This window comes from Dermacentor andersoni, chromosome 4, assembly GCF_023375885.2.
Source record: "Dermacentor andersoni chromosome 4, qqDerAnde1_hic_scaffold, whole genome shotgun sequence".
NCBI lineage: Eukaryota > Metazoa > Arthropoda > Arachnida > Ixodida > Ixodidae > Dermacentor > Dermacentor andersoni.
In genome coordinates this window covers 159,457,353-159,529,441 of record NC_092817.1, presented here as the reverse complement: position 1 = coordinate 159,529,441, position 72,089 = coordinate 159,457,353, and the positions used below count along the sequence as shown (strand labels likewise).

The window sequence follows — 72,089 nt, the reverse complement described above, 5'->3', positions numbered from 1 at the left end:
GTGGCTATCAGTGGCGCCTCTATAGGCGGTGCACGCGGCCTATAAGTGTAGCCTGTTTTGTGGGCACAAGTTCGCCCAATAAAAGTTAGTTTTCTCGTTCACAGTATTGCTACTGTGTTCTTCTACGTCACCACCACGTGACAATATATCCGATAAATAATTTAATAATAGCATTATTATACCGAGCGATTTCGGTTTCTGGGCTCCGGGGGATGCTATGACGTCACAGAGGAGGAAACGCAACATGACTTGGTCACGTGGGCCACAAAAAATAGTGACGTAAAACTATGCTGCGTCGTCTGCTCGCGCATACGCGTGCTCTGCCAGCAGATGTCAACAACTGGCGATTCGAAGCGCATGTCGCGATTATTACAATTATTGCGAAGAGCGACAGCAACGGTAAGAAAATATTGCGGCTTGTGAGAGTCGGTGATTCATTCCGAAGCGCCGTACGCTTTAGCTTTGAAGTGAACCGGAAAAGGCCTAGCGACGATATCGGCGGCGCCGAACGATCAGAGGCGGTGAAGCTGCCCTCGGTGCCAGAGTGACCACTCCTTGGTCGCTGATTGACCGCTTCGCCGTACGGCTGCCGCACAAATGGGTCCCGGGCCCATCCTCTCTACGGCAAGGAAATCTCGCCGTTCGCGAGCAAAACCGCCGTCGCACGGGGGCCCGCGAACGGCAAACGGCGTGCGGCGAGTTTCCGTGCCGGTAACGTGGACAGGCCCTCACATTGAGAAAGGACAAGCGAAAGAGAGACCGGTCCGAGCTGCCGAACTATGCGACTATGCGAAGAGAGATGCGGACAACACGAACGCCGCATATCCTGGACCCTTTCGGAGTCGGCCGGCTCAAACGTAGGCCCGTCCGCTCGGCAACTCGCCGCACGCAGTTTGCCGTTCGCGGGCCGCCGTGCGGCGTTCGTGTTGTCCACTTCTCTCCTCATGTGTCCGTGCCTGCACGCCTTACTCTTTCTTTGCATTAAGAAAGGATTTCTATGTGCCTGTAGCTCGGTCATAGTGCAGGCTATGCTCGGTCGCTCGGCTCAGCATGCTCCGTAATCGGCATTTCATCGCTACTCATTATACGTCACGTTTTTGTGCTAGTGTGCTATGACGTCGATATTTTCGTTCCTCCTCTGTGACGTAGTAACTGCCACGCTAGCGATGGGTCTCGACTACGAGAAGGAGTTTTTAATGACTTTTTGGAGCTGAATTAAAATTATTTTAAGATGTTTGCAGCGTCCAATACTTCGTTCTGGGTGTCCTTGCATACGGAAGCAGCCTACAACATGCTTTTTATAGCCTCAAAATTTGGTGTCCCAACCCCTTTAATGCGCATTAGATCTTTGTGACGCTTTCCTTTATACCGGTATTGCTGTGTGAGGCGGTTGACCTTCCGCGATAGATTTGCAAGGTGCATATCTATGTGAGTTGTATATATAGTGTCATTGCATTGGATAGTTTCTCTGGCCTCCGGCCGTTCCCCCGCTATCATAGCGCTGCATTGTTCAAAGTCCGCAAGTGAGTCCCCGGTGGCCATTCGAAATTTTTTCCAGTAAAGAAACACCGTTTCTCTCCTCTTTCTGATCTTTTTGCAATTGAGCGTGATAATTATTGGTAAATAGTCGCTTCCCCATGTCGTCGAGTCTACGTCCCATTGCATTATGAGCCCTGGAGTGGCTAGTGTCAGATCGGACGTTGTGTCCTGTTGCGCGTGTAGACCTATGCGGGTTGGTGTTTCTGGTGTGTTGCATATGTCCAGAGTTGACATTTCTATTGCATCGTGCAGGATGCGTCCTCTCGGGTCAGCTTTGGGTCAGCCTCGGGTCAGCCTCATGTTTGATGCTTGGCGTTAAAGTCTCTCCCCACTAGAATGGGAAGGCTTCCGGCTTGTGCCTGCACCTTACCGAGAGTCATTCCGGTGCACTTGCCCGTTAGAGGTCTGTATTACGTGGAGACTGCAACCATCGGCCGCTGGCCGCGCGGACATAGCTTTACTGCCGCAATTTCTCTGAAATCATTACACAAATCTGGTATTTGCAGTTCGGTTGCGGTGAAATCATGTCTAACTAAAAGAGTAGCTTGGCCTTGCGCTTGTTGGTTTCTTTTACCCGGCCTGGTGTAGTATCGTAGCCTACTGAAAAGTTCCGTAACCTTGAATAGTGCACGTTCTCCTTGACTCCTGTAGAAGCACGACATGGGGTTTGAATTTTTTAATTTGCTGTCTTAGTGTGGATCCATTCTGCGTAAAGCTTCGACAGTTCCATTGGATGCGTATGGGCTGTGCCGTCATCTTTCATCTGCTGGCTTACGCTTTTTAGCAAGCTTGTGTATAACTATCATTCAACGTGTGGTAAAACACTGAGCAACGACACTGTGCACGAGTACTTTCTGTGAGCGTGGTGTGCTTTTTCACGGCTCCAGTTGAGGTTTTTTTCTGGCTACGAGGACATTTTCGACGGCGACCCGTTGACCTAAGCCTAACCACGTCTGGGCCTAGCCAACGCCACCTGTGCGGCCTCGGCGAGGCCGGCCAGGTAAGCACGACATCATGTCACCACCACAGCAACATTCGCAATCGAGTGGACCCAGCGCGAGAGCTCTATGCTCACCTCAGCTTAGAGACGCCGAAAAGATGAACTATAGCCCTTCCAGAGTGCAGACAACGCGACGAGCGAAGCGCGCAGAGCCCAAGCAACCTTGGCCAACTGCCGCTGCTTGGCCGATCGTCGGGAAATGATCGTCAAACGACTATATTGGCCAGCGAAGGTTGGCGAGAGGTCGGTATGACAACGGCCGCCGCCTTTACCGGCGGGCAGTCGGCAGAGGGCGTCTTGCCAACCGCTCTGTCAGACTGACTCCCGACCCGCCAGTTGGTCGCCGGCTCGGTACGATGGCAACGCGTCGGACCAACGCCCGAGGCCGATGAGTAGCATAATTTAATTTTTATATCAATTCCTGTGTGTCAGTCTATACTTATAAAATTCTCACTAGGGAAATTTGTTATAGGTGAAGGTAATACATTGTTATGCTTACAGAATTTATACTTTTCGTGACTATTACATATATACACAGCTGCATTATAGCGCAATGCGTTCAGAAACAGCGATATATGTGTGTGGGACTGTTTTCTGAAGCAATATAAAACTCGTCGTACGCGTAAATATGTGAATTAACCTGCCATGCTTCTTTAAGGGAAATTCTCGGGATGCTTGCAAGGATTAATTCTGTAAACATGCGGAATTTCACGTGGGCTGTGGTATATATTATGAATTTTCGCTAATTCTTTTTTACCGTAATTTAAACACTAAACTTCTAGAAATATTTCGGGTTTAACAAAGCAAACGTCACTAAATTAAACTTGTACCTACCGCCCTAAACATGGCCTCCGAGATGCCATCATAGAGCGCCGACGAATCTCTGGGGCGGAGCGCTGAAGCGGTTAGTGCGACCAGACATCGCATCGCTCTGTTAGCGCTGCCCTCGGCGCGCTGCCACGTTCGCTGCACTGCTAGTTTTCCTCCTACTCCCTCCCACAAGCGTCTCCTCTCCAGAAACGTCACCCCCCTCTTCCACCCGGACTCTCCGCCTCCGCGCCAAGAGCTGCACCACAGAGGCGCCTTCCCCACCCACTGCATTCAGCCACCACTAAAAAGAGACGCGTTTTACGATGCTTGGCATCTTTCTTTGCCTCCCTCAAGCTCCTTTATGCATCAACTAATAGCGCTTTCACTCGTGTGAACGACAAGTGCACCAGAACATACGTATGCTCAGCCTGAAGTTAACTTATGCGAATTATTACAGACTGTGGAGCTAGAAGTCCTTGAATTCCGCTCAGCAGGCAGTACCGAGCGGTGATGCTTTCATTCCCAAACAGAAAAACTAATGCAGGCCTTGCTCCACAGTGAATTTTTTATATTTCATTTATCACGGCAAGTCTATTCGTATCCTCCTCTTTTGGATATTTGACGTAAGGAAAGTGTCAGAAAACTAGTTAAACATCTATTTACTACAGCTGGCGCAGATATATTGTTTACTCAAAATGAATTGGTCAGATATGAATTCGCAATTTAAAATTTCGGAAGAACATGCGCGACGAGGTGATAACACTGAACGCACGCTGAGCATTTGCCAAAAGGCGAACGCGAATTGTATTGAACCAAGAATAGAACTACGGTTAGGAAAATGCATATTATGTGGAAACCGCTGGAAACAAAAAAACAGTGGCGCAAGAAAAAAAGAGGACTAGAAACAGAATGAGCCCTGTGTCCTCGTCTTTCACGCCATGATGTTTCCCATGAGCCAAATAGCCCAAGCAAACGTTATGCGACATACTAAGAATTAACTTCCCCTAATAAAAGTGCTGATGTCTTCATTTTGCAGGAGGTGACTGGGGAGCGCCAGGGGTTTTCTGTTCCTGCTTTGCTACGGGACTGTGAAACGTAAATGCATCAATAGTATAACTTCGGTGTTGCACCTACAGCAACACAATCTCGAAATCTTGTCAGCCAATCTTTTCTTCCTTTTAGTAGAAATGATTTGGCTGCTACGACGGCGCAATTCATCTGCTACGGCACCGAGTCCCACTACCCATTCTCTAAATTTTTGTTTCTTCTTTCAAGAAATGGTTTGCCAAAGGCTCGAGGATCCCTTTTTACGAGTGCGTCCCAGCAAGACTTTCTCTGTTGCACGCTTCTGCAGCTCGCCCAGGTTTTCTCGCATAGTGAAGGAAAAGCGTAGACAACACCAATACGCTACGCGAACGGGCGGCAGCCAGCGGCGAGTATAATCTTTCGACTGTTTCCGGCCGCCGTCGCACGACGGCGCCACCGTACGTGAAAGTTGCGAATTTTCAAATAGCAATGCAAGGTTTTCCCTCATGGTGCGGGCTGCCGATTTGACACTCGGCACGCCGCTTTCCGGTTTTCCAGTTGGGCTGGCAAGCGCTCTGTTAGGCACTCATACATAACAGACAACTGTATCCTCGCAGTAAGCGCGTTTCTCTTCGGTGCAACAAAAAATACGTTCCTTCATAAAAAATCTAACACGTATGATTTCGGCTCATATGTATATCTACAGCACACCGACCTCTTAATGGAATAGTGCTTTATGTTCAGATTCATGATTTATCATTCGCTATGTGCCACTGGCTGCGCGCAATTCAGTCTAATCCTTCAGACTAAGCATGTGCCATCTTCTTCGGGTGATTCGTGACGGACGGCGCGGCGCTGCTCGAGACTGTGAAGTCTCCTTTCTTTTCGAACTCGCGCTGCTGCTTGCGGACGGAATGCTTTTCTCCGGAGCCTGAGGGGACGAAACTTGTTCTGGCCTTTTTTTTCTTTCTTTTTCAGCTTCTTCTTGGATCACTGGTAAAGAAAGTTGTGAGTTCGGCGGCAAGCGAACCGCCTGGTTTCCGCGACCCCGAATGTAAAGACGAACACAGCCCCCTCACTCCCCCCACCAACACGTCGCGCGAGAGCAGGCGGGGACCATTCATGCCGTGCAGGCGGCGATCATGTTACAGCGGGGCTGGGGAGAGGAGCGGGCTTCCTGCCGCCGAAACGCGCCGGCGCGCGTATACTACTCCTTGCCCCGCAAAACACACAGTGGAAAGTGCGTGATATATCCTAAGAATTTGAAAAGGCGCTAGCGCAAGAAGACACGGATGGAGACGAGAGGACAAGGATGGGTGCTGAACTTCCAAAAACATTTATTGTGAATGAATCACGAATATATACATGCTGTCCGAGCCCGGTGTAATCATCTGCGCATTCGTAAATATGCCAACTATTTGTCTGACAGCGTGATGAATGCCATGTTGACACATCCCCATGCTTACACAGCTTTTTTTTCCTCTCCTCCATCGATGATGGAAATAAAGTTCAAGTTCACTTCTAGAAATCGGTTCAGATTCTGCGATTTCCCGTATAACACGAGTTTTACTCTTCTTAATAACGAAAGTGTTTACAAGGTCGGGCGAACAGTCCCTGCAAGTCAGACAATGACTTGCCAGAAAACCTTCGAAATCTTTTCCTTCACGCGGATTTTTTTACATTGTTTGCGTGCTTCCTTAACCTATCATTAACACATCTCCCAGTATGGCCAATGTACACTATTCCGCACCTTAAAAGAATTTCATAGACTACCCCTTATGCGTATTCAATAAAAGGCGGCCTGTGCTTTATGCCGCAGTCACGTTACTGGCTTGCTTCCGGGTCGGTCATTCTACAAAGCTTTTACAGCTTATGGGGAGCAGCGAACACTCGTAACGCTGAGCCACCTTTTCCAAATTGTGGGATAGTGTGTGAACGTAAGGTATCACAGCTACATTCTGCCTACGCTGTGCGCGGGTTTCGCACGTTTGTGGCTTTGTGCGCATATTTCTCAGAAGGTTCCCTGCAGTATTCTTAGCAAAAAAAAAAAGCCCTCCACCATTGCACCCTGTGAAAGTGGATGTACAACGAAACGATTGCCGACGTTAGACGACGTTACTCAGAAACCAACGACCACTAACACCACAAGCGACGTACGTAACGCGGGCACGCATGTATACGGAAGTGCAGCATACATGGCCCCCGCCAAGCGCAAGAGCCTTATGGAACTAAATGAATCTTTGAGGGTAAATTGTCAGAAAATGCGTAAAATACAACTTAAGCACAAGCTTCAGACATGATAACTTCGGATTGCAAATCGAGTATGCGGGAAAACATAATTCTGTTACGCGGAAACTGAAAGACAAAGCCCTTTTCTAGCTGCCATTTGAGGTCTGTCTGAGTGGCCACGGCCGGTAGGTGGCGCTACCTCAGATTAGTACCACAGAGAAAGGCGGAAAAAAAAAGCGAGCTCGCCATGCAATAGGCTGCATAAACATGCAGGGCGCCAGAAGAAAGGAAAAGCGCTTTTAAATTGAGGAGCAGTTAAATAGAGAACAAATCGGGGTGTATGCGGTTATAAAAAACGCACCTTAGAGACTTAAAAGATGCGCCAGTCATTGAGAATTATGTTTGGGAAGGTTGCAACAGAACTAAATCGAAAGGAAAGGGAGGGGGGCCGGAATGTTCAAATGGGAAAAAGCATATTCAAAGTGTCAAGGGAATCTTTGGTTTTCAGGCACAATGAGTGGAAATAAAACTTGGCTGGGCTTAACGTATTTATGAACGAGAAAACATTGCAGAGAGAAGAACCAAGGCTTAGCGGAATGCCTAAGTGCTGATATTAGGCGTTTTCGGAAATAATGCCGAAATTACCCTGTTAGGTGACATGAATGCCCACATACAGGATCTAGACGTTTATACCGACAACAACAGGAAGTTATTGCTGGACCTTTGTGAGCAACGTAACCTCGTTATCGTAATTACGGGCCGTCAATCTGATGGTCAGATCAGATGGGAAGTTGGAAATAGGCAATCGACTATTGGTTACTGTCTGATGACGGAAGATATTTATGATAAGTTCAGATCAGTTGAGATAAGTTGAGCCATTGGCGAGTAAGACTGTAGTAACACAAGGACTGGCCATAAACGCACCATTTTGAAAATGGGATATGTAGTTGTGAAGGAGAGCACGGAGCGAAGAATGGCCAGTCCAAATTTGAACGCTTAACAAATAACAAATATAGCCGCGGGAGTCGAGAAAGAACACGGCAAATGGCCAAGAAAAAGTGGGAATACAATGAGCTTCTAAATGTAATGACGAGATAAATTAGGAAGGAGAAGCAACACGTTTGTTGGAAAACAAAAAGGGAGTCAAAAAAGCTGGTGGAACAGCGTGATACCCGAAGCGATCGATGAACGACAGAAAGCATTACGAGAACATAAGCAGGCATAGAAAGTGCAGTTGCCACAGGTTGAAGTAGACAGAAAATTAGAAGTATACCGGAAGAAAAAAAAATCTATTGTTATAATACTGGTTCAAGCAAAGTTCAAAGGTGAAAGTGAACGTTGGTTGTCGGAAATACGTGAGAAAAAGAAGGCCGCGCCTAGAATATTTTGAAAACACACAAACTTATTAAGCAGAAAGTCTGGAACACAACAGCATGTGCTAGACTAAGATAAAAAAAAATGGAAGGGGATGCGACATTAAATTACATCCGAAAAATAACGACCGAATCATTCCAAGGCAATGATGAAGTAGTTTTAAAGAAGAAGAGCGTTAACGAGAACCAGAGAAAATTCTAAAGCGCACAGCCATAGGGTTAGGCGAGGTTCCCGTTAGGCTGATTAGCGAACTAGGATCAAAAAGTAAGGAAGCTCTGTGGGAAGCAGTAGAAAAAGGCTTACAAGATAGGCGAATACCAGACAGCCGGAGACAAAGTAGAATGAATTTAATGTATAAAGATAACGGAGAAAAGAATTGAATTCACCCATATAGACCGTTGACCATTATATCGGCAATATACATGTTAGCAATACAGGTAATTAAATTACAAGTGCAAACATGGGCAGAGAATGGTATGGGAGAACTTCAGAACGGGTTCAGAATAGGCGTCTGGATGATAACTTATTTGTTCTTATTCAGTGTATTGAAATATCCAAAGAGAGGAGACTGTTTTATGTGGCTTTTTTAGATATTACCGGAGCGTATGACAACGTAGACCACAAAATTTTGTGGGATATTCTGGAAGGCATAGGCAACGACTTTATATAGCTTTTGACAGAGACCTACCTAGAAAATACAGTTTGCGTTGAATGGGGAGGGATGAGGAGCGAGAAGCAAGTTGATATCAACTAGGGACTGCTGTTTGTGATGTACATGGTAAGCATGAAAAGGGCGCTAGAGGGAAGCAATTTTGGGCTTTATCTCTCATACAAACAGGCGGTTAAAATAGTAGAGCAGTAGCTTCCAGGTTCGTTTTATGCGGACGACATTGTGTTGCTAGCTAACAAGCGGAGTGTTATGCAACGCCTGGAGAATATATCTGCACATGAAGGTGAGAATTTAACATTTGAAATTTAGTGTTAGGAAATCAGCTTTTATGGTAAACAGTACTCAATGAAAACAGTGAACAGACAGTATCAATACAGGGCCAGGAAATACCTCGAGTAAAAGAACACAAATACCTCAGCATACACTAAAAAAAAAAAAAAAAAAAATCCACGCTCAATCTCACGCTAAACTGTGAGTTTTAGCGTGACGCGCATGTAAGTGAGGCGCGGATGACGTTTCAGGCACCCGTGACCGAAAATAAGCGTGACATTCCTTTGTGTAAGCATGAGGACAAGACTGCCTGCCATGGTTCTGTCTTGTGCGAGCGTGAGCGAGCCGCGTACGCGTGAGAAACGCAAATTACACGCTTAACATCCCGCAGAGCGCTCGCGTGGGAACTTTCCATCACCCATATAAAAAATCCGAATAGCGGATCCGTTTTATATCACGGGATCTGCGCGGAGCGTGGGCGAGGGAAAACAACGCTGTGTGTCTTCTCACTACCCTGCGGTGAATGCGAAACTTTTCTTGGGGGGGGGGGGGGGGGGGGGGGGGCTGAAGGAGACCGTGGTGTTTTGAAGACTGCACCCGGCCATTTTTCGTGTGGATTTTCCGGCGGACTGCCACGAGCGACGTTCGTTCATTGCAGCGCAGAGCTTCCGGTCTAATTGTCAGAGTTGGTGTGTATCGCCATAGTATCGCCACGCTCACTTCTACAGACCTTCATGGCGTACAACGCCGGTGGTGTCTGCAGACATTGTGCACTGTGCCGAGTTTACGAGAGTTTACGAGAGAGAATCCACCGCGGTCTGACGGCTCCAGCGCGATATGGATAATGGATATATGTAGCGGTCCCTCACCTGCTATTCATGGACGATTTAAATATACAGGTAAGAACAATACTCATGGTTCGCTTTTGTTAAATAGCGGCTGACTGCCAATTGGTCATGATTTCCGGTATGTGCTTGTATGATGTGTGGTGTAAAATTTGCCGTAATGGTGAATTTATTGAAAAGCGAACAGTAGCGTTGATCGAAATAGATATCAGTCATCATCGTGCTTGTTTAACAAGTTTTAACACCGGGCTGTTGGATTTTTCTGAATTGTTCAGCTAATTGCGCTGAAGTACCAAATTCACACCATTTCTATTGTTTTTAATTTATCTTCGCCAACTCACCGTTCTCTCTGTGCCCGCTGCCATTTCGCCTCGGGCAAGGGTGGCGAGCTTGGAGTTGTCACTGCATTTTGCACTGTGCTTCTTCTCATGGTTTAGAACTCTGTTAGTGACGCATCGATGTGGTGTGCCGTGTATGCCGTGTAGTTGCCGCGTATGCCGCTCATAGTATACTGCGGCCTATAATGTGAAAATTCATAATGTTGTGAGCTATTTGTCGACTGACAGTAACCTGCATCTCCGAAGCGCTGCATGCGAGGTTGCAACCACACGCGCTACTTAATTTGTAACCTCAATTGCACTCTGCATTAGGATATCTATCTTGTGTAGCTCTGCATATTTTACATTTTTAGCTTTAAAAAGAGGAAGTGTGACTGTGTTCGATGAACACGAATGTACTCTGCCCGTTGCAGCTCTTGACTTCCAGCTGCAAACATGTCTATGTCCACAGTGAAAGTTCACGTGTGATAAGTTCACGTAGAATGCCATTCTTGTCAGAATTTCCATCTCCATTGGGTTTAGAATTAAGCGTAACTGCGTTTTTATAGCTCATTTTTGCTTCTATAATGAAAGCTTCTATCAAAAGCGTTGCCACTTGTGTTCGAACTTTTAAACTTTATTTTTATCAAGAGTATAATGGAATAATATCAGTTACAGCTATGTGACTCACCTAATTGCGTTTTGCACATCGTTATTTTGTTTTTCAGGTCCCATTTGAAAGCAAATAAATGTTTGGAAGTAGGATTGATAAAAATGAACAAAATTGAAAATGTTCCTTCTGATCTTATCAAAAATACTGAAATTTTCTGAGCCTTCATTCGTCGCTTCAGAAGCAGGCTTGCAATGCATGCTCTCATTAATGCGGTGATTTGACCATTTTTCCCATATCCCCAAATTCTAAAAACTTCCGGACCGCAACATTTTAAGAGCAGTCAGTAGGAGAAATCTCAGAAGTGCAATCAATGTTAAAGCAGTGAGAAAGCAAGATGTACTAGTTTAAACACATTTAGCCTAAAGGAAACATATTTTCATCTCTAAAGTATTATACTTTGCGTATAAAGAATTTTTTTTTTCAGATAGCGCTAAGCGACCTTATAAGGTCATGCAGTGTCTGGGGGGAAACAAGGCTCCTCATATGCGGCCGTCAGCAGGAAAACGCTGAGATGAGCGATGACACATCCCTAGAAAAGGCACTAGTGATGTGCATATGCCTTAATGGTATGCAATATGTAACATATCCGGCGGCATATGGCCAATTTTAGTGCAACCAACTTAAAGCCAAGAACAAGCAAAGAAATATCATGGGTGCAAACTACATTAAAGGATTTGTTTACTGCGTTGCGCATTTAAACCAAACTCGTATAAAGACTTACGCTTTCTCAGTGATCTGAAAACGCTTTAAGTTTTGCTTTTAAGCATCAACGTTTCATTGTATCATATTTTCTGGGAATGAATATTATGAATAAAGGATTTACCCCAGGATGAAATATGTCTCATACTTTTTTCGCTGCCTAGAATGTTCGTCCTTCTTATAGAAAGAGGCCAGTGAAAAAAATATTATCAGGTATCAAGAAGGCGCCGTGACCCTGCTTCAAGCCCACCAAATATGAACTAGTGTTTGAAACTTGTGAACGTGTCGGTGTACGTATACAATTACAAGAAATAAAGACCTGTATCAGAATCTTTTGCCTGGCATTTATGTGGCATGAAAAGTACAAAAAAGCGTTCGCTTTCGTGTGGTACTTCTATGCCGGCCACCACACAAGCATGATGCATGATGCGCATGCATCATGCATCATGCTTGTGCGCATGCGCACTTCGTGTAAGATATATATATATATATATATATATATATATATATATTATATATATATATATATATATATATATATATATCGTTTTTTTTTGTGTGAGACCGAAAGTCCCCTCTCATGTTATATTAGTGGTCGCATCATTTTGCGCATATACGCTAAGCGTTTAATTGGTTTTTTAGTGACGTGCCACAAGGGACCATGCACACTGTCCGACAGCCGCTGAGCCAATTCGTATATTTAGGAAGCTGTGTTGATGCAGCTTAGTCTTGCAGAGGCCGCCAAATTTAATGTCTTGTCATCGGTCACAAGAAAAGCTAGCATAATAAAGTAACGGGGCACGAGAGGTCTTCACGAGTGGTTCAGGCAGCAATTGAACAACACTTTGAAATTGAACCTTCAGGCCATGCGTTCACACGCGCCAGTGCGTTCCGACAGGCTGCGCAGTCCTTTGAAGAAGTGAGAGGCAGCAATTTTTTGTTGTTGTTGCTTTTGCGTAACAAATGTTGAAGGACGAATATATATAATGACGGAATATATACCAGCTATACAAAAGCGATGACGGCGGTTCATCACACGGGGAAAAACAGCAACCATCACATACAGACGTCAGTGACAGTTCATCTGGCAGTTAGATCACCTTCCGGCTAAAGGATGGTTCTGTGTTTTGTTCTGGACTGATAGAACTCTAGTAATTAGAGTGAATAATGAAATCAGAATCAATTTTATTTTCGCCATATATGCGGGTGCGCATGCAACGACCACTATTATGAGAGCAAGAGTACGTGGAGACCAGTGTGCAAGTCGCAAGAAGAAGACATATCGCGTAAGTATTACATTTGCTTTACCAAAAAGCACAAGATTTCAATACTTCAAAAACGGATATGTTTGCAACACTATTGTGTCGTTCATTATTGCTTTCTTCTTTTGTAGGTAAACTATCGAGAAAATAACTATTTAACGGGGAACAAAATTTAATTAAGTGGATATTGCATTAGACAGTTCTCGTAATAGTCATCTGAACTGCAGAAAGAGTCAAGCAAAATTGTTCGCGAACGGCGCGTTAATTGTAAACGGCCCTGTCGCAGCACAGAAAAAATCGTCAAACGAACTAAGCGCAGGCGACTCGTGGACTGTACAGTTCTAGGAAACATTTCAGTTGAATGTTTTCACTGGGGAGGGTGAAAGAAGCGATTATACGAAGGCGAATTGTGAAGAGATGTCAAAATCTGCAATTTTTCTAGCTATTGTCGATTCGTCTAAGAATAATTAAGGCTGCATGCCAATCAATGTAAATCATAAAATAGAGCATTTCTGCTGTCGACGTGGATTTGATTGGGAAGAACTAGAGTTAGATCAAATTCTTCCAATTTTCGCTCAATTAACTAATGACGTTCAACAATCAAGCAGTTAAGAATTAATAAATTCATGGTATATCATGAGTGTTTTTTCAAGCGCCGTCTCCTGTGAAGCATATCTACCATTTTCGTGCAAAGCTCTCTGGAAAGCGTATTGACTGTGTATGCATGCATGCACCTATCGAACTTCGTGCACATATAGACGTGATGCTTTGACGATAAATACTTATTAAAATTCAAATTATTTATTTCTGCCTTGTAAAGGTGCAGACAGCAGAGGCGCAGAAAAAGCTGTCAGATACAGATTGACAAAGCCGCAGCCCCCTTTCGCTTGGCAGAGCCTTTACAGCGACACTTTTAAAACAAAGACAATTGCACCCGGTAATAACAGGTATACAATACTGAGCAAGTACAAAAGGAAACCAATCAAGATTATACGATATTTGTACAATACTCCCAAACAAGAACACAGAACCTACATGCTAACGTACATAGCACCCAAAGTACTGTTCGACACGTTGAAGAGGTCAAAATTATTGCTCACATAAGGTATATACATATTCGTATAGCGCTACCAATCCCTGCAAAATATAGAACGCAGATTTTCATTACACACACGCACGCACGCACGTGCACAGCACACACACCAAAAGGAAACGGCAACGCGCTCACAGGAAGCGCCTGAAAAACGAAAAAAAAAGGAAAAGTGTGGGGAACCGAGGTCGTCTTGGGCTGTCGCCTCTCCCTCTCCCAGAAGGAATGAAGAGGTTCTTGGAAAGCAGGGACGGGCGATTCTCTCTGTCAGCATCAGCTCCCACCAGCGAGGACGGGGCGAGAAAGCGAAACGGGACTTTCCTTGCTGTCTATTTTTTCTTCGTCAGGCCAACGCCGCTTGCTTGCAGGGGCGCAGGCGAGTTCCCGCCAAATGGCGCGGGTGCGTGAGTTGCCGCCAAATGCTAGCTCTGGATGCCAGCTCGTTCCGCGTCTCATGGTAGACTAGTTGGTGCATTTCTGTTATCATGGACTGCGCATATAAACGCAAGCTACACAAAAGTGACATGGACAAGAACAGCGCAAGCCCTTTACATGCAGTGGAGCCGCCGTATCTCGCCGTTCAAGATATGCGTACTCGTAAGTGGCATTTTAATTTCACGTTGTGTAATGCATGACTGTCTTTTTCAAGTGAACAAAGGTCGCTTTGTATTGTGTAAATGGTTTTGCAACGTATGATAAACTCCTTGTCTTTCGGGCTTATTTTTTCTGACAGGAAGAAAAAAAAAAAGAGGCTTTACATGAGAACGAATCAAGCGTTCGAGAGTTGGGACAGGGAAATGTGAGACGTACTTTCATGTATATATTTCTAATATTATTTTTTCGTCTTGTATTCTCGTTAATTTTTCTCTAGGAAACACTGGAACGACACTGCTTAAATTGAAGCACAGTGTGCGAATGACCTGCTACGCTCGGAACTGTTATCACCATTCGGGAAGAAATTGGGTAAGACGCTTGTCTGGTTATTATTGCGGAAAAGTCATAATTAATTAGAAGTTGCTTTCGTTCCTTCCCACAGATGAAAAAACATAACTGTAAATACCTGTATGATATACGTCTGGTGCATTGCAGGTAAGAATGGATTGTGTGTGGCGCGCTTCACCGCTTGTGGACTAGAGTAGATCTAGGAACATCAGACAAGAAGACACGTATGTGAAACCCTGCGGATAGCCCATATGTAAGTTCTTCCTCAATTTTTCTTTTGTTGCATTTTCGTAGTTTACGTGTAATACTTTGTCACCGCGGTCTCGACGTTATGTATACCTATACATTTGTCTCGTGGCAGTCTGCGTGCTATTTTGTTTGTGCAACTATGTGTTGTATTCATTTATCGCGCTGCCTGGATGTTTTTTTTTTTTTCACTGATATTCCGACCAAAGTCGGTAAACCTATCCTTCCTGTCCTCATGTTTCCTTGGGCGGCTCTAAAGCGTATCTTAGAGGAATATTTAGCTTCAGATTCCCGCATGGAACAGATGGTGAATGACATGCTGTGTTTTCTTTTTAGAGAAACTATGTATTCATGTTTAATATTTGGTTGATTTTCATTTTGTCATTCATACAATACCGCAGCCATATGCCATTCTGTCATAGAACGTTGTTTCTAGATATATTTGTTTTATGTGGTTAAAACATTTAAAACGAGAGCGTTTCCTATCCTGGCCATTATTTTTTACAGACCACGATAACCACGTATTTGGATGTCTGGTTTAACTCTACGTGCGCTGGTTCGTGCAGGTGAACTTTTTTTCCAGATACGGAGGAACGGACACCGGTCGTGCCGTGAGCACTATTCTGCAGGGCATACTTACAAATGAAGCTGCACTGCAGTTCAGCTGGAAAGGGTCGCAGGGGAGGAAGCACGCCTTCGTGAAGCTCATGGCCATCACGAATATAAGTAAGAAATATGGCATAACAATCAGCTTTCTAGTGCACGTTGCGAACATCGGTACCAACTGCATGCTTAGTTTTTTTTTCTTCATTCAAACAAGCTGCTGCTTATTGCATCTTGCTGCGTCCAGTATTAGCATTTTCTTTAATAAAATAATGCCGTAATAAGTGAGTTCTACTTGCGGCGTCCATATTTTGCCACTGCTTTTGAGGAGTTTGTTTTGCTTCACCATATAATATATGCTGTATATGCTGTTTCTGCTTTAACCCATGTATGCTAACTGTTTTCTGCAAAACATAGACCTATCATCGTTGCCATCATGTCAGCAAGTATATGTATCATGCCATAAGCTTCCCCTCTTGCCTCTCCAGACATTTACCTATTCACCTCCTTGTGCCGCTTGGCGCGCTCCGGGCTCCGGCGCGTTCTTTGTCTCAGCGTTTCAACTCGGCTGTTTCATACAGTGCTCACGGGAAGCAACAAGACCTATCGTGGTGTAAATAGCCGCGCTACCTATAGACACAGTAGCCACTGTGTATGCGTGTTTTGCTATGGTTCCGTGTCCAGTTCCCCCTATTGCTAACGACATATAAATTACCAACTATCCGGTACTTACACGATTTGTGTCGTCCAGCCACTCTTCCTGACAGCTTCGATACTAATTTGCACGTCCCTAATATTGCTTTGTTGTCGTTTCTTTAATGTTTCGTGAATATCTGACTTATGATCTTTTTTATTGTTTCACTTCTTCAAATGGAATGCGACTCACCAACTTAACTATAAAGCGGGGGCAGCTTTCTTATATGTGCCGCTTTCTTGCAGCATCTGTGAGGAGCACGTTCCCTGACGCTTCACTAGCATCAGTGGCTGGAGTCGCAAAACGCTGGTTGGTTGGAGCAGCTGACAGGGATGGAGGCCGGAATGAAAGAAGGCGCCGTGACCCTGCTTCAAGCCCACCAAATATGAACTAGTGTTTGAAACTTGTGAACGTGTCGGTGTACATATACAATTACAAGAAATAAAGACCTGTATCAGAATCTTTTGCCTGGCATTTATGTGGCATGAAAAGTACAAAAAAGCGTTCGCTTTCGTGTGGTACTTCTATGCCGGCCACCACACAAGCATGATGCATGATGCGCATGCTGTTGTAAATGCATGATGCAAAAGCTACGATTATTCGGGGCGTCAAAAGCAACGTCGGCTTTCAGCACCGGGCCGGTGCAATGCCGACCATTATTGTCGTCAGGGCCATGGCTGGCCCGCCTGTGGCATGCGCTCGGCTGCGTTGGCCAAATGGAATGGCCCTACGGCTGGCCGACTGACTTACGTACCTAAAGCCTTGGTAGGCCCTCGTATGGGACGCCGTCGGCCAAGTCGGCCACAGTGGTCGGGCCTACATCGATTGCCGACAATCGGCCGACGTTAGGCCAATGTCAATCCCCAAAGCTGGGCCGCCCTCGGTTGCCGAGGTCGGGCCAACCGTTTTGCAGTCGGCCGGAGACGTCGGGCCGACTTTTTGCCACGGTCTTTTTGTTGCTTGGGAGAGCGTCGAAACGCCGAGTGAACGCCGAGCTGCAGTCGAAGATGCCGTGGCGCGTCCCTCGATCGAAGAGGCCAGAAGGAGGAAGTCGCAAGTGAACGACAAAAAAAAAAAGACAAAAATAAACAATTAATTCCAATTAAGGGTGAGCAAGAACAGTGAGAACAAATGTCAACACATATAATAACATCAAATTGCAAACGGTTAAGTAAACAAAACGAAAAAAATCCCCATTTACGAAGCATGCGCCGCTGATGTGATGCAAGGAACCAACTGCAAGGAACTGGCGCGACATGTAAAGTAGATATCGCGCATGGTCAAGGAGAACACCCAAATATGTTTCGAGAATAGATAAAATTGTGGAAGCACGTTTGACTGCGTGATAATCCCGAGCAAGTAATCAAGCATACAGTCAAAGCAAATTATAAATGGAATAATGAAGAACCTTTAGAAAACAGTGGAAACAAATTATAGTACATGAGAAATTATAGAAAAAAAAAAGACAATTACAAGGCCGCTGAGCGTGCGTCCCCGATGTGATATGCAATTGGCGAAATGGAATTATCTTAATTTGCTCATTTTCAAGTGGTCTAGCTTTTCTTTCTTTGTTCCTTTCATTATTGAGATACTTCGTGAAAAACCGGAGTCGCAGAAGATGTTGTGATCCCATTATATAGCGCCAACGCGCCGCGGTGCATGCAGGCCAAGATGCAGGCAGCCAAGCAGACGACAGCGAAGAGCGTAGCAATAGGTGTGCTCGCAGCGCTCTCTGCGCTTTCATTCAAAAAGCTTCCCGCCCGCTCAATACGGCGCGGCGCGCGGACGATGCACTAGCCAATATAAGCCAATATTCTAAGGACATTGTTTGGCGGTTGTTCAAAAACGTGGTTAACCTACCTGAACTACCAGCGCCTCATTGACGTATGAAGTGTAGGCATTGCAACGAGACTTCATCAAATGTAAGTTTACTAAACGCTTGTACGCATCGTCGTGCCAGTGGTTCGCGTTCTTTGTCAATACGTAGTCGTTTGAATGTGACCGGCGCTTGTTGGAAGCGACGGCGGCACACAGGCCCGGTCTAGCGGCCGCTGACAACTTGAACCGTTCGCTCTGCATTTCTTCGCTAGAACGTCTTCGCAGTCACCTGGCCACAGAGGCTATCAGTGCCGTGCGCACTTTCATAATACGAATCCGCATAGCAGCGGATGCAGCTATCGCGACATGAGAATTTGATACTGCCAGGATCACTCCGCATGACCAACACAACAGAGGCCGTATGATTGTTATTTTCTCGTAACGGCAAAGTATTTATTGGTAGCACGTGCAGTCGTCATTGTAGTGTGCTGGTTTTGTCCTGGCGGCTATCATTGTATCCGAGGCCTATGTGACAGCCGCACGCCGACGAGCATTAGCAGAGTGAACATGAGTTTTCTGTGGTCGTCATGGTGTTACCACGTGTTGCTGTATCCCTAATATTGTTCAACATTCGAGATTATTTAAGGTATGCTCAGATATTTCCTGTAACGCGGTTGCAATGTTCTCAGCTACGTGTTACTTGGTCGCAATTGCGTGCACCATATCATGCCGAAAAAGTTGCACGCCTTATCTTCCAATGCAGCAACATCAAGCCGGTTTTTTCGGCACACGTGGTCGTTCTGTCATTCGATAAGCGGGGTGATCGGTGCCTGATTGTTCTGTTATAATAGTGGGATATTCTAATCGCCGGATATATTTATTTTTGCAGTGTACTAAAGTTGTTTGAAAAGCTGTACTTCATGGCACAAATGTTGAGCAAGAATGTGACAAATTACTACGAGCATATATCAACACTGCACGTGTGTTGGAGCAGCCTGTTTTTGAAAGCTACGGGCAGAGTTAAAGATACTGGGATGAATTTATTCTGTTCAGCTTCACATGACCAGTGACATTCTCTGCAGCCATATGGAGTCCCCTGTTTTCGTTGTGCGCCCAGTGATTAAGGCAGCTGTCATGAAACCAGAGTTTTGTTGGTTCGCAGATATAGTATCACATTGTACTGATGGTGAAGAATCGGACAGTAACAAAAATTGCAAGTCACAAGAACAACTCTTTGTTGGGTGAACTCATAACCAGCAAGTTATACTCGAAGCACAATGTCAGCGGTGAGCACATTCAGCGATCATTGAAATCTGATCCACTGGTCAAGCGTGTCTGGTATTTATGCACTACTTGTCATAGATGCCAGTGTAATCGGTGGTGCTTGCATGCTTTCTAGAATGTACAACACTATTCACATCACACATAAAATCTGATTACACAAGGTTCGTGGACAACATGGACAGCAGATAGAATCTGCGACAACACTTGAGAAAGTTCCGATACATGAAAGGCACGTCCTGTGCCGAGTAATATCTTTTAACTTTTGACCCACTATGGTTTCTTAGTGGCTAAGCGCTGCGCTACCAAGCTAGTGGGATCAAATCTAAAATAACTGTGTACTGTGCACTGGATGCATGTTAAAGAACCCCAGGGGGTGAACATTAATGCAAAGTCCCCCACTACTATGTGACGCATAATCAGATTATGGTTTTCTCATATAAAGCCCCGTAATTAAGACTTTTTTAAACATTTTACATTTGTTACCTGGTGAAATGTGGCCAACTGAAAAAAGGTAAACAAGTGTGCGTACCAATGCCATTTTCTTTAATAATGTTGTACCAATGCTGTAAACGGAACGTGAAAGAAAAAACATGCACTGAATAAAGGAAACTCGCAAAACAAGTAAGAATTAAAGTTCTCACAGTTCATTAGCGCATACAGAATGACTTAAGATGTACGAAATGGACAATTTTAGGTCGTGCACAGCGCCAATGTGATACACCAAAACATCAAAGTATCTTGTGTGGACCAAAATATTGTAAAAGTTTTTCACCAAGTCTTCGTCAGACAATGGCGTAGCCAGAAATTTCGTTCGGGGGGGGGGGGGGGGGGGGGGGGGCTCACTTTGCAGCTCGGCCTCCTCCTTATAGAAATTGTCGAGGGATCAAATACATTAAACATGAATAATAATTGCGTCGTCATTGCCGAAGATGCTGCAAACGAATTCTTGAACGCTACGCACTGTCAAGACAAGTGCAATATGTACTTTTTCATAAAAGAATGTACTCGTATGTCTCAAAAATTGTGCCCAAAATAACTGATATCAATACTTCTATGTTTTCTGTATATTTAACAAGTAAAGCAAATATCACACGAACTTTACAACTGTATCACTTTCAAACCAGCAAAGCAGTGCATGCCGCTGCTATGAAAAATGTAGAGGCCATGAAATGAACAAGTTGAGGACAAATATTTTAATAAGACTTTGTTAGCCTCCCTCCATTTCTCTCATTTGCAGCTCTCCCTCTCTCTCTGTCATACAAGAACCTTGTTTACATTTTTGTACATATGCAACGACCACGGAAAAATCTCAGTGATGCTGTCCTTTGTTAGAATGTATTGCGCAAGAGCAGCTGTCACTGGCCGTGTATTGTAATTGCTCAGAAATTATAGTCGCAACACATATAAAAAGCAGTTCTGCAAAATATACGAGGGCGAATCAAATGAAACTGAGCCAATGTGAATATATGACAAGAGGGGCACTTTATTTAAAAGTAGTCTCCATGAGCATTTAGACATTTGTCCCACTAACGAGTCGCGTGATTCCCGTCTCATAGAACTCCTTAGGTTGCTGCTTCAAGAAGTCTAACCGAGTCTTTCATGTCATCGTCGGACATGAATCTAGTTCCCTTGAGCTGTTTTTTCAAATGCTTCAAAATGTGGAAGTCGCAAGGCGACAGGTCTGGGCGGTATGGCGGATGTTGCAGCGTTTCCCACTTCAACTTTGCCAGCTTTTTATTAAGCACGTCAGCGACACGCAGCCGATCCGACGTTGCACAATATCGGAAACTATTGATAGTTTCTCTAGGTTTAGCAAATTCGATCAATAATGGCCCCTGACGATAAAAAAAAAAAGTCGACATCTTTCCAGTAGAAATGATGGCCTTTGCTTTACATGGAGATGGTGAATTCAAATGTTTTCACTGTAAGCTTTGCCGTCGTCTTTCAGGCTCGTAGTAGTGGCACCATGATTCATCCCCAGTTACAAGTGCAAACAAAAATTCCTCACCCTCATTGTGATACCGGATTAAATGAGTCAAGGCAGCACCGAACCTCTCTGTCTTCTGGCAGCGGTTCAATATCTTGGGTACCCATTGCTCATACAAGAGCGGATAACTGAGGTGTTCATGAATTATTGTGTGACCTGAACCTTGATTGATGTTCACATGCCCTGCCAATTCATCGATGCTTATCCTCCGTTCTTGTCTAACCAGCCTTTGCAATTGTGTTGGGGGTGATTGCACGGTGGCTTTGGCCCAGTCTTGGATCGTTTTTGCAACTTTCATGTCCTTCTTTGAACCGTTTGCTTCAACGCTTAACAGTGGCAAATGAAATGCAATGTTCAACGTACATGACAGCCATACGGTGACTAATTTCTTTTTGGGAAACATCATCTGTCAAAAACTTCACGACACCACCCTGTTCAACTTTTGGAGTGTCCATTACGTTGCACAACCATGTTCAACCCAGTGTATGCGAGCATTAAAGAACCTTGACCTCACACCTGCGTGTCACTTTTGTAAATAAGAGATGCCTCTGTACCATGTGCACACCTCGCAGATAATGAACCGAACCATTATTGCGCAGGGTGGGTTGGCTCACTTTGATTTGACTCTCCTTCGTACATTAGAAATGTGAAGATACAATGGAACATACAAATGCCAAGATACAGCTTGATAAAGGGCAAATATGTGTCTCTAGAAACAAAGTTCACAGCATATATACACAGAATGTCGCAACAAGATATTTAAATATATGTATAAGCAATAAATCTGTGTTTAAGAAAAAGCCACTGTATATGGTGCGTCAAACAAGGCAAATAAACATGTTGCGCAACCACAGATTCAGAGATCACAGCTCCCCCCACTCCCCCTGATTATCGCGCACGGCAGAAGGTGGCGCACTTCCTCTTTGCTTTTCTCTCTTGCGCACACAAGACTGAGCCATCATCGTCGGCTCACCCATGCGCCCCCCCCCCCCCCCCTACGCCTTCACTTGCACATACAGCATGCGGCGCACGGTCATGATGTTACCGCCCCTAGATTTTATATGGAACATGAGGATGACGGCAGGAATGCACCTGGAGTGTCCCTATAACTGCTATCCCAAAATATAATAAGAGTATCCGGCAACTGAAGCATCCCGTGGCCCATTACTTTCCGCAAAAGAAGTAATAAAATCAAACTTTCACCATGCGACAATTCGCTGCGCCGCGACAGTCTTTTTTTTTTTTTGCTTTTGTGGCGCGGGGGGCACCGAAATGAAATAACGCAAAGGAAAGCATGTTGGCTACAATCGAATGCCTACTTTGGGAACCTAGTGTGGCTACCGAAGGAATATAGAAGAAAACGTGAGATGCATGGTACACAGAGAACCATACGCATACTGCTCGATATCCTACACCGGCGAGAAAAAATTTTCCGGAGAAATTGCACTCAGGTGAACGCATTGCAATCTTTGAGTCCCCGTGGTGACGGCGGCGAGCGACCATGCATTGTTTATTTTTCTCGTCTGCTAGCCAGAAAGCGTTCAAAACTCTGCCAGGCAAAAATCCACTTGGCCAAAGAAAAACGAACGCGCATTGAAGTGCGCTGCGCGGTGGTTGATGCAGCCGGAGAAAAACGCATGCACTCTGGCTGGTTCGGCAGCCCACAAGTAGCGAGAAAAAAAAAAGGCTCAATGTGACCTCGCGAATAGAACTCCAAGTAGAAAAATAAATAAGCACTTAGTTACCTTTGCTGGCTTTAGTGTCTTGACATGGATGCTTTGGCGCAGGATAAAAAAAGGTTGATATTCTTTTCTGTGACATGATGGCACAAATGAACCACCACAATGCTTCATCTCATCGGACCTCGCTGCGTGCTTTGTCAACTTGTCTGATAGTGTGTTGATTTGGCTTCTCTCGTTGTATGGTGCGATGTACGTCTTTAGAAAAGCCAATGTACCTTTGGCGTCAAATGTTTATAAAATTAAACCCATGTAGTTTCGGCATTGAAAATCTAAAGCACGACTTTGTAAATGTCAATGCACCTTTCTCATCAAAAGTTTGAGTACTTTATGCCCATAAAATTTCAGAATCGAAATCCAAGCACTGCCTAGATTCCTCGGCCTCCGCAAGATGCCGCGACGAGCCCACTCGCCATCCAAAGGCCTTTGAAACTTCGTGCTCGGATGGAGTTCCTTGCGTTACGATATGCGACTCCCGGTGCATGGGCGTTGCCACGAAATCCAGCCCGATTTCACTATGTTCGCACTAAAATGTCTTTTTGGGCATGAAATGGACATTCTAGACAAAATCGAGCATGATTTCTGGTGCCGGGGGTTGTTTTGGGTCGGCGGCGCATGACAGCACGAAAAAATTCAAAAGAGGGGGGCTGCAGCCCCATAAGCCCCCCCCCCCCTCCCGCCCCTGGCTAGGCCCCTGTCATCAGCTTATCAAAGTCCAAACCCAAACACGGTCACCGGGTAGATATTGCACATCGCGTTGTCAAAGATTGTAGCTTCAGCTGTCAGTCCTTTGTTGGTTCTTTATGCGCAGGCAGGCAAGCTGTTGGGCTTTCAGGGTACGCTCATGCATTCTGCCTGTAGGAGAAACTGTTAAGCTACAGTTGACTTGGATTGAACTTCGTGGTATTGAATCAGTTCAGTTGACAACTTGCTTTGTGCTGGCCTTGATGTCTGAACATACTTGACAACTTTCCTAACCATGCTATCTTCAGCATTTGCAAGTTTGAGGTCATCCAGATGCGCTGTTGATGTTACCAAGGCCACGAGTTCCTCTTCAAACTGTAGCCCACCTCCTTTCTGTCGTGCAGGCAACCAAGACAAGGCATCTGCTACCTTGTTTTCCAAGGTTCAGCATACTGCACTTCAAAATTATAGCACAAGAGGCATGTTGTTTACCTTGCGATACAGAGCAGACGGTATCCGGTACTCCACGGCGGCTGCATTTCGATGGGGGTGAAATGCGAAAACACCCGTGTACTTGGATTTAGGTGCACGTTAAAGATCCCCAGGTGGTCGAAATTTCCGGAGTCCTCCACTACGGCGTGCCTCGTAATCAGAAAGTGGTTTTGGCACATTAAACCCCATAATTTTTTTTTTTATCCGGTACTATGAGTAGACAGCAGTGAATCCAGGGCGTACTGGTCCGTTTTTATACTAAAGGGTTATTCCCCCACAGGCACACGTGCGATTTCTCCCATGTGCAGAGCTACGTCAATGCCTCATGTTTGCCAGCCGAGTATTTCTGCTCAGCTGTAGTCAGTGTTTGTGCTGCAAATGCAGCGGTGTGTGTGCAAGGTTTCTCAACTTGCTGCAACACTGCATCAAGGCGATAAGATGTAGTTTGAGTGGCTACAATAATCCGAAGGTGAGGGTGAAACATGCACAAGATCCATGGGAGCATAGATGTGTGGAAGCATGCTTGAATCGAGTCCACATTGCCAATTCACAACACAACATTCTGTACAACTCTTAAATGATTTGTCAGACATTGGTGAATATTTGTGACTTGCAGAATTACATACTTTATAAGTCATGTTTTACTTGTTTTTCTTTTTCGTGTCCTTTCTACATTTTTGCAAGTCACAAATTATAAACATTTCATGAGTTATGAATGCAGCTGCTATATTAGTATCAACAGCAGTTGTTGGTTCTCTTATTCTCGGCAGTGATTTGCTATTGGTGTCATGTACATACAGTGGGCCCATCTACAGGGAGCACGCCGTTGAGGTGATATGAGGGATAACACAGTGTGCTCTGCGTTATCTCCTGGTCATTGCTGTTAGTGCTTTTAAAATGATGGAAGTTATTCACTACGAAATTAATTGTCCTGGATAATAAAAGCACGTAATGCTATAGACACTGTCTCTTCACAAATACTATAAATGGTCACTTTGTGCGTGTGTTGCGACGTGATCTGCCAGACTGGCTTGTGTGAAAGAGGCAGTTCTTAGAGGATAAGATGTGTAATAAGCTAGTGTAGTAAGCTGCCTTTACAAGCTAAGCCATTGATGAGTCAATGCAGTGATCGCATGGGCTCGCAGCGACTGACTGCATGTACATTTATGTACGGCATTGCATGATGTTTCTATTTTGCTGCTGTTGGTTCTGTATGTGCATTTGTTTGCTTATGTTTTTTCAATTTTGCTTACTGCTAACAAACTTTCTTCTAATATAATGTGTGAAAGGTGGTGCATTCGGCCTGTTTAGGTGTAATACATGAACTGCACAACACTCTTGCAGCAAATTTTAAATCATTAATGCATCTCTTTAAATCACAATTTCAGCCAAGTACTATTGCAGACACATCTGCTTAGTAGACATCCAACATATCATCATTTTCGATGTAATTGTTCCCAAAATATCCACAGAAATCTGCCACTAACCAGACCGCAGGTCTGTTGATGAAGAGTAGTTGGCACCATGGAGACAGTCGAGGACGTCGTCAATGCGAGGCAATGGGTAGACATCTTTCTTGGTAATGCGGTTTAGATGACGATAATCTACGCAGAAACGCCATGTGCCATCTTTCTTTTTAACAAGCACCACAGGCGGCGCCCAAGGGCTCGACGAAGGTTCAACAGTGCCTTTGGCAAGCATCTTGTTCACTTCATCTTGAATAACCTTATGCTTTGAAATATGGCCGACGATGAATAGGACTGGCATCACCTGTATTTATGGGATGCTTAACAATTGAAGTCTGGCCCAATTGGCGATTGTTGAGGTCGAAGATGTCGTGGTAGGAAACCAAAAGGTGACAGAGCTGTTGCTTGTTCAGGCAATAGGTCCGCAGCAATCACGGGACGAAATGTTGCGTCAGGGCAAATAGCATCCTGTGGGCATAGTGAAGAATCTGAGCAGACGTCTATGGAAAACGTCGTGATGTGGTCATCTCCGATAGCACAGAGCATTGAAACCGATATACCTTTGGGTAGAACTTCCTTTGTCAGGCCAAAATTGACGACGGGGAGGCATGTCCGGTTATCGGTGACGATGGAGCAGGGCACAGTGATATTGCACATCAAAAGGACATCAGGAACAGGTGTGGCGACGTAATCACCATTGGGCAAAGGAAAAGATGATAGCAAACCAACAAAAGTCAAGGTTTTAGGTGGCAGGTGGATGAAGGCGGTCGTACTAAAGTTGTTTGGCAGTACAGCATGAATATGCGCGAGTAGAGGAAGTTCGACGAAAAGGGTACCGGCAGAACAGTCAAAGCTGAATGTGCCGTAAGGAAGTCGAGTCTGAGAATTAGGTCATAGGGACAATTGGGCAGCACTGTAAGAAGAACAGGAATGTGGTGGTCGGCGATACATATACAGGAAGTACACATTCCAATGGCATCAGCACTGCTGCCATGGCCACGCAAACGTCTCGAATAGTAGGAGGCGTGAGAACCTTCCTTAGTCGACAATGGAGGTTACAACTCATTATGGACCCCTGGGCTCCGGTATCTATTAACGCTGTGAAAGGGACTGCGTCAACATGAACATCAAGTAAGTTCTGGTTGGTTGGGAGCGTCAATGGAGAATTTCGACATGACGAAGATAATGCAGCAATATGCTTAAATTGCACATTAGCATTGCAGTAATATTCCGCACTCTAAGAAGGATGTTCTTAAACGAACTAACAGGAATTCCGATAAATGTTTCTGTAACTAAAGCCCCTAACTGTTCTAAAAGTAACATCCCCTCTCTTCTCCTAGGCCTGCACTCCTTCTCTCGGCTTCTCCCGGGCGCCCGACAGTGGCGGCAGCTAGGCCGAATACACCTATCAGACGTTCCCAATGTTTGCCCCTTTGGCACACAGTGCCCTGCGCACCTGAAGAATTTGGTTGTTGCATCTATGACAGGAGAGGTTCATGAATGAGTTACTTCAATAACTGCTGGGATCCATGTTGCACTGCTTTATCGAAGCTCCTTCCACTGCAGTCACTTCGATTGCAGTGTCAACGGTGGAGGTGGTGGCCGCAAGCGAGCTAACGGAGTGTTTTTTCTCGAACGGCACCTTTTGATTAGCTTCATTTGAACTTGAACGCCGCCAAGAGAAATTGTAACAACATACACTTTGTATGTGGATATTTACCTTTTATGTTTGTAAAACACAGATGTGGCATCTAGGCTTTATATGAACCTATGGTGGTCTACTACTTCCCTTATATATTGTCAAAGGTGCGTTTGCTCGTACTACAAAAAGGCTTGGTAATGTATCTGACGTTTATTTCTTGATGCTATAATGCCGAAGGATTTGCCTTTCAAATTGGACTTCGTTCAAGTGATCCTAAGATGAAGAAACTAAGATTTGGTATGGCACAACTTTTTTGAGAAATTATGCAAGGAAGGAAAGAAAATATACATGACGCCATTTCACAAATAATTTCGGACATAAGAACTGTTGATATGTCAGCCCGCCGTGCGTGTGGCCATAACAATTTTATCAACGTTGAACGTTGAAAATGGTCTGGGTCATTGCGCACCCCTTCGTTAGAGTTTTCTTTTTACCCGACCTATCCGCATTAAAAATGTTTTAATCAGCCTAGATTTGCATGACATCTTTGAACCCAATATAATTTTGGCTGTGTTTAGCAGATGTCTGCATTCTGATTTATTATTCGTGCAGCTATGGCGTACTCAAGATATAGCTGCCGTTACTGTGCCTAGGCACAGTAACTGCCGACTTTGGCAACAAATAGAAATATGTGCACAAATGCGTGCTACATAAAAGTTAGACCTGCACTGCGAGTAGCATGAACAGCAGGGGCTCAAACAATGAGAACCGCCATTTTAGTCTGGAGTTCGTCAGCAGAGTCCAAGTCAGTCCAGCTTCGAGTCCAGCTCGAAGGTCGGTGCCCCTGCTAGCCGATCGTAACAATATATACATATGAATGTTTCCTAGTAGAAAAGACACTTGTGAGTCGGTGCATGTCATGTGCATTTGTTATTTTAATCCTCTTTGTTTTTAATTGCGCTTTCACAGGTAATTTAAAAAACTGTTCTCTAAAAAAAAGATACGTTATACATAGTATAGTTAAAAACATTACAGTTTGATATTGCTGGCAAAACTACCTGCTGGAAATTATTAGCCACTAAAGCGGCAAAATAAAGAACTGATAAGACGCACATTCTGTCTTACTGCGTACCTGCTCAGTTCTCTTTCTTTCTTTTCTCTTTCTTTCTTTTTTTCTTTTTTCCGTGAATGTAAAATGCATATTTACACTGCACTGTGTACTTTAGGTGACAGCATATGAGCATATGGCAGGACATAAGAAATCATTGTTTAGCAAAACCTTCCAGCAGTGTTCAAAAATACTTTATGCGACTATAGAAACTTCATCAGGCATAAGAACATGCAATGGCCCTTAGCAACGACCCAATATTTATGTGACTCCTTCGATGTCTTAATATTTATCATAGCTGCACTGTGGTTCACAGCATGGCCAGTGCCTGCGTGGCATAGTTAATAACATTCATTCTTGCTTCTGATCCTCTACTCTTGACGCCTCCAGTGCGGCCTGTGCACCAGCTCTGTCTGTGTGATCCCTCCTACAATGTCGCACTGACGGCAGCACCAGCCATGCCAATGGTAGAGCTAAAATTTTTTAATTCTGGGGTATTATGTTCCAAATCACGACATAATTATGAGGCATAATTACGACATAATTATTACCGATTGATTTTGACCTTCTAGGGTTCTTTAAAATGTTCGCAATACGCAGTATACGGGTGTTTCTGCATTTTGCCCCCATTGAAATGCGGCCGTGGTGGCCTGGGTTTAATCCTACACCCTCAGGCTTAGCAGCACAACACCAAAGCCACTACGCTACCACAGCAGGTAGTAGTGGAGCTCATCCCCCGATACTATTAAGGTTTTTCATGCATATCCTGTTATCACTTTTATGTGTGTAATTTTTTATATTGTAGCTTTCTTCATTATGTATGTGTACATTTCTTCTTCAACTTACATTAATTTTCTTGATTTTTATCTAGTTACCCCTTTTCTGGTACTATTGTCATGTGGCTGTGCACATAATTACTTATCACTGATTTATTTCCTATTACATTTGTGCCTTTCTGGATTTGGTAACACAAGATGTTCCTCTACAGTAACTGTTTGTGTGACTTTGTGTTGTAATATATTTTGTAAGGTAGGTTCATGCACAATACAAGAAAATTTCCTCCTCACCGACAGCATGGTATGATAAGTGCACTTGATATAAACTCAAGCTGGATGCAAATTTGCAATTTCTACTTAACTTTACAATTGTATTACCATCAACTGGCACGTAATTTATAATTAGATGAAAAGCACATAATTTATGCATTTCATATTTGGTTATGGAGAACTTTAGCAGTCCATGAACGATAAACCTGTGGCAAGCCTTGAAAGGCAACACATTTGATGCACTACACTTCCTGTTGCCTTCCCATGTTTGCTTTGGGGTGACCATAGTTGCACTCAGCAATGTTAATCGTCAGTGGCATCTGTTGGAGTCTTGATGGCATCTTGCCAGGTGCAAGCTATAAGTCTCTTTCATTCGGTGGCACTTTCTCGACTAGTTCTGCCATGTGCTATCTGTGATGTGGTGGGAGTATGTACAATGAGAGCACAGTGCAGCACCTGTGCGCCTCGTGGCTTCTGGAAATCAAGAATAGTGCAACCACAGATGGGAGCCTTGGGTGGTTAAGCTTTTTTGACAGATGTGCATATGGAAATGTGAAGAGTATTTCTATTCGCTATCACAATAATTTCTATCCTGCTTGTACTATATGAAAGGGTTTCCATGAATCCTTGTTTTAGAGCGCAGCTCTGAGGTGCCCGTTCCTGTGTTTCACATCGGCGTCGTCCCTTGGCGTAACCCCGCCGCCTCTTGCCACGCTGTCTCTTGCGATCTCCTGATTAGCAGGGCAGTCACACCACACTTTGCTCCATTTGCAACTTACCGCATGAGACAGATGGTCTCCGCCAGCCAATATATTGCGAAATGAAAACATGTTAGAGTTGCGCTCAAATTTCGGAATAGGGACTATCGTAGTTGGCTGTGACTTCTTTCTTTCTTTGTTTCTTTCTTCAGAAAATGTGACATTATAAAAAGCGATCAAATTAAAGCAAATTAATGTGTTACGAGGATTTACCAGTGTGTCGTGACAACTGTGCAGGCATCAAACCTGTTCCTCACTTCCTTATTCCATGACTGACTGTTGTCCACGCACTGACATTTGATGAGTGCAGTGCCATATTGTCTCCTACCAAAAGCTTGCATGACACCTGCACTTCCAAAGCAGTGAATGCATGGGAATGGTGAACTCGTGCAGAAATGGTTCTTGCACGATGTCAAATGAAAAAGCATGGTAACGGCAGTGACTACTGCCCCGTCAAGTTGAGGATGAAAACACTGTAGTCACTGTAGTAGGCCTGTAAGTTCAGACAAATTAGACATATGCAAGTTGTTAGGGTCTTTTAGGCTGCGCATGCTAGAGTGCTGATTGCATGGGGCTATCTTGCCTACAAGTGTCATTTGTTCTTTCTTTGTCCTTTTTGCAGGGAGCCCGGAGATGAAGCCAGAGACGAATTGCATGACACCAATATGTATGAAACGTCACCACCCACCACGGTTAGATTGTCTACAGCAACCAGTCCCTGCTCAAGTGCACCTTTGCATCAGCCCTGTACAGCGACTGAACACCATGCATGTTGGATAGTTGACCGTATCTCCCTCATCAATGTGTTTCTCTTTCATGTAAAAATGGAGCTGCGAGAAATGCCAGGGCAGAGGGGACAGCTGGCTCTAGTTGGTGTGCCAGATGAATGGTTGTTCCGGGAAAGTGTGTTGCCAGAACAGTACGATCAAGCAGTAGCAGCCGTGTACTGGCTTCTCAAGAAGCATTTTTGCATACGTTATCTCTCTATTCATCCATTTTTATTGTTAGAGCATGGTTCGGTCCTCAGCAATGGGTTCCAACATAGCCCTTCCATCAAGTCATTGAAAATCGACTTCAGTGAATCTGCTGCCACAGAGGCCCTCTTTGCCAGTTTGTGTACCCTGAGAAACCTAGAATCATTGGAATGCTTGGCACCAGGGCAACATCACAGCGAATTTCCAACCACTGCAGCGATGCTCTTGCGAGTGTGTCCATACTTAACGACCCTCAAGATTTCTGAATTTTGTATGGAGGACAAACACATGGCCACTGCTTTTGTTGCAGCTCTGAAAGAGAATTCAGCGCTGAGAGAGCTATCTGTACACGCTTCAATATGTGAAGGCAGCAGACACGAGTTTGCAGAGTACCTGAAGACCACCAGTTCATTAAACATCCTCAGCGTTGTAGCAGGCAATGATGAAAGGCAAACCTGCACCTGCTGGATGGCGGAAGGCCTCCTTGCCAGCAAAACTGTGAAAAAACTGGATCTCAGGAACATTCAATTTGATGAGAGGAGTGCCGAGCGGGCAGCAAGAGTTTTCACAGAAAATCAAGTTATGCAGAGCTTCAGCTTGGTGTGCTGCTCGCTGGGACAAATGCATAAGAGTGCTCTTTATTGCTGGCATGCATCACTCTCGAGCAATGAGACACTGGAAGAGCTCCGGCTTCCTATGGACATTTGGAGTACATGTCAGTGGACCGAATTCATTTGGATTACATCGAGGAGGTCATCTTTGAAGAAGCTTACTATTGATCGAGGCAAAGATCGCAAAAAGCTGCAAAGTCTGTGTGAAGTTCTCAGAAAAAGCGGTGCAGAAACAAAAGCCTCTCTTGGGACTGACATATTTTTTTTCTCTGGTGGGAATATAATTGAATCTGCCGCACTCACAAGTGTCTCTTTGTTTTGTTTTGGTGATCAGCTAAAGCAGCTGTTGTGCCAGCTGCGGACATCTAATCACATTACATCCGTTTGTATTGGAGTTGGAACAGGTGATGTTTCTCTCTCTTCAGCCGTTGCCGAATACATCAATGTGGCACCATCACTTCGAAAGTTGCGTTTGGAGTTGCTTACGGAATCTGGGGACCTGGCCAATGACACAAATAGATCATGGAAAATACTTGTCGAGTCGCTATCCAAAAATGTGACCCTGAGGGAGTTAGAAGTGTATGTCAAATTCCGCCCTAGTTTTGATGAATATGAAGAACCAGATCACGGGATCCAAGACATCAAGGATATACCGCATGAATTGGAGAAACTTGCTCAGGTGATTAAGTCTGGCCAGAAGATACGAAGGGTGCACTTCCGAGCGGAACATACAAGCCACATGACTGCCTTCCTTTCGGAGTTAGCCAAGGACATCTCAACTGAGTTCACTCTTGTCACTGTAACTCTAGCTGGTTCTTTGGCAATAGAGTCTATGGCAGACTGCTTCCTTGTATGGGAAACAACACGTCGAAACTCTGGGCTGGTCACACGGGCTGCAGAATTTGTCTCCGGGCACAGACTGGACAGGTGAGCACATTCTGACCTTTTGTTTTGATTCAACATTACATTTAACTTGATATTTAGCAACAGTTTCAGACGTAGTGGAAGTGCACACTTCACGGGGCAGTGTACAGTCAGGTGCTTTTGCAGCATAGTACTGGGGCTTCCAAAATCCTTCATTGAGCAATTCATGGAGCTGTGCTACAGGACTAAAATACTGTGATGGTCAAGCTCATCAACTACGTCGCTAGTTCTACCACTGACCATAGCTGAGGGAGGCGGCTGCAGAGGGCAGTGGTGGCACCGTTAGGGGCATTGGTTGTAAAGCAACAAATTAGACATCGGGAATGCCTAAATTAATTTGTTATACTGGCAAATTCATTGTAGTGGTCCTCACTCCAAAGGCTGTCACAGTGCACACCAATGATAGGTCTTTAGCGGGTGGACACACGGAATCCTTCGTTGTGCAGGTAATGTCATTGTAGTAGCGTTCATTGTAGATGTGTTTGACTGTGCTTGCAGTATACACTGCAAAATATCCAAACCGAATTCTTGTATACTGTCTGAAACAGTGATCATGCTTATGTATTTTCAGCAAGGTCCACATGACTGATGAGCAACATAAACAGTCCAGCTGACTAAGGTGTCATTTGTTCCATACATTCCATATTATAGAAAGCAAGTACTGCCCATAAATATTGGCAACGCAGGGCGTGAGGTCTACTCTAGCCAGTTGCATAATAATTGCTTGGATTTGAGAGGTTACCCAAAGCTCCAAACGGTTGATGACTAAAGAAACTGATTCAATGTTATCCAGCTGAAAGTTCTTTTATTTCTGCTTTTTTAGAAAAGGCCTTCAAGAGGCCCTCCAACACTTTTCAAGCCGCTGTTTTTCGGTCATGGGTTGGGAAGATTGATGGTTGGAGAGATAACTGAAACAAGAATGACAGTTATAGGGGTACGCAGTCCGAAGTTATTCAACCAATAAATTAAAAAATAGAAGAAAAATATATGTACCCTCAACTCAAATTTTACGTCGTCTTCTGTCCCAGTTACTCTCACCTACTGATGTAACCCCTCGCTGCCAATGGTGAAAGCTCGAAGCACCTACTTAGGAAGTTCACACTTCATGGCTGCCTACAATATCTATATTCACAGGCTCCACTGCACTGATGGCACTGTTACGGTCATTACCATGGTAACGAACTACCTTTGAGCATTCTAGCACATTTCATGTTTGCCACTACTGGTCGAGCATGCTGGGACTGTGCAGTGTCTCTTCCCTTCGGTTCAGCACCATATGAACAATACTGATGAGCGTGTACTGCACATGCGAAATGAGGCGACCAGGCTGCTCATGAGTGTGCATAAGAGAGAAGGTTTTCAAAAGAATGGAAAGTTTGGCGAGTTGGTCTTGTTTCATGATAACGGGGCAGCACAAATGACAAGGAAAAAGAAAGAACTGCACAGGACGAGTGTTGAACCTAAACTACATTTTATTCACAGAAAATGCTTGGTTAAATACGCACAAGGAAGCGAAGTAACCTTGTTGAAAAAAAAAAAAAAAAGGTTGGATGCGTGCGTAATGTTTTACTAGTGATTTTGAACTAGCGTGGCACGATTTGTACCTAGTTTCAACATACAGGTTTTCTTGTACGGAGCATTCACTGCCGCCCCTGCTTGCATGATACGATGGTGTGCTTCTTTTTCTTTTTATATGCCAAAAACCCTGATTTAGTTTAGTGTTCACCTCTGCTCTATGTGCACTGTTTGGATGTACTGGTAGCATCTGACAGCTCTGGCATTTCCTCAATTCTGGAAGATTCCTTCAGAAACTTTTTTTTTTTGTATATGCACCAAGGTCACCTCAATGCACAGCCTTTAAGTGAGAAGTGTATTGCTATGCTATGGCAAGGCAAGTTTATTGTAGATGTGACAATGATTGCTGGAGGCTTAGGCACCAAGTCATTTGTTGTACAGGCAAACATCGTGCTCATCTTTTTGTGGCTTGTGCACCGAGCTTAGTACAGTAGCCTGCACCCTCAATGTCCAGATGTGGTTTCAGTGCTGGGTTAAATGTATTAAATAAAAAACTGCAGCCACTGCAGCCTGTCAGCTCTCTGCATAGTTAGCTCATATAAAATACCCAGATAGCCAGATACATCCATTAGATGTGCATAATATGGTGCACCTTGGACATTCAGTACATCCATTAGATATCCAGATTTATTCAGAAAACCTTTGTATGTATGGAACTATGGATCATCGCAAATACATGCAGAACATGCAAGCGGTACATTGTGGGGATGACAGGGCTGGATATGTGTAACATCTAATTGACCTCTACAACATCCTCTAGCCATATCTATTACCAGGGTGTCTACCAAGCGGGAAAACTGGGAATTCTCAGGGATTTTGAGTAGTCTGGAAGAACTTGGGGAAAGCGGAGGGAATTTGTGCCTCTATCAGGGAAAATTAGCTGTAATTTTACTGAAAGGGTCGAAAGTCGCGGTAATGCTGGCTCGAGTAACAGACAGAAATTGTAATGAATCATCTTTGATGCCGTGTAGTCAACAGCCGACTTTCTGGATTCCCGATAATTTGGACGGCTTCGTGCCACCACCACGTACCCCGTAAAGTCAATGTATCAGAACGTCTGAAATTTCAGTTGTGAGAACTCTTCGCCGTCTGATTTTACGGACGTTTTGCCGTGACCGCAGGTCCGAAATGGCATTAATCAAAGCCACCGCCGCTGCCATTTTGATTACCTCGCTGCCTCGAACCAGCGCTCTAGCACGCAGATCTGCTGGCAGCCGTAGCCACCGTGGCAACGCTAGACCTAGCTGCTTCGACATTCGCTATGAAGCTTCGTGCTGTTGGGTGCTGTGTTTTTTATTGAAAGAATTCGTTGCTGTCAGCAATGGCTCAGACTCTGCCTTTGTGGTCTTTGCGATTGGCTTAGAAGCTTGGAAAGCGCGGTGCATTGCATGCCGGTTTCCGAAAGTCAGCTTCGCCTCCGTACAGAAATGTTACTTGGTGAAGCATACGTAAAAGTATTGCAGTGAAGTATAACGAGCGTGGGAAGAGGCTATTGGCACGGGACGCGGTATGTATACCTTAATTAGACATGCGTGCGCCCGATATTGCCTGTCACAGTACGAGCACTGATATGCCTAATACGTGTACCGACAGGGCTTCAGAACGTTTTCGAATGTGCCTGTGGCGGTTTGAGTTCCTAAGGGCAGTAAATGACATGTATTTATTTTTTACAACTGGCCAATTTTTCTAACGTTTTCGCGGCCCCTAGGGAGTTTCAAAAATTGGACGTGAACTGTGCAACTGACCAAGAAGATGCTTCAACTGGTCCGTGGGGTGAATGAGTGGCGGAAGGAGGACAAGAACAGAAAGGCCCTACGCATTGAGGATTGAATGGGAAAGGAAGCGTGCTGCCACCATTTTGAAGGAGCTTCAGCTGAAAAAACTGTGTTGGCTGATGCCAAGACTCAGGTGTCCCTCATCCAAGCCAATATCCTGTGGTTGGGCAGCGCAACCCAGATGAAAGACGAGAGGAAGTACACAATACAAGCTCAGACTAACAACTTGTTTATTTTTTCAAACGAGACTATAATACGCAGAAAATGTAAACACGTGTGCAGTGACGTTTACAAGGGTGTTAGCCTATCTTGCCATTCAAAAAATCAGTTTCTTTATCCTGCAGAGGGATAGAAGTCTGGCTGACGCATGTGCCTGAGTTCACATGCATGAAGTAGGCTTCCACAATCTCGCGGTTGATTTGATTCATATCTTTATACAATATTTCCGTCTGTTCAAACATAGGTTTGTATAAGCAAACTCTACAATGCACGGCCAGGTTAGAACCTGTTTCATTCCTGATCACACCTTGGTGCTCCCTAAGGCAGATGTTAAGGCAGCGTCCCGTCTGCCGAAAGTACTTTTTGCCGCACCAAAGTGGAATGACGTAGACCACTCCCACCGAGCTTTACACAAGCTGCCCCGAGTGTTTGACGCGGCATGTAGCTTTGGAAGCCTGTTTAGATCTATTGACAAGATTGCAAATCTTGTTTAAGGAGTTCTTTGTTGAAAAGACTTCTTGAACACCATATTTCATGGCTGTCTTTTTTACCCATGCCCCATCTGATGTACATAAGGGATGACTGCGTACTTTTTAACTTTTTCGATCTGTGCTTCCCCTTTTTTTATTCTCTTTAGCAGCCCTTCACATATTGACACCATAATAGATTTTGGGAAACCGGCCTTCTCTAGACGATTGAGTTGTTGCGAAAAGCTCAGATTGCTGAGGTAGTGGCATGACTTTCTAAGTGCAGAACCCAAAGACGTCATAGCAATTACTCTTTTCACTAGTTTTGAGTGTGCCGAGGCGTAGTTTAGAATTGGTTTGCTTGTCCTGGGGTTATATTGCCAGCAAATATGTTGCGCTGTTAATCTTTACTGCAAATACAAAAATTGAATTTCATTATTACTCGGCAGTTTATGAGTAAACCTGAGACCCATTTCTTCTTTATCAAAGGCTGCGAGAATAACTCCAATATCTTAGGAACTGGTTGAGAGCGGATAACTACCAAGTAGTCTTCCACAGACGTGAAGCACATGATCAATGTTCCTGTTAATACGCTCTCGAGTGCCGTGTTCAACAGTGCTGAGAAAGATCCCGCTAAGAATTGGTGCGACCTGAGAGCCAATGCAGAGCCTCTGCTTCTGAATCATAATTTCTTTATCCTAGACAATGAATGTGGAATTTAAATAAACCAAGAATTCGAGAAAAGACTGAACCGGGATGCTGCTCTCATTTCTAAACTTTAACTCGTCGTTTTCCATAATGCAATCTTTGATTGTCTCGATCAGCTGATTTCTAGGAAGGGAATAACATAAATCTGTGACGTCGATGCTGAGCGCTGTGCATGTTGGATACACCCCTTCTTGTAAAAACCTAACATCTTCCGAGTTATTTTTACTTTGAATGGGTCTTCTAGCTGGAGCCGTGTTAAGTTCTGGGTATAAACAGAAACTACGTGTTGCTATGTGTTTCTCTCAGACACAATTGTGCATAAAAGTTGCGCAGGTTTATGCGTTTTTATCATAAGGAAAACCTTAAGGTTCAACCCCTGACTTTTGTTCACTGTACCAGATAGACACTCAGTGTTGAATTCCAGCAACGATTTCTTTTGCTTGATCTTTTACTTTCTTAGGTTGAATGTGTACATTCTTTAATTTTTTGTCAAAGTGGCTGAGGCTTTCTCAGAAAACTGTGCTTCTGTTAGGAGGACGAAGTACCCTTCTTTATCAGAGGTCAGTACTTTCACTTCGTTTTCTCTTAAAAATTGCACAAAGGGTTAAATCTTTCGCACTCTGCCATTCTGGTTTCCTTGTTGTCTAACACGTCAACACACTCAGAAATGCACCTGAATTTTTCATTGTTTTCTACATGCTTGGACACTGATCTAACGGCGGCTATCTTATTGACAGTGTCTAGGCATGGCTCTAAGCAGAACTTTGGGCTTAATTCAAGAATGTTCATGTGCTTATCTGGAATGGCAATATTGGTGAGGTTCAGCACTTGGGTTGTGGGCTTCGGTTTCTTCGCCCTGGGGGGTAGGGTGCGCCGGACGTTGTTCCAGAGGAATTTTAGCGAAGACTGGCTTGACCTAGACCACTCGTAGTACCGATGGCACTCTCATTGTCTTCCTTTCATAAAAGCGCACACGGACTTGAGGCAGTCTCTCGGCAACCTGGCCTGGCTCATCCATTCGGACCGCAAGATCTTGCAAATCCTTCTGGTGTGGCCAACCGAGGGGCGGAAAATTCCACACAGAGCCATAGCTTCTTCTGGACACGTACCATGGCAAAGATGCCAAGACGCCACCCTTGCACGGCACTCACACGCGGCTATTGTCGCGGCCAAGTAGGCCGGGTCATGACTTGGATAAAGATAGGAAAGAGTTTGCTTCTGCAAACCTATGTTTGAACGAATGGGAATATTGTATAAAAATATGAATCAAATGAACCGCGAGGTTGTGGAAGCCTACTTCATGCATGTAAACTCAGGCGCATGCGTCAGCCAGACTTCTATCACTCTGCAGGATAAAGAAACTGATTTTTTGAATGGCAAGATAGGCTAACGCCCTTGTAAACGTCACTTTACACGTGTTTACATTTTCTGTATAATATAGTCCCTTGTTTGAAAAAATAAACCAGTTGTTAGTCTGCGCTCGTATTGTGTACTTCCTCTCATCTTTCGTCCGGGTAGCACTGCCCACCCATAGGAACATGTTCAGTCACCAACTCGCCCAGCTTGCCATGTTAATTCAGTGAAACACAACACTGAGGCATTGTGCGTGGGCTGAGAGTATACCTCAACTGTTGACTTACGAGCTGTTGAGAGAGAATCTCAATTGTGACAAAGTTCGGGCCTTATATCACTGAGCTTGCTATCATATTAGTGACGGAATAGTGTCTCAAATGCGATTATTTGTGGATGACTGCATCCTCTATAGAGTATTCACTTGTGACCGTTATGCTGAGATGTTTCAGTAAGACTTGAACAGAATCTCAGAATGGAACTGCGTCAAATGGGATATGAATTTGAATTTGTCTAAATCTGTTCATATGAAATTTACAAGAAAAACCTTGATATGCAACCATAGGTTATTAGGAATGTAATGTTGGAACAGGTATCCGAATTTAAATATTTAGATGTTTGTTTTGCTCCCGCTTTGAATTGGTGCCATCAAGTCGATTACGTCACTGCTAAAGCATGCAAACCCTGGGATTTCTTCGCCGAAATGCAAACACTTTTCCACAGTCATGTCGGGACATTTTGTACAAGACGAGGTCAATTCTGGAATACGCGTGTACGGTTTGGGACCCACCTACTCGTAGAGATAAAGATAAGCTGGAGTGGGTGCAGAACATTGCCGCTCGTTTCGTATCTGGCATATGCGGGGCTCAGTACAGTGAATTGCGTATGAAGGAAGCACTCAACTGGGAATTGCTGGACACGCTCCGTAAGAAGTTGAGTCTGAAGTTTTTCCATGCTATTTATTATTCAGCTGTTCGGGTTGATCGCAAAAAGTTTGTGCAAGAGCCTTGTTATAGATCCAGTCGTGTTACCATGATTTTAAGGTTTGTGAATTTGCGACAAAAACTGAATTGTTTAGAATGTCTTTCTTTCCTAAAACCATTAGGGAATGGAATAGACTTCCAAGTGATGTTGCGAGGGTTGAATCAAATGATGCTTTCTTTTTGATGTAGTAGATTGTAGATGTGCATTGCTAAGGGCTTTACCTTCTTTTTTGTTTTTCCTCTTTTCTTATCACATGTAACACTGTCCAGGAGCAGAGGTGTCTTATGTATTTCTTGTTGTACCCCCCCCCCCCACTGTAACGCCTTGGTGCTGTGTGTTTCTTAATAAATAAATAAATAAATAAATAAAATAAATAAGTTGATAGAAATAGTTCATATTCGAAAATATTTGCATCTGCATGCATCTCCTTTTTATTCGTATTTGAGAATGTCCGACTCCATCTGCATTTTCTTTCAGACATATTTGCAGTGCATTGTACTACCCCCCCCCCCCCCTTCTATTCTCTTTTTGAATAATATAAACACTACTCCTTAGTATTCAAATTGGATTAAGCCGTAAAAAAAAAAGAATTTTCGTATGCTTACTAGAGAGTGACAGCATCGGGCGATATGGTTTCAGCCCATCTTGACATAAAACATTGTTCATCACTCAGGGAATTTTTCAAAGGCACTCGGGGAAAACCTGGGAAATTCAGGGAATTTGGAAATATCAACTTGGTAGATATCCATATTAACCACACTTGCATCCAGAGGACATCCATTGTACTATGTATGGCTGTATCTGCAACATCTAATATATATGCACATTGACATCCACTGGATGTGCAATGTACTATTTTTGGCTGTTTCTTATATTAGTCACGCATGCATGCACTGGGTTTCTTCAATTTGTTTTCCTAGACTGCCCCAGACTGCTTGAAACGCTATTACAGCCAGTGAGTGTTGGCGTACGCAGCTTCTTGGACAGTCTTGGACTGTATGGGATAACAAATCAAAGACGTGACACTACTACTAAGCCAAGAAAGACTCAAGTTGTCACCACCAGCATCTTTATCGTGAAACCTCTTATTGGTACCAACTGTTTGGCAAGTACGCAATGATGTATCTATTCGGTTACCCTAAAGGCCCGTGGGGGCATTACATAGGGGGGAAATGATAACAAAACGAAGATACATTGTAACTCATTGAAAATAACTGTAGCTGCAAAAACAAAACAGAAAAAAAAGAGAATAGGAAGAGAAAGCGCAGTACAAGACAATGAATCTAGTACATACTACAGCTAACAAAAACTGCTAGCAAATACACAATGGTGCAAACATCGCAATATAGATTCCTGCACACATAAGTGAACGTAAAACAACGGAGCGAGAATTACAATGACCAAATAGCCCAAAAGAGGCTCTGCAGTTTTCAGGCCATCATCATCATCATCAGCCTAGTTACGCCCACTGCAGGGCAAAGGCCTCTCCCATACTTCTCCAACTACCCCGGTCATGTACTAATTGTGGCCATGTTGTCCCTGCAAACGTCTTAATGTCATCCGCCCACCTAACTTTCTGCCGCCCCCTACTACGCTTTCCTTCCCTTGGAATCCAGTCCGTAACCCTTAATGACCATCGGTTATCTTCCCTCCTCATTACATGTCCGGCCCATGCCCATTTCTTTTTCTCGATTTCAACTATGATGTCATTTACCCGCGTTTGTTCCCTCACCCAATCTGCTCTTTTCTTATCCCTTAACGTTACACCTATCATTCTTCTTTCCATGGCTCATTGCGTCGTCCTCAATTTCAGCAGAACCCTTTTCGTAAGCCTCCAGGTTTTTGCCCCGTAGGTGAGTACTGGTAAGACACAGCTGTTATACACTTTCCTCTTGAGGGATAGTGGCAACCTGCTGTTCATGATTTGAGAATGCCTGCCAAACGCACCCCAGCCCATTCTTATTCTTCTGGTTATTTCAGTCTCATGATCCGGATCTGTGGTCACTACCTGCCCTAAGTAGATGTATTCCCTTACCACTTCCAGTGCCTCGCTACCTATCGTAAACTGCTGTTCTCTTCCGAGACTGTGAAACATTACTTTAGTTTTCTGTAGATTAATTTTCAGACCCACCCTTCTGCTTTGCCTCTCCAGGTCAGTGAGCATGCATTGCAATTGGTCTCCTGAGTTACTAAGCAAGGCAATATCATCAGCGAATCGCAAGTTGCTAAGGTATTCTCCATCAACTTTTATCCTCAATTCTTCCCACTCCAGGTCTCTGAATACCTCCTGTAAACACGCTGTGAATAGCATTGGAAATATCGTATCTCCCTGTCTGACGCCTTTCTTTATTGGGATTTTGTTGCTTTCTTTGTGGAGGATTACGGTGGCTGTGGAACCGCTATAGATAGCTTCCAGTATCTTTACATATGGCTCATCAACACCCTGATTCCGTAGTGCCTCCATGACTGCTGAGGTTTCGACTGAATCAAATGCTTTTTCGTAATCACTGAAGGCTATATATAAGGGTTGGTTATATTCCGCACATTTCTCTATCACCTGATTGATAGTGTGAATATGGTCTATTGTTGAGTAGCCCTTACGGAATCCTGCCTGGTCCTTTGGTTGACAGAAGTCTAAGGTATTCCTGATTCTATTTGCGATTACCTTAGCAAATACTTTGTAGGCAACGGACAGTAAGCTGATCGGTCTATAATTTTTCAAGTCTTTGGCGTCCCCTTTCTTATGGATTAGGATTATGTTAGCGTTCTTCCAAGATTCCGGTACGTTCGAGGTCATGAGGCATTGTGTATATAGGGCGGCCAACCTTTCTAGGACAGTGTTCCCACCATCCTTCAACAAATCTGCTGTTACCTGATCCTCCCCAGCTGCCTTCCCCCTTTGCATAGCTCCCAAGGCGTTCTTTACCTCTTCCGGTGTTACTTGTGGGATTTCAAGTTCCTCTAGACTATTCTCTCTCACCTTATCGTCGTGGGTGTTACTGGTACTGTATAAATCTCTATAAAGCTCTTCAGCCACTTGAACTATCTCATCCATATTAATAACGATATTGCCGGCTTTGTCTCTTAACGCACACATCTGATTCTTGCCTATTCCTAGTTTCTTCTGTACTGCTTTTAGGCTTCCTCCGTTCCTGAGAGCCTGTTCAATTCTATCCATATTATAGTTCCTTATGTCCGCTGTCTTACGCTTGTTGATTAACTTAGAAAGTTCTGCCAGTTCTATTCTAGCTGTAGGGTTAGAGGCTTTCATACATTGGCGTTTCTTGATCAGATCTTTCGTCTCCTGCGATAGCTTACTGGTTTCCTGTTTAACGGCGTTACCACCGACTTCTATTGCGCACTCCTTAATGATGCTCATAAGATTGTCGTTCATTGCTTCAACACTATGGTCCTCTTCCTGGGTTAAAGCCGAATACCTGTTCTGTAGCTTGATCCGGAATTCCTCTAGTTTCCCTCTTACTGCTAACTCATTGATTGGTTTCTTATGTACCAGTTTCTTCCGTTCCCTCCTCAAGTCAAGGCTAATTTGAGTTCTTACCATCCTATGGTCACTGCAGCGGACCTTGCCGAGCACGTCTACATCTTGTATGATGCCAGGGTTCGCGCAGAGTATGAAGTCGATTTCATTTCTAGTCTCACCATTCGGGCTCCTCCATGTCCACTTTCGGCTAACCCGCTTGCGGTAAAAGGTATTCATTATCCGCATATTATTCTGTTCTGCAAACTCTACTAATAACTCTCCTCTGCTATTCCTAGAGCCTATGCCATATTCCCCCACTGACTTGTCTCCGGCCTGCTTCTTGCCTACCCTGGCATTGAAATCGCCCATCAGTATACTGTATTTTGTTTTGACTACCCATCGCCGATTCCACGTCTTCATAGAAGCTTTCGACTTCCTGGTCATCATGACTAGATGTAGGGGCGTAGACCTGTATAACCTTCATTTTGTACCTCTTATTAAGTTTCACAACAAGACATGCCACCCTCTCGTTAATGCTATAGAATTCCTGTATGTTACCAGCTATGTTCTTATTAATCAGGAATCCGACTCCTAGTTCTCGTCTCTCCGGTATCCCCGGTAGCACAAGACGTGCCCGCTTTTTAGTACTGTATATGCTTCTTTTGGCCTCCTAACTTCACTGAGCCCTATTATATCCCATTTACTGCCCTCTAATTCCTCCAATAGCACTGCTAGACTCGCCTCACTAGATAACGTTCTAGCGTTAAACGTTGCCAGGTTCATATTCCGATGGCGGCCTGTCCGATTACTCTGCACTAAATACGCTGAACCAAAGAGGGGATCTGCAATTTAAACTACAGGAAGGAAAAATAAAACAGTTACATGACACAAGTCAACTGAACCTGAAGGTGATAGAAGTAGGAAACAATATCAACAATGTTCATAAGAATGTGCTCTTTACGTGGCTAACAAATGTATCATAATTTGTAAGACATGCAACATCTTCTGAGAGCTCATTCCAATGTCTGATAGCAACAAGAAGGGGCGAGTAAAAAGGGGTTAGTTCATGCATATATAGGCAGCAATTTAAAGGAATGGTTTAGAGTACTACCTTGCAATGAAACGAGCGGCTTTGTTCTATAGCGATTCTAGTTTGTTGATTAGGTATAATTGATGAGGGTTTCATATTATAGATGCACACTCTATTTTCGAGCGTACTAATGTAGTGTGAGCTAGTAGTTTTGTATCAGTGTTAGCAAAGTGTAGGTTGCGCCTAATGAACCTGAATGCGCGAGATGCTTTGCTAACCACCTCATAAATATGTCGATTTTATGAAATATCCAATGTCAAATTAATTCCTAAATATTTTACATTAGGCGCTTTGATGAGCATGTTTTTTAATGCATAACAGCATTCAACTGCGGTGTTTGATGTAATAACTACAATGGCTTTTGTTTTTAAAACATTTCCATCTGCCACATTTTGCACCATTTATTAATTTTGTTTAGATCATCCTGGAACGTGTCAACATCCTATATCATGCAGTCTGCAAACAATCGTACTGTAGATAATATGTTAGCATTTAGGTCGTTCACATATATTAGAAATAAAATCAGTCCAAGTGCAGTTCCCTGGGGCACCCCAGATGGAAATGACTTGTGCTAATTGAGATTGGTGTTGATTTACAGAGACTGTCTGTGAGCGGCCCTTTAAAAAGCTTTCTATCCACTTGAGAATTTTCGTGTTTATGTTTAGGTGTGAAAGTTTCTTTAATAAGCGGATATGTGGAGCCTTATCAAAAGCTTTCTTGACATCTATAAAAATGGCATGTACTTCTGATAAAGAATGTATGGCATTATGGAGATCAGTAATTGGAACTGCATTTCACAGGAACGTCCATTTAGAAAGCCATGCTGATTATGGAAGAAAAAATTGTGCTTCGTTGGGTGTTTCATAACTGCTGATGATTTGATATGCTCTAGAAGTTTACAAGCGATGTTAGCGAAATAAGTCTGTAATTCGAAGCTATTGGATTCACCAGATTTTAGTACGGGGATAACGTGAGCAATTTTCCAGTCATCTGGCACATGCCCAGAGTGCTGGAACAAGGCGGCTTAAATGTTGCATATAGAAGCCTGAGTTAGTTTCAGAAGTTTTGGGCATATGCCATCAGGACCTGGTGAAAAGTTAATTAGCAATCAATCTATAGCTACTGATATGCCCTGAGAGGTGATGGTTATGTCATCCATGTTAGCACTTAAACATGTAAAGTGCAGGTCAGAAGGAAGGGGTAGTTCATCAGTAAATATGGAGTTGAAAAGACTGCTAAATTCCTCAGCTGTCTCTGACGGGGGAAGAAACTGTCCGTCCTTATTAATTGATGTAGGAGCCTGTGAATAGTAGGAGGGGTTAATCACTTTCCAAAACTTTTTTGGGTTGCTTCAGAGAAGAGTGTAAATGTCGTTGTTGTAGAACTTCAGCTGTTCGAATTTCATTTTGACAAAGCTGTGCATGTTCATGGTACAGCTTCCAAGTTTGATCAGATCCTGTTAGTTTCGCTTTTGAGTATAAGTGCTTCTTTTTGTTTATGCAGCGTTTGACATTCGTGGTAAACCACGTGTTTTTTGTAAATGATGTGATTGCAACCTTCAGAATGTATTTGTGATTAAGTGAGGTAAGTTTGTCTCAAACGTTTCTCCAGTTTTCATCTATTCCGCTCAGATGGATTGAACATAAAAAGTCTCCACAAAAGATGGCATTGCATTGTTTATCATTTCAGAGTTAGCATGCGAATAATCAAATATGATTTTCTTTTTTGCTTCGGGAACTTGATTTGCTGCATAAAATTCACAGTGCAGCACTTTATGGTCACTTATACTTTCGAGCGTATAAATTTGCATATTTTTCTGGGTGTGTGGTTTGTACGAGGTCAAGGATTGCAAGGTCTGATACACAATTGTGTCTGATACACATATATATTGTGTCTGTTACACAATATATGCAGTGAACACAAGGTACATGTACACAATATATGCCGTGAAATACAATGGCAGACTGCAGACATTACAGGCAAACTAAATTGCTACACATAATGAAAAGCTGCTTGTGTCATGAAAATAAAGTGGACACTAAAAATACAACATAATGCCATCTCTTGGTTTCTGAAAGGCAGAATGAGCACTTAATGCATGAACCAAACAAAAATATCACATACGCATAACAGCTAAGCATAAACATACCAAAGGATAAATAGAATAAGACAGTAAAATCAACACTTGAAAAGGAACCCTTCTCTCGAAAATCAAGGCAATTTCTTAGGTGAGCAATAGCGAAGTGTTAGCTGCATTCTCTCCAGTAAAATAAAACACAAATGGCACATTATCAGACTTAATTCTCATGAACAAAAACAAAGCAGGATTCACATATGGAAACATCAAAGCACTGTTTGACTAGCCTTGTATTCAGCAAAATAAAGTAGAAAAAACGTAGTGAAACATAAAGGAGAGCAACAGCTGAAGCCTGAAAACAGCAATAGCCTATAGGAAAAACAATCTGAAAACCACCAATATGTTAGTACAATGATAAATTGTGTAAGCAGGCAACCTCCTACAGCAAAAGTGTGCCAAATTAGCTTTTCCATAAAGGAGAAAAATTTGGAACATAGCTGCCACATAAAAAAAGTTGTTTTAACATATTGTTCTCTTGCAAATGAAGACTCCTGCAAATGGCACAAAGCTGTTATAATTCCAAAGTATCTTAATTTTTGCCTCATTTTTGTTAAAGTAAGCAAACATGCAGTCCAAGTACAACCATGGTATACCTTATAAATCATTCGAGTTGAATAACTGTACCATATTTCCATGCGAGTGAGACTACAGCCAATTCGTGTGCAGGTTCATGGATCATAAGGAATGTCATTGTAATTGCAGTTAGTGGTTACCTGGTACCACAGCACACTTGGCATGTACTAGTCAACCAAGTGGAGTGGCGCCAGGCCACAACATGCTGCCGAGAGTTCTGAGCCACTCGTAGCAGTATCAGATCGGCCCTTTCCTTTTAAACCGTCTCAATGCTTTCCATACACTCAGCCTGACATCAGGTAACAGGATTCTACATTTGTCACATTTTCTAAAACATACAGCACTCCTTGTAATGCAATCAGGTACCACGAAAGGCCAAAGCACTGATTCAGCTGATGCTGGAGACAAGCTGCTACATCTACATTATCTCCGTAATGTTATCTGTTGGCGTTCATACACTGGGCTCAGCATAGCAGCAGTGGTTAATTGCACTGGTCCCCGCAGCAGTACCACCGAGGAAACATGTTGCAGTGAGGGCTCATCTTAATGTTGCCACTTCAAAGGGAACAGTTTTTTTGTGCACGAAAGATTGTCTTGTAGTCACTACCGGGATTGCAAGTTAGACCTCTACCTGTTTCAAAAGAGGGAGAAAATTTGTCAGGACTCCTATAGGCATGTGATATGATGCTATGTGGAGCTGGAGGGTGAATCGTACTTGGAAGGTCACTCTCTTGCTGGCTGGCTTGAGAATCCTAAAAATGAAAAAGAGGACAGAATCTTTACAACTATGCAAACACATCATTTATTACTTACCCCGCATTCAGATATGCACCCTTAGTTGATGCCTATGCTTGACTTTGTCACTATAACACCAGGCGCGAATGTGCCCAAGACACTCATTGCCTTTCCTTGGGTGCGTTTGCGTTGGACTTTTATCTGGACCAAATCAAGCATGGGCTTCAAGTTAAAGCACATTTCTTAATTGGGGGGTAAGATATACGAAGTAGCTTAAGGTGCCTTAAGTAACCGGTTTTCAGCCTCTAAATTGAGCAACTGGGTTAATATCCCAGAGTAGAAATCCACAGCTATAGCATCTCCTTTATCGTGGAAGCAGATCTATGGTATCTGCTTAAATGGTACCACTGACAATTAAATTTGACCTTGCAAGCATAGAGCACAGCGAAGCTTTATATAATGTGCAAAAAGATTGACTGTTCAAGAACACGTGAAAGTACATGGCTTGTGCCTACAAATGGTGCAGTATTACAAGCACGTAATACTGCACGCAATACACAGGAGCTATGCAAACATACAGAGGAGCAACAAAGTGTGCAGAAGATTACCTATCTCTACAGGCAGCCCTTATTACAAAAAACCTCCACCAGCAGACAGGGCAAAAGAAATGCATGAATGGCGACTACCTCACAACATCGAGCAGCACTATTGAAAGTGTGTTCCAGAACCACTGAAACCATTGTGCCGTTATGCACAATACCTATGGACCACGAGAGGCACAGCACAAGAAAGCCCAAGACGAGTGTGAGGATCTGAGCTGAAACACGGGACAAAGGGAGGCAGACAAGAATGTTGCTTGTCTATCACCATTTGTTTCGGGTTGCAGTTCAGCTCAGCCATGCACCAATTGGCTCAGTTTAATACTATTCCAACAAGAAACACCGCCGACATGCCTTGAAGGGTACTGCCGAAATCATTGTGCGTTTGCATTGTGCATCAGCCTTTCTGGCCCATGCTAAGCACTCATTACTGGCATAAAAGAGAAGAAAGTACAAAAACAAACTGCCGGCATACCTTGAAGAGCATGTTCCTGCTGACGACTGGACACCTCTGCAGACATGGCGAGAATAAGAAATGAAGTGTCACAGCATCAGCACTGCAGCATAAAAGTGTTTCGCTGTGAGAAAGGAAAGGCTATCTTCTGCAACCCTTGAGAGAGCATGGCACAGAAGAGTACAGCTCAGTGCCAGCATCAAAGCACAAGCTTGCACATGCCCGCATACACTTGCTTGCTGCGTCATTGCAATGGCTGCACTGGCTGCGCTTATGGCAACATATGACAGGCACGACTGTGAGGCTAATTGATGAATGGACAATAATGCTACGTAAAGTCTGTTTAAATCATTTAACTTTTCTGACGTCCTTAAACATCATTCTTTATTTAGTGCGACATTTATGGCGTGCTTCCGGCTCTTTGCGTTCAATGCACATGGCATCCGAGACTGAGTGTGAAGTATCGGAGGCCATGCAGTAACTTTCACACGCGAGGTTTGTCACCATTTTAAAACGTTTGGTAGTGCTTAACAAAAGTAGAGTCCCTTCATTTAATATCCATGTGTTAATTTTCTACTATATATAAGTTAATTACTGAATACACTGTACCTTAATTTTACAATGTTGGAAACAAAGAAGTCTACAAAACTCAGAATCTGCAAATCTGCTCGTACATTTTTCTTTTGCCTTGCCCACTGCTTGTGCATTTTATTGTCCTGAAAAACAAAAATGTACATTTCATGCACAAACATCCATTTTATGAAGTCCCAATGTTCGATCGATGTCCAGCAAAAGAATGGGACGTCCTATGGAAATTCATTACATGTGAACTGATGATACAGCGCGTTATAGTCGCGCCAACTACAGGCACGAACTGCGTAGCATTCTCCACGTCAGAATCATAGAAGGGCACATACAATATATACATGCGAGCGTTTTGGGGACCTACAATGCACATCTAAAGTACAAACTTTATGGACGTTCCATGGGCATCAAAAACATTATGCAATGTAGATCTGAAGTACTGTTTTCAGAGATGTTCTGTGGACATCCAAAATTTTGCAAATTTTACAAGGAAGGAGGCCTTGTTCCGGATCCTTGCTTACAAATGTGTGGACAACAGATAACTGTAAACAAAGAGCACAAATTTCTAGGTGTTATACTTGACAATAGACTCACTTTCGCCCCACACATTAAACAACTCAAAGAAAAGTGTCTGAAAACAATGAACCTAATGAAACTTCTATCCCAGACTACGTGGGGTAGTGACAGGAAGTGCCTAATGAATCTGTATAAGAGCCTCATCCGGTCACGATTAGATTATGGTGCCGTGGTATATAACTCTGCCACCCCAAGCGCGCTAAAGATGCTAGACCCGGTTCACCATCTAGGCATCCATTTAGCCACGGGCGCTTTCAGAACAAGCCCGATTGAAAGTTTATATGCCGAATCAAATGAATGGTCTCTCCACCTACAGAGATCATACAACAGCTTTACATATTTCCTTAAAGTACGCTCAAATTCTGAACATCCATGTTTTGATACCGTTACCGATACGACGTGCGCTACAGTTTTCAGCAATCTAGCTTTTCTAGCTGCGTGTGAAGGAGCTTAGCAATGAAATGCATGTCCCACTCCTCGAGCATCGCTTAATGCACACAATCAAGCTCTTACCTCCTTGGGAGTGGCAGGTGATACAATGTGACATATCCTTTATAAAAGTTACAAAGCACGCTCCTGAGGACGAAATCAGAATGCATTTCCTAGAACTTCAGTACAAACACTCCTGCGCAGATTTCTACACAGACGCTTCAAAGTCAAATGCCGGGGTATCCTATGCAGCCGTCGGCCCATCCTTCTCGGAATCCGATGTACTACATCCGGAAACGAGCATCTTTACGGCCGAGGCCTACGCAGTACTCTCTGCCGTGAAGCACATAAGAAGATCAAAACTTTCAAAAGCAGCGATCTATACAGACTCTCTAAGCGTCGTGAAGGACTCTACAAACATAAAAATCCCGTATTCAATGAGCTGTATTCGGTATTATGTAAAGCGTACTCATCTAACCAGAATATCATAATATGCTGGGTCCCTGGCCATAGGGGAATCGAAGGTAACGTTCTCACTGACGAGATGGCCACGTCTATCACATCGCAAGCTGTTAACCCTACCGCTGATGTGCCTGTCACAGACCTGAGGCCTTTCTTACGAAATAAACTGCGAAATCACTGGCAGTGCACGTGGGAAGCGCAAATAACAAACTGCACGTCATAAAGCCCCAGTTAGGTTTTTGGCCCTCCCCAACGAAATGTCGGCGAACAGATGTCCTATTCTGTCACCTCAGAATAGGACACACATTTGGGACCCATCATTTTCTACTTACTGAAATTAAACCTCCAACCTGTGGTAGATGCGGTGAGAGGCTGACCATCCTCCATGTCCTCTTTGAGTGTCGGAAAGCCGAACCTGAAAGAATGAAACATTTTCCGCTTGCATACCGTAATTACATCCCTCTACACCCGGCTATGTTTATTGGTAAGGAACCGCTTTTTAACACCAAGGCAGTCCTCGACTTCTTAAAGGATGTAGTTCTACACGTTATAAGCCCATTAAATTCATAGAGCATCCTCGCACCAGAGGATGCTGCTGCGATAATTGTTTTGAATAGCACGTGCCTCCAGGCCCTTGTGCTTCAAGGGCTCTAAGGAGGTAGTAGTGCTCTAGCATTTCTTATAATCTGATATATTTTACCTATCGCATCATTCTTTTTATATGCATCTATATGTTCATAGTACAAGTCATACGTCATCTCCATAATTTTTTTACACATATTTTACGCACTTTAGAGCGTATATTTTGAGGCCCCTTTACAGCCACGTCACACCAATTTCATAGTAATCATAGTTACACTGCACACCCACTACCACAGACATGGCGCTCTTTGGCCACACCTGGCCCTTGCGCCATAAAACCCCATACATCATCATCATCATCAATTTTGCCAGCTGTATGTCTGATGAGTGCACTAAATGGATGCTTAGTGGACATCCAAAACTTTCATGCCACTGTATGTCCTTTATATTTATGTGCATGTAAAGGATGTCTGCAAGGTATCCCATTTTTTACTGCATGTTTGGATCAATCCGGTACATCTATGGGATGTTTGTGGCTATGTGGGTATGGATCAGTTGCATTTTCTTAAGATAACTCTTACTTTGCTCACAGGCGTTATGCAGCAGCCTTGGAATTTGTTGGGTGCTGTCCTCCTCTCCTCGAAGAGTTTGCACAGCAGCAGTCTCTCGCAGTTGTGGATGCCACTCCCATCATTCAACGTGCACTCAGGAGTATTGAAAGCATGCACGATTTCATGCGCCTTGTTGGCGTTGTCCGGGAGCGTGTCGTGTGCCACCCACGCAAGGATGGTCGCCGTCAACTGGATGGCCTGGATGACGACTGCTGGAGGTCGATTCGTCGCCACGTTACCCTCTTCGATGTCGGAACACGTACAACACGTTCTTCATTAATGGATCTGTAAGAAGAGGACAACCTCAAGCACTGCATGCAGTATTTTCCAGTTGAAGCCGATTAACAACTGCACCTTCACAGTTCCAAAGGACTTTATAAACTTTCACTGTTTTACGACATGATAAACTATATGTGGACAATCTGAATGACTGTTAAAACGGTGTGTTACTACTTTGTCCTTTGCTATGTAAATATGCACAAAACCTTCATTAGAGCTGTAGCGAGAGGACATTGCCTGTGTAAGTGGATGAGCTACAGTTTCCAAAGAATGCAAGTCGGTGTACATACTTTTGCTATGTTAAAGATGTGATACATTGTCGTTTGTTTTTCAAGACTTTGTCACTTTAGTTATTCAATATATCCTATTGTGATAGTGCTTTTCCCAAGCTCCTGCCACATTTTATGCAAATCTTTATGCTACTTCAATCGTGAATCCAGGGGCTTCCATAGCTATCACAAAAGAGGTTCGTATTTAGTGAGCGCTAATGTGTAGTGGTCACCTGCTCATTAGGGAAGGCGTCAAGGAATTATCTATGGCATAAGGAGTAGGGATACAAATCTATCAATAAGAAAAAAAAAACATTATCAATGCTACTGTCAGTAGCACACTACTGATGGTACTCCATAATGCCACTTTCAAGTGGCAATATAGTATTTTTGAATTACAGCATCAGTACCAGCACAGTGAGTGTTCTCTGCTACTGGGCAGATAATTTTTGAAAGGAGGAGCACACTGAAAGGCAAGAACGTTGACACTCTTATGGTTTTTCACCAGGGTGCCTAGATGACATATGGCTAAGTTGCACATCTAACGGTTTAGTTAGAGCAGAATGAAAGCCACTGGATGTGTAAACTGCACAACTCTTTTTTGCATCTTGAAATGCCAAAACAATAAAAAGGATCTACATACTAACTTTATTGGTCCAGTTTAATGATGGTTAGTTTCGAGTAATAACTTAGTAGAAGCTGTAGTGTTTAGGATTTTAACAGCACAGACAAATAATTCAACTTCCTAGAAATATGTTGCATAAATTCATGAGCAGAGTGATTGACAGTCAGATATAGTAATATTTTATAATGATTACTAGCCAACAACTATCAATAGCATTGTAAATGTCAAATGTCAATATTTAGTTCTACAATTTTTCTAATTTATCGATAGTGAATTTACACATTGTTTTGCATTACTAATGAGCAGCCCTTCTGACAATTACTGCTGCACTCAGTCTTTTTTGTTTGCTTTGTGTATTTGTTTTCAAAAAGTTCCTTGTTGCAACTTCATTGTGCAATACCATGCGACCAATGCACCAACTCTGACACATCTCTACTAGCGTCTCAAGGTTAATGTAACAAAAGCCCATCCATACATGTTTTCTCCGACCAGGTTAAGTACCGCCAACCTGCCCTCCGGGCTCCTCTCCCACTCAACCTCTCGGCTTCCGGCATCCAGCAAAACTTGTGTAGCTTCAGCTTCCTGTTTCAAGCGGAAGCGACGCCAAGTTTTTACTTTCGCCGAGTCGATGGAAGGACTTTAATTGTACCAGCCGCCGTTTAAACTGTTAAAGCATGTCCACCATCCAAGCATCACCACCACTGTAACTGGCGATCTGGTCGTGTTCACTTCTTCATGTCAACCTGTGACTGGTAGTGCCACGAGACACAAGATACAGTGGTTGCAGAGAGGAAGATGAAGGTTTGACAATGTAGTGTGCAGGAGCTTGGAGACCACTGCCATTTTTTGTGCCTGTGAAAACACACCGACTGTGCGCTACAACTTCAGCGGAATTCAACAGCTTGTCCCCTTCTCCATAATTCTTACACTGATTATCGCAACTCCAGAAACTGCTAGCGCAGCATTGCATACCAGGCATGGATTTTGCTGTACTTCTCTTCTGAAGCACAGAGCCCGTCCAGCCAGCGCGTATGCAGGGGATTTAGTGAAAGAGTTCGCGACATCAATTTGTACAGCAGACACATAGAGTTGAGGGTGTGAATTGTGAGTTTGAAGCTTGTCACGTACAGCAGATTGAAAGTAACGAACGGTCAAGTATGTGCACTACGTGAGGAACTGCAGTGACACGAAGCTATAAAATATAACATGTTCAAATTTGTGTTGAGGGCATTCAGTGACGTGGTGAACACAAGTGTGTTTTTCTTATGTGATGTGAGTGGAGGTGTGCAGTGAATTGGTGTGTGTGTGTGTTTGTGTGCGCGTGCTGTGATGCATGCACAGTTGTACAGCGAATTGTGTGTGTTGTGACGCAAGCAAAGGTGTACGATGAATTCTTGTGCATTGCAACATGAAATTACGATGATTCTTGCGAGCATTCAGAGGACGAACAAGGTAATACTTCGGGTGGTATGTTGGTCATACTTGTGTTCTCACACTTCTATCTGTCTCTGGCCTGAACGCTAAAACCATTTCATCCACGTGGCAGCAAAGATTTTTTTGGCAAAAAGAAGTCTAGAGGGGCTTTATTTAGCGTTTCTTAGCTTTACTCAAAGGAGAGTTTTATGCACTGTGGTTTATTCATTTGTTGAAATGATGTCTACTAGCTAAGTGAAGCAGTTGAATTGATTTGCAGAATGCTTAAGATTTGTGAAGTAAACGTAAAATTGGCTTATAATTACAGCTACTGTACATGTACTGTGTGTTAGATGTGCTACTTCTAGTCAGTATTTCATATGCCTACATTTTCTATATGTTCTGCTCTGAAAGGCTAATTTTATCCACCCAAGAGTACCCCAGGCTACAAAGGAAGCCCAAACAAGAGAAACCTGTATGGGCTTCCTTCGTAGCTTCGGCTACCGTTGGGTGGAGGAAAAATTTTCCCTTTCATAATTCTTCCTCTACCTTGCGGGCTTCCACAGAACTAATTTTCCAGTGCTCTGTTCTCTGCAGTGCAGGGGTATTGAAATAAAATAAATAAAACAGTAAAATCTAATGGGAGGAAGTCTCATCATATGGACAATTGCTTTCTGCCTGATTTAGCAAAATGGTAGAGGTTTCTTCAGTGCGCAGACATTGCAGGTGAGAATTTTTGTCCCTGTCCAGAAATCAAACATAGCTCCCTCACCCTGGTCAAATATGTGCAAAGTAAAGCAGAACTGGGAACAGAACTAATGCAACATTAGCAAACAAATTTTGCATTTATTTCACTTTTCAGTTAACAGCATAAGGTTGTAGAGCAGTCCATAAGCCCATTGATCTATTCTTGTTCATAAATGTCGCTTTATAACACAAATGTACAGTTGTTTTGAAGAGTTCCTGCAACAGTTCTTGAGCATGCTAAAATTCCTGTCCATCTACTACAGAACGCTATGACAAATGCCTACTGAACATCATTACAGTAAAACTTTGTTAATTCAGATTCCATGGGAATGAAAAAGATCTCTGAATGAAGCGAACATTGAATTATTGAGCATATCAAGAAAACAATAAAGAAATTCCTGCTACATCAACAGACTTTTATTTACTGAATGAATCAGCAAATCCTGTTTCTATATTGCACAAAGGCAGTGCAGGTGCTGCAATTTCCGTAATCTCGTGACGTTAGCGCTTGCAGTGGTGAAGGCCTCGTGACTTCCTTTGCAGCACGGCCATGGCGCGCATCCTCATCTGAGATGCGCGCACATTCAGATTTTTCGTTAGTGAACTGGTCGCCAACAGATCGTCCGTCTATCGCGATGTAGCCGGTGCTCTTCATCCTTGACAGCGTTGCACAGAGTCAAAATGAAACTACTGTTTGCCGCAACCGCTGCAGACAAAAGCCCGGCTGCTATCGACACGATCATGGATCGAGCCTACACAGTCCGAAAAGCATGCGGCAGACGTGTGTACAGAATCGAAATGAAACTACTGTTTGCCACAGTCGCTGTGGAGGAAACCGTGGTGGCTATCGACGCGATAGTTACTATGCCGTTATGAAGGCACGTGGCCAATGCGGTGTTATGTCTGCTCCATTCCCTGAAAAGTCCAGTTTCTTGGTGAGGTTCAGATGGAGTCTTCTGGGAGATTTAGGCCAGCACTGAACATAGCTGTGAGGTCACTCTTCGCTGCTCTCTTCCGCAGATCAGCATGCCCGAAGAAAAGGCCGTAAATTGTCCAAAACGGCACCCACAGGCCTGGGAGGTGCCCACAGGTGCACAATGTCGAGCTGAACCAATGTTGGTCTTAGAATTTAGCTAGGATGTGTTTTTCTGCAGAATTGGATGAAAAACTACAGAGGACATATGAGATGCGTCCGCTCGCTGCAAACATCACCGGGCGACCTTCAAGACTAGTTATTGCTTTTCTGAGGACCTCATGTAATTCTTCAGCTGTAATTTCAGACACCAGTAAGATATGCGCTACATCTTTGAATGATGACAGTAAACTCTGAACCATAAAAATGTGGGCTCTTTTAGCTGGTTCCGTCTTGTTAACAGAAGCTCCTGTTAATCTGTGTTATAGTCAAAGAATTATTGCAAATGTATTTCATCAATCATTATTGTGACATTTTTTTTTATGCTGCTTTAGTAGTCTGGCTTTTCTTATCATGTACCTTGGGAACCCTCTTTCATTCTGTTCCTTCAAAGGACTTGCATCATGAGCGGCACATACACGTCTGATTGTCAGTGTGATGCAGTACTATATTACCACTGCTTCGTGAAAAGTTGTACCCATGGAGAGTAGTAGTGTAAAATGCACTTGACAAAACTAATAGTTCAGCTGAATACCTTTTTCTCCATTTCACCAGGAGCTGGCACTGTTCTCTGAGGAACATTATTGCTTCCACTCTCGTCCTCCAGCTGGTCCCCACTAGAAATGTCATAATGGAGGGAAACCGCAAGTTTTAGCATACCATTCACTTTGTCATACTGTCCAAGTTCACTTCTATGGCAATGCTCCTTCACGCTGTCCAGGAGTTGTACCAAAACATGAAGGTCATGAATTTAATCTGCAATAGTAAGCCATTGGTCGGAAATAAGGCACGCACTCCCCAAATACATGCACACTGACATATCCGATGAAATGGTTATAGAAGAAACAAGCTTCAGAACTTCCATCGCTGTCTCAATGTGAGCAAAGATGACATGGCTGTCGGAATCCACAGGTGACCAATAATTTTTTATTGTAGCAAGATGTAGGCAAGAGACGATGTTGTCAAGGCAGATCAACTTGTTTTTGTCTAGCCCTTTCTTGTGTGCCACCACGGAGTCCTTGATAGCTTTCTGAAGTTGCTCATCATTTATACATTTTTTTATTCATTTTTCATTCTCTCGATTGGTGAGTACCCAACAGGTAGTGAGGACTGTCCGGAAAATTTGTTGCCACGGCATCGTGGGCACGTCGCATCAATGTCATCTTCAATGGCATGACCGTCACGATTTGTATATTTTGTCGGCATGCGGAGATATTCTTTGAAGTGACATTCACATACCTGCTGTGTTCAATCGGTTTATCAGTCAATTGTGGTGCATCTATGTACATATGAGAAAAGCAGGCTGTAAAAGGCACATAGAAAAAATACAACAGGATAGTTCTCGTGTCACTGAAAGTGCGTAGAGGTATTGTAACACATTCTGTTGCTAAATGGGCTGCACACAAATGCTGCATTCTGGAAAAAACATTGCGCTAATGCCTGCGAGCATAGAAAAGGCTGCAATGCCCCCTGACCAATTTAGGTTCGCTCACATTAACATTTGTGACTCAAGTGGGCGAGAAATACCGACATAAAAAGCAGCCGCATGCAATTAAAACAGGTAAATCAGCAAATACTTTCTTAGGCTACATGTCTGAAAGTCTGCTCACGAGAAGCTCCCTTCTTCCATGACCAGAAATCCTATGTGCCACAAGCTTGCAAAAAGTTATGTTGATAATAAAAAAAAATTGTCATCTCCTGCACCCAAATATTTACACGTGACCAATGTAAAAATATGCTTACTAGTAGATTCTTCAGCGTCATCGTCGGGCCGCGCAGATCGCTGGCATTTTTATATCCTCAGATTGCTGGGGAACTCAGTCGTACTTTTGGGTCATTGTCATAATTCCCTTTGCAGTTCGGTATACAGCTACGCTCCGTTCGTCCATATAGGTGGCACACCAGCATGAAAAACAATGTTTGAGACAGGATAAAGAGCAGTGGCAGAAAAAGGAGCTTGCGTTTGACTTCTCAGCCAGCGACGAGGTACTGTCCATGTGGTACTATCTCAGTGCTCAACAGTATGGAGGAGGGAACAGCTGATTATGATGATGATGATGTGGCTTTCCCCTTTGTAGACGGCGGGTGCAAGTTTTGCACCCTAGCCGGTACGTGAAAAAAAAAATAAACTGAAGGAAGAAGAATTTGGAGCAAGGAGAAACGACATGCGGCAACGCACCCAATGCGGATCACTGAGCGCCCTGTGAGTCAGTGAAACTGGGGACCGCAGTCTCTTCTCTAGCGTCTTCAAGGCTGGGCTGTAGGGTTAGCCAACACCACTGGCGCAGTCTCTCTTTGGTTGTTGCCACTAACATGGATGTCGCGATGCTGTCGTGGCCCTCGAAGCCCAGCGCTTGTGGAGGAGTGGTGCCCTCAAGGTGAGTTGGCGGCGCCCCAACACACTAGGCTATGACATGCATCACGCATTGTTGAGTCTCCCCACATGTTTTGCAGATGGCACTTAGCACCATTGGGGATGTGTCGAAGCACTGCTGGTACATGAGAGTTCGGAGTGCTCCCGCGCGTGCTTCAAAGAGTACTGCACTCCCCATGTCGCTGTCGTAGAAGTTCTCCGTAGCTGGGCTCGACTTATGTTAGCAGCACAGCTCCAGGGTTCATTTGCCAAGCTTGGCAGAGTGCCATTGCTCTGTTTCGACCTCGCGTACGCGTTGTCGCACCTCGTGGCTCAGCTGAGCACCTGACGCCTGTAGCGGCTGCGTAAGGAAGCCGAGCTTGCAGCTCAGTGTGCGCACTTGAGAAGTCCCCACAGTCCAGGCTTTCCTGAAGTCCATGTAATGGAAAACACGGTGCGCCCATCTCTGGTCTTCCATTCAGCGAAATCGACACCCAAAGGCTACCTTGCTGCTCGCTTCTTGCTTGAATGATGACCACCCCAAGTCGCCTTGTATGGCCACAACAGCCACGCGGCCGTGGCAGCCGGGAGCCATGCGTCCCATTTCGCGCTGCCTTCGCTCCAGTCACGCTACGGTAGCGGCTGAAATACACACCACTGTGTTTGCAAAGGTTAGTGCTGGGACATGGACAGCCTTCCATAGTTCACGAACAAGTATATATTGGTTGCACCCCCACATTGACCGCCGGCACAGCATGGCACTGGCTCTCTGGTATGCTCGTTGCAAGTGTTCGTGTGCCCCAAGGAGGTCCGGTGATGGAGAGGTCAACACCAAGGTAGCGATACTCAGTTGCCCATGGGATGGAATCATTGTTTGGTAAAAGCACAGTGTTCCCTTCTGGTCTGCCGGACAACTGTAGAACAGCGGATTTCTTTTGGTTAAAGGAGAGGCTTAGGCAGGTAAGATGGGTGGTGCTCATTGTGACGAGGCGCTGGAGACCAATGATGGTATCTGCCAGGAACACCAGATCGTCGGCGAAGGCCAGTCCAGGCAGCGCCCAGGTGTGGGGCAGTCTCTTGCTGAGGAACTGGAATGGGAAGCCCAGCCTCGGGTTGATCAGGCTTCATTCGAACTCCGAAACATAACGTATAGCAGTGGGGTGAGCGGGCCTTGCTTCTGGCCCCGGAGCACTGGCACTGGTAGCAATTGGGCACTGCCCAGACAGGCAACAGCTGTGTTTTTGTGCAGCCTTCGCAGAATGTCAACCGACGGTAGTGGCATATTCAGGGTGGACTTTGGCTCAGCATCGGCTTGTGAGGGATGCTGTCCTACGCCTTTGCTATGTGGAGGAAGCATGTGACCAGACCCTGCGATTCCTCTCGGGTCGGCTCAATGGTCTGGAAATTTGATCTAAAACTGTTCTGTAGCTGTCAGGGCACCCAAACACTCTGTCCAGGCCCTCAGCCAGCTCTTCAACACCAGAGTGAAAAGCTGGTATAGCACTCTGGTCACAGTAATGGGTCGGCAGTCTTGTATGAGGCTCGCATCCCCACTTTTCCTGCGGACAAGACGCATGCAACTGCACTTCCAGTCCTCTGGAACTGGCTCCCCGGTTAGGATCTCACTGAAAATGTGAGCCAGGGTATCGCATGCTACGTTGCACAGGTTTATCACCAAGCCCGCCAGTATTGCGTCCAGTCCCTGGGCAGTGTGCGAGTCTATCCATGTTGTCCAACGCGAGTTGGGACACCTGGCATTCGCACTAAATTACTGCTTTCTGGGATGGATATAGTGTAGTGCTCTTCAGTTGGAGTGGGCAGCGCGGTGTCATACAGCTGTGCCATGTGCCGGGTGAGATGTTCTGGGGTGTCACTAACGAGCTAGTCTGTTGTTTTCTCTCGCCGCTCATGTGGGACGTGTTTCCGGTCGAGTGTTGACAAATACATCCAGAGCTTTCTGCTTCCTTAGTGCTCAGAAGTTGTGATGGATCTCAGCTGGGCCTGGTCGTGTGTTAAGATTTTGCACTGTACCACCCAGTGTGCTTGCAGGCCAGGTGAGGGTGCCATAGATGTTGGCACTCGGTGGGAAGTTCTGCTGTCACCCCGGCGCAATGCTGACAGGCGGCCACGTGACACAAGTTCAGTGCCGCTCTCATCTCCCTGTCCCACCAGCCGCTGCGTCGCACACCGCCTCGCGAGTTGCAGCGGATCTCGTGGGTATGCATGATGCACCACAGTTCCCCAGCAAATTGTTCGTAGTTTCTTGGCGGTGCAACCTGCAGATGTAGCTCAAAGTCCTGTGCAATGGTCTCATATGCTGAGGCCGAAAGATACCGTTGGGATGGCTCATGGTGCTCCTTGCATCAATCCTGCCAAATAGAGGCATTGAAGGTGACCTTGATGTGATTGTGATTACTGGTGGCACTAACTTGTCCTGTTTTGTCAGTGTAGATGCGGTGAACGTGTTGTGCTAACTTGTGGGATGCTAGTGCGTAATCAATGCAGCTGCGGCTGTTCCTAGTGCACCACATGAACTTGCCTTTGCAGTCTTGTCGGAGATTAAGCACCTCCAATGACAGCTCCTGAGCTGTCCGTAGTAGGAGGTCATCGTTGGCATCTTGGAAGCCGTGCAGTAGCTGGATGTGGCCGTTGAGGTCACCTGGCAGCAGTATCTTTTTGCCTGCTTCTCAGTGAATTACATCCACCCTGATGCAGCGCATAATGTGCACATTGCCTGTGTTGTGTTCGCAGGCCACTGTAAGATAACACCCAGCAGGACAGGGATGCCCAGGATGTCATCGCTGGCCCGCATGCGTTTGCTGCACATGCACTCGAGTCTGGTCCACAAGGTATAAGCCCTCCACAAGATGCCGATATCGCAGCCCTTGCAGCCGCTTAGGCCGCGGTTGTGACCTGCCCAGTGCCATTGTGGGTGGATTGGTGGCTCTTAATTGCCAAGGATGTGCGTGTCGGCGACAGCGTATACCGTCATAACTTCATTATCCAGCAACTGGTATAGCTCTACCCACATCCTGGATTTATGCGCTCCATATAAGTTGAGGAAACAGTCATTTTACGTGGTTTTGCATGTGCAGTGGGAACGACAATGTCGATTTCGGCATCTGTGGGGCTGCAGCCTATAGTCTGTGCAGACGTTCCGGTCACCTCTGGTCAGCAGCGGCTAGTGTAGTGCCACTTGCTAGCGGACTATGTCCCCAACCATTCGGAAGAGGTCGGGGCCAGCACTGCGGCTGAGTGGATGCCATGGGGTCATTGCAGGATGAGTGGTACCCAGGTGTAGTACCCATGTCAGCCGAACTGAACCTGCCTTGAACAGAACTTGAACACGGCAGAGTGCTTGGCGTTGGCAGATGTGGTGCGTCCATCACATAGGCCGGCTTGGAGCGTTTATGGCGGGTTCTCCTCGGAGGGACCTGGGCGTCGCTCTTGGTTTCCCTCTGGCACGCTCTGTGGATCACATTTGTTGTCCCGGAGAGTCCGGGGGCACTGATTGCTTCTCCGGGCTGGGCAAAGAGACATTCAGGCCTGACTTCTGCCGAGGTGTGCGATTGGGCTTGCCTCTTATTCTCCAAGGCTCCTGCAGTCCTAAAGAAGAGCATGTTGTAGGGCAACTATGAGCAGGCCAGGTAATGAATACCGTCCTGAGCTAGCTGTCGTTCCCCTGCTTGCATCCTGGAGAAGTCAACAAATGTCGCCTTTAGCATTCCACACAGCTTCCTGAGCTCAGTGTTGAGGAGCATTGCTCTTGCCTACATTGCCTTGCCTCTTGTTTCGACTTCGGGGACGGAGCAAATCAGTCTCATCGTGTACAGGGTTACAGTCTCTTAGATAAGCTGGGCAACAGTGCCAGGCTGTGCTCCTTTAAGTACATCATGTAGCCCTGTGTGTAAGACTACCAGCCCCCTGCCGTGGCTTCATCGTTGTGCTGCTGGAGCAGATGGTACAACTTTTCAGTCGTCGCCTTGCACTTGAAGCTTAGTTCCACGGGCACACTCCTGCCCCGTATTTGTCGGAGCACACCCGCAATTCGCTGCACATTGCTATCACTGACGACTAGGACCTGTGCCGCTTGCTTGTTGGTTGCTGCCATTCGCATGATCGGGAGCATGGCCAGATGTGTAAATCGCCCAGCGATACATCGTCGTTACTCTGCATGACAACTTCAGCGGCGCTTAGCTGCTCTTGCAGTGACTGTGATGACTGGATATTGTCCAACTCTACTTTCGGCTCATCCACTTCCAGCTCGACCTCTACTGCATGAGTCTGCGATGCAGGCAATGTACTCATGATGGCCTGGGAAGAACAGCTGTGCGCAGCAACCTTTTGGGGCTTCTGGGGTGTTAGCTTTGCTGTGAGGGCATCTGTTGCAACAGGTTTGGTGTGGAGCACCTGCAGTTCCTTCATGGCCTGGACGACTCCTTGAAGTGCCTCCACGTCCTCCGAAGCGCGCAGCTTTGCTTCAAGCGCCTCCACTGCATTGCAGAGGTTGCATACAAAGGACGTGGCATCTGCTGCATCTGTGCATGAGAAGTCCGTCTCACCCAAGTAAGCCCATCTCGGGCACCTGTCATGCTGCACTATCAGTTCCTCTTGCTCCTTGACTGCTTCGCCATTACCACGGGGGACAGGAGGGAAAATGGAACTGTTTGGGAGGGTTGCCACGGAGGCTGATGGGGATAGGCAACGGTGAACAGCCGCGCTGGATGGTCCCGACAAATCCCAACACCAGTAATGCCACCTCTTAGAGCCCTGTCGAAGGCGGTGTCCCGATACCTGCGTGCTTTGCTCACAGGTGGTGCCACATGTCCATCATCAGCGGCGCTGGATTCAAACCGGCGTGGGAGCGACCTTAAGCCTAGCTCGGTGACGGTTGCATACGCCACGCAACCACAGTACCGCGATGTTTATCTGAGCCCTCCCTGGGTTCACGCAATGGTCAGTGTCGATGTGGCAGCCATGGTAGGTGTAGCCAGGTGTGCCATCACACTACTACTTGCGGATGTGTGCACGTACGGCCATTCTCTGGGAAGGTTGCAACTAGCGCCATCTGATGCAGACGGCCTAAGCCACGGCAGTTCGCGCTCCTCGGGCCGAGTAGGGTGAAGTCAGATGGCGGGAGAGAGGAGTGCGGTTGTTTTCTCAGAGTCTTGGTGGCATTGGGCTAAAGTGGCCCTGAACCACACCTGAACATCGCCCCCGAGGGCTCCGTGGTCGCTCGCTGCGCATGCGTTAGCTGAGAGAAGGTGAGAAAGGAGGACAAGTTGGCTTTACCGGATCTGACGTCACATTGTTGTTTGTTTTTGCTTTTATGAAATAACTACTCTCGAACTCAGACGGCATGGCTCGCGTCTCGTTCGCGCGCGTCCGTATGGATGTGGTCCGCTTTTAGTTGTTGGCGAATGCTTAGAAGCTTCAAGTTGCAGACACTGCGGTGGGCCAGGGCTTGATGACATTTGTTGCCCAGCTGCTGGTGCTACCGCGACGTACTTGGAACAACGGTAAGCGTTGTGCGATTACCCGTTCTCTTGCTGACACGTAAAAAACCGGTTGCGCATTCGAGCTGTGGTCGATGTGATCTCGAAATTCGAAGGAACACGAAACGGTTGTCGCAGGTCCCGCAGTGATCGCAGTATAATTTATTCGTTCGTGCCTTCAACGCTGCAGTTCCTACGCGTTGCACCGATGTAAAAAAATGAACAAAAAAAAACAGCGACATCTTCCACGCGCCAGAAATGCATGCACTCAACTAGCGTGGATGTCGTCCTATGATGTTTATCGCGTTCTTAAGTCTATTTTTCTCCATCTCTATAGGATGACTACGCTATGCCCTTCGTATTTACCCATGCAGCGCATCGCTGCATTTAATTACCCTTCTCACTGCTGACCGCGGTATGGGCGTCAGAGGCTTTCATTCGTTGCAGTGAGATAACGAAAGCGTATTTCCTTCACTTAAAGCTTCTTAGTAGCTCCTTTGCGAGCCGTGGAGTTAAATCATACAATGCGTACGTTGTGAGCGAGCTGGTAAACGAAACCACTTTACTGCTGCTGCTACTATCACTTTTACGGGAACTTTCAAAATTAAACCTATATGAGTATGAATCGGCTCACCAAACTTTATATGCACGTCCGTTGCTTTCGTTCATAGATCATGTGCGTAGCTTTGCAACCGTGACCGATATTGTAAAAACAGCAAGAAGACAGATGGCACAAGTAATGTGTCTGCTTTAATTGTTGTATGTGCTGTGTTTAGAATATCAACCAACCCCGCGCAGTCGTGCTGTTTACAGCTAAAACGTGTTTTTTCTTGTTGCATGAGGAGCATTTGCTTCTAATAGTGGCAGTAACATTGTGAATTGTCCTCGGCCCAGATCGCTGACTGTCTGCAAACTTGTCTAATTTGTTTCACTTTGCTGCTGTCTTTACAGCTTCTGCTTATTTCCTCTGCCTGCACCTTATATTTGTTGTGTTTGTCGAGACCTGTGCCTGTCTCTGCCTCGTTGAAGACAAATGGACACAAGTACTGGTTGCTGTTGGTTTGTTTGGTTTGCTCAGTCTGAGCGTGGTATGTATATCTATTTGCTAAAAGGGTATGCAGCTGCGTCTAATGCAGGTACTGCTCATCTAAAGGTAGATTTAATAAGTAGTGGTTTGAGTGGGAATTAGTTGCTTTGATTGATGTATGACACCAGATAGTTATTGTTCTAGAAAGGTGACAAAGCTGGTCCACAAATTTAAGGTATGGAGATGCTTAGCCATTTAAGTGTTCTAAGTTGCCATGAAGTATTACACACATTTAAAATTTCACTTGCAAAAGACATAGTAGAAGAAGAATCCAGAGGATTTGCTGCCAGATGTCTTGCGACAATAAACTCGAGAAAGCGTTATAGTGTGAGCTGCCAATGATTGTCGTCAGCTCTAACCCATTTTTCTATATAGTCACTGTTGCTTCATTGTCTGTTGCCATCACATGCTTGTTATAAACAAAAAATTGAGCTGCATGATTCCCCTGATTTTTCTCGCTCATAAGATACAAATGTTTTGATTTCGGCTGCCTTGGGGCCTCATGGTAGAAAACGAGTGTTTATTAGCCAGTTGTCAGCTTCTAAGATCGTGTGCTTTGTAATGTGGGTGTTTTAAAGGATACCACACGTCTGCCATCATAACTGTGAGTGCTGCTGCCTAGCACTCCCACGGCTTTGCTTAGAACATATGCGCAGCTATCCAAGAAAATTGACATTGGGACATCTGCCGTTGAAGCTCACTTGGTAGATGTGTCGGCAGCGGCAGGCAAGCGGGGGGCCCCGACGGGCGAACGCGCGGCTAGCGCCGGCGCAGTAAAGGAGACACGGAGCTAACTGCTCCCGATGAAAACCGGAACGAAGACTCGACCGACCCACGGCCGTTTATCACTTATAAAGGCTTCACATGCTAGATGACACCTCCCGATTGGTCCAAGCTTGTCACATGACAGAAGGGGGGTACGCCATCTAGCTAAGCAATTACAAAACATACATGTGCGATGACACAGAGATCTGACAGGGGGCGACACTATACTACATCATCCCCTCCTGGAAACAAAGTAAGCATACAGTGAAACGCGCACACATGACGCGCACTTAAGTCCAAGGACAAATTCAGCTCGTTCACCCCCACGTTCACACACGCGCACCAGTCGCACACAAAGCACGCACTTAAGTCCACAACAAATTCAATCCATCCCTGCCCAAGTTCACATACACGTGCACCAGTCTTGGGCTCCAAAACACAGGCAGTCACTCAAAGTCTGACAAGGAACACGGCACAAAACTCACTGCACCGCAACAAGGAGCACATTTTATACCTGTGTTAATGAAACATGTGGACTGCCTGCTAAATGTCACAACGAGGCCCTTAGCCGTGGCATTTCGAAGACGGAAATACACTCTACACTACAGAAACAAAATCATCGAGCCACGGAGGCCGTTTTCTGTCACGATGAGGACGCGTGCGTACCTCAGAAGAACTTTGGGGGTTGCGACGCGTATCGGTCGACCCAGTCGTCCCACTATTATTTACCTCCCCCTGGTTGGAAAACTGAATGTGGTTGTCGCTCAAAGCTGGAGAGGGTTGCCCAGGAAGCTCCTCTCGAAGTCCCAACAAGTCCTGGGATGCTACCGATTCCCCCACGGAATCAGAAATGATTACCGACTGTGTAGACTCTGAAGCGATACAGTCAGATGCACTACTTAAGTGATGCCTGTGAAAGGACGATGTCACTACAGACGAGTCATCGGAATGACTATCCAAGTTTGAATATGAGTACAAAAAGTTTCTATCACTTGTACACAATGTACTACCTGCTGGATCCTTCATCACTACGGTTAACTTAGACACATGCCACGTCTTCCCATCACTAAGTACAAAAATAGATGGTCCTATCTGGGCCTTGACTTTACGAGGTTTACTGTACTTAAAAATTCCTTTCCTGGTAAATCTGATTCTGACGGTGTCTCCCACCTTGATACGAGTTGCCTGAGCACCTCTACGTTTGTCTACGTACTGTTTAGTCTGCGACTGTTTCTGCAAGACCATTTCTTGAACTTGAGACACAAGACTGTCCTGTTCCCGCAGATCTACACAGAGCCGCATGGTTCCATCCCTCTTGCGCACCACCACGAGTGGAGACACCCACTCAGTAGCCTCGACGCGCTCGATGACGTCGCAGTCCTCGAGACGTCGCCATTCATGTGTGCCCTGGTCACGGAGAGCCAGGGGTAGTCGGCGCAACGTTGAAGATACTGGTTTCGCATCTTGCTGCCGATGAATTCGGTGCACAAAGTTGTTGACGAGGCCCAACTCGTCACTGGAAAGGTGATCAAAACCCGGAGGCACACCTGTGGGGCTCTGTACTGAAGAAAGTGATGGTAGACGACATGTCAGCGACGTACCGTCGATCTGTATGCCCAAGCGTTGGATGGCGTCTAAACCCAGCAGTGATGTTCCTGTAGTCGTTACGTGGAACGTGACGGAGCATGACCTTTGGAAAAACTGGACAGTGGCTTGAAACAGGCCTTGAATGTCGATGCGTTGCTTGGAGAAATTTTTCAAGTCCACTGCTGTTTTTGACAGTCTGTGCTGTCGACCAAAGTGCTTTCCAAAATCCTCGGCCGTCATCAATGAGGCAGACGCTCCTGTGTCCACGAGCAGCCGCATGGAGACGCCGTTCACTACGACTGGAACTTCCAAATCTTTTTTAGTTTCAAAAGCGCTTACCGTCAAGACAGACGCGGACGGCTGCCCTGCGGAAGTTGAAGACAGCGTCTCTGCGGAAGAGACGTGTTGAACAGTACGGGTTTTTCGGCATACTGATGCAAAATGGCCCAACGTGTGGCAGGCGTTGCACCGCCGATTCCTTGCTGGACAATTCCTGTACGTTGCAATATGCTTCGTGCTGCCACACCGATCGCATGCACCACGGTTCCCGGAGGAGCCATGTGCGAAATGTCGGCCCTCTCGGCGGCTTCCCGGAAGAAGTCGGTCGTCTCGGCGGCTTCTCGGAAGAAGTCGGTCGTCTCGGCGGCTTCTCGGAAGAAGTCGGCCGTCTTCATGGCCTCCCGGACTACGTCGGCCATCTTGGCGGCTCCCCGGAAGAAGTCGGCCATCTTGGCCCGTCGACGGAACGCCAAGTTGAGATGCCTCGATTCTTCGAACATTTTCGGAGCCGAACGCGCGGTTCGCTCGATGCAAGGCTTCTAACGAGCGTCCAATTTCTTCTGCCTTGTCCAGGGACAGGGTTTCGCCATGAGCCAGCAACTTTTCGCGAACGCTGACGTTTGCTACCCCATGTATAATTTGGTCTCGGACGCGCTCGTTGTAGGCTGTGCCGAAGTTGCACTGTACCGCCTTCTCCTTCAATGCGGTCACGAATTCCAGGAATCCTTCTCCCTCGAACTGCTTTCGACTGGTGAATTCGTGCCGTTCCGCCAGGACATTTGTTGACGCGGCGAACAGCCGGTCAAGCCGCTGCAAGAGTCTCGGAAACTCTGACGCTGGCGGGACCGCATCACTTGACGTTGACGCTGCGCCGGTCGACTGCCTTGCTGCTTCGCTTGAAGCTGACGCTGCGCTGGTTAACTGCCTTGCTGCTTCCTGCTCCTCGTCTGCAAAGTACTTCCGTTGTCCCTCACGCCCGAGAGCGCTGACGAGCGCGGACGCTCGTCGCGCGTCCGTCCAGTCGCCACCGCCGGCCGCTTCGAGGTGGGCCTGAAAAATTTTTTTCCAGCGATACCAAGGGATTAACGGTGGGCCGGGCACTTCAAGAAAAACGGGAAGGTTCGCCGTAAAAGCCATGCCGGGTAGCGTGCAGGAGACAGTGCAGGAGGCAAGCCGGAGCTCGCCGCAGGAATGGGCAAGGAAGAACAAAGGGGGCGAGAAGGCCTTGGCTCGGAAGCCTCGCGACGCCGAGTGCGTCGGCGGCGTTTGCCTGCCGTGCGGACACGGGAAGGGTCGCTTCACTTACGAAGCTCGTTGGTGTCCCGGGGCTTCGGTCGGAACCACTGCGGGAATCCCATCCTCGTCGCCAAAAGATGTGTCGGCAGCGGCAGGCAAGCGGGGGGCCCCGACGGGCGAACGCGCGGCTAGCGCCGGCGCAGTAAAGGAGACACGGAGCTAACTGCTCCCGATGAAAACCGGAACGAAGACTCGACCGACCCACGGCCGTTTATCACTTATAAAGGCTTCACATGCTAGATGACACCTCCCGATTGGTCCAAGCTTGTCACATGACAGAAGGGGGGTACGCCATCTAGCTAAGCAATTACAAAACATACATGTGCGATGACACAGAGATCTGACAGGGGGCGACACTATACTACAGTAGAGCATTGCAAGCACAAGGCCGAAAACGTGGGTTCAGCTTCGTTGTCTCTTATGCAAAGCATTATCATGAGCTGTCTCCTGGCTTCTTCGTACATCCGGTCAGATAGGCTCAATAACAGTTAGTAACGTGCCTGGTGGTGGGTCGTTAATCTGGGTCCTTAGTGCAGCAGCCCAATTCTTTACCCATTAGGCTAAAGATGCATGCATAGTGCGCCAGAATAATCTCATTGGTTCTCTCGTAGCATCTAATTTTTTCAGATGTTATGTGACACAGAGTTTGGGATTCACCCGTTTCAGCTCAGATGCAACAAAGCAGGTGTTGTGTCTATTTCGGTGAGAAGTGTGTGCAGTTGTTTTGGTTTCTCTGTGTTGACGTAGTGTGCTTTGTATTTCATGTGGTGTTAGGCATTACCTCAATTGCAGCTTCAATGCTGTGCCCATAAAAGCAGTTGTAGGTAGGTGCTCAGGAGTAACGGGAAGCTCATTCTTCCTCATTCTCTCTTGCGTACAGCAGGTAGTGCATCCAGTTTAGTGCCATGCACCTGTGTGGGGCATTTCCTCGTTCTTATTCTGCTGATGTGTTGTACATAGGGGGAAAGTCAATCCTCTACATCATGGTTGTCAGTGCTGCTGAATACAGTGCAGTCTCAGTCTCGCTGCCTTGAAATGTCATAAGAGGTGACATCTGGGGGTAAAGTAGCATCTTGCTGTACCTTGTCATCGGGCATAGCCAAGGTTGTGGTTGCACAACCCAAGGATCCTGGAACTTTCTGTGGGACCAATGGCACCGATGTTGAAAAGTGGGTGGCTATGTACGAACGTGTGAGTGGAATCAACAGATGGGACCCCACGCGTGTGCTAGTTAACCTGTTGTTCTACCTAAGAGGCACGGCAAAGGTGTGGTATGAAAACCACGAAAAGGAGCTAACCAGCTGGGACCAATGCAAAGAGAAGTTGACAGAGTTGTTTGGCAAACCAGCCGGCCGTAAACTTGACGCAAAACAGGAATAGGCCTCCTGTACCCAATCTCCCACGGAGTCCTATCTCTTGTACATCCAAGACATGCTGGCACTTTGTCGTAAAGCAAACACGATCACGACATGACAGAAGCTGAGAAGGTCGGGCATGTGCTTAAGGGTTGCTGACGACGCCTTTAATCTGCTCATGTGCAAACAAAAGCTGCTCTACAGTTGATGTTATCTTTAAAGAGTGCCAACAATTCCAGCACGCCAAAAGCCGATGCGTCTTGCAACCATTCGCCAGACTTCCCACTACTGCTGCAACGCCAACGTGTGAAGATCAACCCACACAGCAGCATGCGTCGCCATCGGAGGATGTGGTGCGAATCGTTGACGTGAACTGGATGCGATGGCGCCTGCATTTCTGTTTGCCTATCCCTGATGCTACAACATTTTCAGTCCCCTTCTTACAAGCCATCATTCACCAGGAACTTGAAAACATTGGCTTACGTTCTGTCTGTGCTGTTGCCAATCCCAGAGCTAACAAACGCCCTTCTACTATTTTTGCTCCACCCCGACGCTTCTCTCCGCGTTATCGCAACCCGACTGAGTAGAGCACTGCGGACGACCAGCCGATATGTTTCACCTGCTGCCGCATTGGTCATGTCGCCTGATACTGTCACAACTCGTGGCCCTTAACACTTCGCATGCCGACCAACCTGAGCCGTTGTGATGAAAATGCCCGCAATGTTTCGCCCACCGCCGTATCTAACAGCGCCAACTCTGCTAGGAACATGTGGTACAGTCGCTCACCATCGCCGCACGGACACCAGTCTCGTTCACCGCAAACACGTCGCCCATCTTCGCTTTCGCCACAGCCACGTCGCCTTTCGTCCCCTGTGGCGTTTGGCCGCACCCGTTCGTAAAACTAAGAAATGCAGCCCTCGGAGGTGGTGCTGCATTGCCTAATGCTGCAGCAAATCCTCTGTCTATGCACACAAGGAGAAGTGTAATTGGTGTTAAAATAGACAGCATAGCTGTCCAAGCACTCATCGACAGTGGAGCCCACATACCTGTGATGAGTGCTAGCCTGCGTAGTCGTTTAAAGAAGGTCCTCACCCCAGCTGCTGCCCGAGTGCTTCATATGGCTGACGGTGGAATGCTGGTTCTTGGAATGTGTACTGCAAGTATAGCTGGCCGCCCTACTCCTGTTCTCTTTA

General features: G+C 45.3%; 1 protein-coding gene and 2 long non-coding RNA genes across 4 annotated transcripts; 2 read left to right on the top strand and 1 right to left on the bottom strand.

Annotated features, from left to right (window-relative positions):
• The first annotated feature begins 13,802 nt into the window (after positions 1-13,802).
• LOC140217392 (uncharacterized) lies at positions 13,803-16,749 on the top strand. 2 transcript variants are annotated; one of them, XR_011893949.1, is made up of 5 exons: positions 13,803-14,401; positions 14,538-14,767; positions 14,894-14,999; positions 15,559-15,718; positions 16,535-16,749. It is a non-coding gene; the product is annotated as an uncharacterized lncRNA (long non-coding RNA). The 2 variants fall into 2 exon arrangements; XR_011893948.1 differs by having other exon boundaries at positions 14,841-14,999.
• A 510-nt stretch (positions 16,750-17,259) lies between these two features.
• On the top strand, positions 17,260-55,957 carry LOC126537990 (uncharacterized). Its single transcript, XR_011893947.1, has 3 exons — positions 17,260-18,211; positions 30,936-32,825; positions 52,196-55,957. It is a non-coding gene; the product is annotated as an uncharacterized lncRNA (long non-coding RNA).
• A 6,236-nt stretch (positions 55,958-62,193) lies between these two features.
• Positions 62,194-69,745, bottom strand: LOC140217257 (uncharacterized). Its single transcript, XM_072287656.1, has 5 exons — positions 69,552-69,745; positions 67,057-69,295; positions 63,202-63,525; positions 62,950-63,136; positions 62,194-62,638 (listed from the first exon to the last, which is right to left on the bottom strand). The coding sequence occupies exons 2-5, from the start codon at positions 68,243-68,245 to the stop codon at positions 62,194-62,196; spliced, it is 2,145 nt and encodes a 714-aa protein (XP_072143757.1). The 5' UTR covers positions 68,246-69,295; positions 69,552-69,745.
• Positions 69,746-72,089: the final 2,344 nt, after the last annotated feature.

Coding starts and splice junctions, on each gene's coding strand:
- LOC140217257 (XM_072287656.1), bottom strand. CDS start 68,245: ATGCGGCTGCTCGTGGACACAGGAGCGTCTGCCTCATTGATGACGGCC. Junction 63,526..67,056: donor TACGCGTCGCAACCCCCAAA/GTTCTTCTGAGG, acceptor TCTGCAATGCAG/TGGAGGCGCTTGAAGCAAAG. Junction 63,137..63,201: donor CGCTGAAGTTGTCATGCAGA/GTAACGACGATG, acceptor TGCGAATGGCAG/CAACCAACAAGCAAGCGGCA.